The 72,089-nt window shown below is 40.4% G+C and overlaps 1 protein-coding gene across 1 annotated transcript; it reads left to right on the plus strand.

Moving 5' to 3' along the window:
• The first annotated feature begins 631 nt into the window (after positions 1 to 631).
• On the plus strand, positions 632 to 27,728 carry olfm3a (olfactomedin 3a). The gene is made up of 6 exons (XM_004569521.2): positions 632 to 882; positions 19,295 to 19,438; positions 19,834 to 19,989; positions 20,810 to 21,029; positions 24,751 to 24,857; positions 25,122 to 27,728. The coding sequence occupies exons 1-6, from the start codon at positions 763 to 765 to the stop codon at positions 25,797 to 25,799; spliced, it is 1,425 nt and encodes a 474-aa protein (XP_004569578.1). The 5' UTR covers positions 632 to 762; the 3' UTR covers positions 25,800 to 27,728.
• Positions 27,729 to 72,089: the final 44,361 nt, after the last annotated feature.

The raw sequence follows: 72,089 nt of genomic DNA on the forward strand, positions 1-72,089 counted from the left end.
GAATGGGCCAAAATACCAGCTACTGTGTGTGCAAACCTGGTAAAGACCTATAGTAAACGTTTGACCTCTGTTATTGCCAACAAAGGTTATGTTACAAAGTATTGAGTTGTATTTTTGTTATTGACCAAATACTGATTTTCCACCCTGATTTACGAATAAATTCTTTACAAATCCTACCATGTGGATTCATGGATTTTTTTTTCACATTCTGTCTCTCACAGTTGAAGTGTACCTCTGGTGCAAATTACTGACCTCTGTCATCATTTTAGGTGGGGGAACTTGCACAATCGGTGGCTGACTAAATACTTTTTTGCCCCACTGTATATCCTACCGAACAATCATTCCCCCATCATTACTAAACTGATAAACCATTACCTCTTCAGCATTCGGATAATGATCTCACACCTGAAACCTCCTGTCCCACAATGGCCTCATTAGCCATTTAAGACATTATCTGCGTGAAGGTTGTGTAAATGAAAAATCTGGTCGCTTTTCACAAGGCATTCAGCACAGGCAGATAGATAGAAGTGCAGTCACATGGTTGGAGCGCCTCCCCTGCAGCTTGCTGGAACTGAAATATTTGAATATTTCCCCCTGTCTCAAAACTTTTTTTTCCTCGGCACTGCCCTCAGTCGGAGCGCTGTGTGTGATGTCGCTGAACGCGTGGTTGCAGTGCCGCGGTCGGAGCGCTCTCTCTGCGGTTCCACAGCAATAAAAAAAAGAAAGAAAAACGCGTGAGGTGAACAAAAGGACAGGAGCTCCATGATAAAGGACTGTATCTTGGAGAAAAGTGGCTGGCCGGAGCCCGTCAGCATGCGGGTCCTGTTGAGCGTCCTGTACCCGGTCCTTTCCCTCACCATCTTCGGATTGTATCCCTCTATGGTGAGTTTGATTTTTTGACACTTGTTCCGTTACAGAGCGAGGATGTCGTTTTCCGCGCACTAGCCTGCTAAGGGGTGAGGATGCACAACCTGTAGTTTCTCCACAGTAACCCTCGCACTGATAGATGCCACAGTTTGTTCTACGATGGTATGCCCAACTTCGCTCTAAAGTCGCAGTGCTTTAACGGGATTTAATGAGGTTCACGAATGTGCAGGAAGTACAGCACGTCGGTTTGGGTTTGGTGCGCATAGCTGCCCTTATTTCCATGAAAACTTTGAATAAATATAATGCCTGGAGCCATTCTCTAAAATGTAAACTGAAGCCGTCCCACATTTTTTCTAAATGCAGTGCTAGTTAGTAGAAAATGCGTATGGCTTATTACCAAATACACCGTGCGTTCTTTTCTTTCTTTTTTTAAATTCACCTGGGTCTGTTTTCCCAATAAGCCAAAAAACGGCCACGTAGTTAATTTGTTCAATTTCTTTATGAAAATAAAAGGAAATCATTCTTTTGTGAATAATACATTTTGGTTCGTCACCCATCTTGGCCACTTGTGGATGTCATTTCGTTTGAAAGCTGAACAGGTTGTAATGCAGTTGTGAGAGAAGGTGCACAGCATTTCACCGTAAGCTATGGGCTGTTTCCTGTCTAATAGATGTGAAGCTTCAGCCCTAAGCCACCATCCGTGCCCTATATGGTGAATACTTCAGCAGCAAAATCCTCCACAAAGGAGCGTCTCGCTCTTTTGTCAGTGACGCTGTTTCTGTCAGGATTTGTTGGTTTGTCTTTGCGTTTAACCTTCAGAAAATTGGAGGAAAGTAGAATTTCAAGTGTAGTTTTTTTGCTCAAAAATTCAAGTCTGAAGCTCAGTTTATCGAGCTCAAGGTTTTCTGTGGAGCTGTCCACTCTGTGGTGCTGAAACTGTGGTTCTTCCCAACTGGAAAACCAGAAAATCGACTTCATCCAACATTTGTATGCAGTTTCCAAAAGCGCAATAAGAACACTCTATGCTTTATTCATAGGGGTGAGTTCCTTGATCCTTTACTAGTCTTGGAACAATTAGGTGATTAATCAATTAGCGCACAGACAGAAAATGAATAGGTGGCAGTTTTTTTAATGAGTTCATTCTTTATGTCATCAAGATGACAGTGTCTCCTGCATATACGTCCTCAAAATACTGCCTCCTTTTTCTCCTTCACATGATTTCATGATTCCTCTGTTCTTCATCTCTAACTTTTATCTGTATACTTTATAAGTTAATCAGTTGATTAGCTCATCCCTGCTATATACTGCATATGTTTTCATTATTTCATCACTAGTGAACTCTGTAAATCTGCTCGTTGGTATTCTCTCTATATTTTAGACGTTTTTTCTGCAAAGGCAATTGTGGTTTCCTCTGACTATCATTCAGTTCGCTCTCTATCTTTTATCTCTTTGTGATTAAATCGATGAATACACCGTTGCCATTGAGGAGATATTGTGCTTGATCAAGAGCTGCATGCAAATTGCTTGCATGGCCCCAAAGGCCTTTCAGCTTCAGTGTTTAAAAATGATCTGGAAAGGGAAACCTTTTATGGTATTACACTAAGCTGGAAATTATTAAGCTGTCACTCACATGCTTTCAGACCTTATACATAATGCTTTCTTCAGTGTAGTAAGTGGTGGCAGCTGTTACTTCTTGGCATTTAAGTTTATTTGTTCATTCTGCCTTCATTACCCCTCAAATGTTCAGTTGGGCAACTTGAAAATAACCTTTTACAAACCAGACCTTGGACAAAGAGGCTAGAACTAAGGCTAATGGTATGAATTTTCCTTTGTTGCGGAGTGGCACAATCTGGTTTGGCAGATATTACCTCTGCAGTGTAGACAATGGATCCCTAAAGAGCTTTTGTGAGAAAATGAAATATTTGCATAGTGTAGTTTTCCCTTATGGTCTGTGCCAGCCGGGTAATTACACAGTGGCTGCTAACGGCACAGTGTTACTCTCATTATGATCAAAATGATGACTGGGATTTGTGTTTTATGATTACACGTGATAGTCTGCACCCAGAGGACGTATCGATTGAAGAAGAATGAGAGACGTAATTGACCTGAAGAGTCTGACATCAGTCCTGATACCAAAAATTAAACTGCCCACTTCAAATTCAACACCCATATCTTTCCTCATAGTCCAAGCTAATAGCAGAAATTTTGTCTATAAATAATCACACAGTGCTTTTATGTAAGGTGTTACGTGTTAACATGTTTTAGCGAGTGCTTAACACGATAGGCTTTTTTTTTCATGGCGAGGCTTAAAGTAATCAATGACTGACATGTCTTTTGCGACAAAAGGGGCAATGCTGTTTCCTGTGGAAAGTTTTTTCTTGGTGAGACAAAAACAGCAAATCCCTGTCAGTTTCCTTAGAATAATTAATTCTTCTTTGGATATAAATGACAAATGATGTGCACGACTGCACAAAACATAACTGGTGTGAATAATGTGAATTTTTCTGGGGATTTTGTTACAACACCAGTGGGATGGAGCTTTGTGTAGGCACTTGCCCTCTCTGGTAGCCATTGTGAGTAGGTGGCAGGCAGGAGTACACAACCTGCAGGAACGCACACACACACACACACACACACACACACACACACACACACACACACACACACACACACACACACAGAGTCCAAATAGTCCCTTTTATTAATATAAATGCCAGGTTTGTCAGTTTACAGAGATGCTGTTTTCAGCCTCAGTTTTGGCTGAAATGTTTCAGGTCACTTAATCAGGTTTTGATCACATATGAATAATATGAAATGAAAAATGATCATGGGTGCATGGGAGAGCATACTGTGACTGATCCAACACTGATCATTAATCATCTTAAACACAGAAAGGCATTTATGTAGCTATTGTTTTGCGGGGCTGAAGGAGGCTATCTGTCAGGAACTGATGTTGTCTCTTGCTTGTTTGAAATCAGTTTTTCAGCTTGGATTAGCATTTATATGGATGATACACTCCGGGAAATTTGTTGAGCACAGATGCCATATCAAAAGATGAGAGGTGCCATAGGCACACACCTACTCATATCCACACAGTGGTTAAACAATGGAGGTTTTACACTTCACATGACTATTTCCACCAGGAGCTAAATTAAAAATGACATCTTCTAACTATGTGTCAACATAAACCAACCAAACTGTTAGCCACAAGTCGGCACGCAAAGTCATTAGTCTGATGCTGCTTGTTTCATGATGGAAGCAGGAAGGAGGTTGTCAGGGCTCTTGGACTGGAAATAAAGAAAGCAAGTCACCGATGATGGATGGGGACAGTTTGTGCAAACAGCAGGATAAATATGAGGCACTTTTTGGACTAAGAGATGTTAGACCTTTTGAGTCACTGAGAGGTTGTAATGACTTTTCTGTCAGTTTTTAAAAAAAAATAAATAGTTTTGTACCTGTCTGTTGAGAAGTATGTGGCGGGCTGACGGAAGAATTCAGTTGACCTTGTGTTTGTAGCGGTTGAATTCATCCTTTTGTTTAGCAGCACGGTGTCTAAATACAGACAACTATAGACACCCACAAACAAGCCCTGAAGAAGTTTTTACTTTTGCACCTTTGCTTCTCCCTTTTCTGGCGACTGGCCATCATATTCACTCAAAAACAGATACTTACCAAGAGATTGCAGTTATGTGGGCAATTATCAATCGCTTAAAGTTTCCATCTTTTTTTATATAGGTGCTGATTATAACTCTTGAAGTGACATTTCCTCGTTTTATTTTACTTGTAGTTTTTTTCCCCTCTCATCTGAGTGACTGCAGCTTAGTTAATAATAAGTCTAAGCATAATTACAGGAGTTGAAACATGATGTTGAAACTACCAGGGGCATAGTTACAGCCCTCTCCCTGTTCCCTTTTTGATTACTATAATTACAGCCCAAGCGGTCTGTATATCAGTTGCATATTACTGGATAAGAGCTGAAAGGCTTAACATGAGAGGACTGGAAGACCTTTTTAGCCTGGAAAAATGGATCTTATACTTTCAGAGGTATTTAGAGCCAGATAAAGACAATAATTCCTGATGTCTTACTTAGATGCTGACAAACTGGAGCAGAGTTGAGTTTTTAGACTGATGTCAATAATTTAAATAGTCATTAGAGTCAAAGTAAACATGCATCAGAATGCATGAATTTCTTTCTAAGCGGTGTTTACCAGATGTGTTTCTAAAATGGGCCAATAATAGGATTGTTCTTAGTAGAGATAGGCATGTCTCCAAAAAGAACATTTTTGAAAGAGCAGGTTTGAAAGGTTGCCTCTGAACAAACCACAAGATATTTCAAAAGACATTTGGAACAACATCCTTGGGCAGAAAAGAGCAAAGTGGAGATGTTTTAATGTGCACCACCTCATACCAGCTGTCAAGCACCGTGGTGGAGGGGTAATGATTTGATGAGAATCTGGGCATATTGCAGTCGGTGACTAAGCCTTGAACTCCTCTGTATACCAGAATACCAATGCTACAGCCAACTGTGAGGCCATCTGTGACAGTTAAGGCGTGATCTAGAGTGGGTCTTGGAGGAAGACAGTGATCCCAAGCACAGCAGCAAAAATCCAACAGCATGGCTGAAAAAGAGAAGAATCAAAGTGTTGCAATGACCCAGTCAAAGTCCAAACCTCAACCAAACTGAAATGCTATGGTGGGACCTCGAGAGAGCTATGTGCAAACAAAAGCCCTTAAACCTCAATGAACTCAAGCATCCATCCATTCGCTTCCGCTTATCCTTTTCAGGATCGCAGAGGATGCTGGAGCCTATCCCAGCTGTCATAGGGCGAGAGGCGGGGTACACCCTGGACAGGTCGCCAGTCTGTCGCAGGGCCAACACACAGAGACAGACAACCATTCGCTCTCACATTCACTTCCACTTTCACACCTATGGGCAATTTAGGTTGATCAATTAACCTAACCCCACTAATTGCATGTCTTTGGACTGTGGGAGGAAGCCAGACTCAAGCACTCAAGCAATGCTGTAAAAAAAAAAAACAGTCACAACAATCACTTTTAGTTTTTGCTGTTACGTTTAACAGGGTTCTACTAGCTTTTGAGTCAGGGCTTTATTTGGCTTAATATGTTTTCATATGACTGTTGCCTGCTACAACACAGCTGAAACTTTCATGGACCTCAAATGTGCATCATTATAAAGCCACTCATGTGCTTTACTGTCAGTGTTTATTTAATACACTTGTTCACAAGCGTTTTGCCCAGTACATAGGCACTGGAGCAGGAGGAATAAATGTGCCGTGAAATTGGTCTTTATATTTTTGGAACTTGAACTTGAACGGGTGCTAATGTTGGAATCCAACTGGGGACCTTTTGCTTTTTAGGTAGAGATGTAAACTACCTTACAGCCTTTTGTTCAAAGTGCAAAAGAGCTGCAAGATCAGTAACATTACAACAATGAATCTGTACATTCTTTAGTACTGAACAGAAAAGATAACAATCGTTTAAAAGGTATTTCCCCATTCATCAGGTATACGAGTTTGCTCTTGGTGCAGATGCTGTAACATCTAGAATCCAGAATGATGACTCCTTATGCACGAATGGGTCACACAGCAGGTTTCTGTAGTTGCTGTGGTGGTTTGAGTGCAGTTCCAGCTCCAGCATCAAAGATGGAGAAGTGAGGGTCACCGTTGAAGCCTCTAGGTGCCACCTTGTCTTCTGTGTATCAGAGGATTCCTTTCATGGGTTCCTCAGCAGCAGCCTCAGCAGCATTCTTAATGTTGCTGTACTTAGCGGGCTTTTCCAGATAGTGTGGTTGATGACAGACCCTTTGGGAAAAGATACATGGGAATTCATATCAGTCAGTTAACATTCAGCTTGTAGATAACCTTGCCAACAGCTTTGGTGGCTTCAGTGGAGGTGGGAATGATTTTATCGGAGACCGTCTCTCTGTATTTTACCAGATGAAGTTAAATTCCAAGCCTGATTCAGCATGTTTGTTATAGTCTGCAACCAATGTTGTGCATGTAACTGATAACAGATGTTGTAGAGCGCATTACAGCAGACAGGCACACAATCAGTGTTACATGCTTGCTCTTATAATATAATTCCAGAAACTCTTCAATATCAGTGACTGATCTTAGTACAGTTCAGTGTACTCATTTTTAACATGCAACAAAATACAGAGTTTAACAGGTTACGCTATAATAGGACAAAGATTGTTTAGGGTTAAGGTTAAGCAAAGAGTCATTTGAATTAATTGTGTACAAAATAGATCAGTACAAGTCCAAAGTCTGAAGTTTAACCATCAGGTATTGCTTTTTTTCTTCAAAATCATTTCTTTCTTCTTCCACTCGTCAGCACACACACCCAGCTTTCATAAGAGAGAATCTCACCAATTCCTTCATTGGCAGTGGCCTCAGACAACCTTAAAGAGTTTAAAAAGTATTTACCAAGCTACATACTGCTATACACTGGCAGTACTGTCCATATCTATATATGCTGCTTTATTGGAGCCAACTAGTATAAGCATATTCCCAAAAAGTTGTTAAGAGACATTTTAAGGAACTCATTAACTGAAGTAGAAATGTTGGAGTTCAGTTTAAGGAAAGTAGTTAGAGCAAATAAATTGCAACACAACTTCAAAGAACCGCCTGAAATGCACTGAACATACTAATATGATGGTTTTTGTGGGTAAAAGGCAGTTTTTAGACTTCGTGCTCTCTTGCTTTTACATCAGGATTTGGACCAGAGGCGGACATTTCTCTTCCCAAGGGGTCACATGAGAAACTGGGAGTGTTATGATGGGCTGCATCAATAAGCTGAACTCAGTTCTGCTCAATATTAATTTTATCTCTTTATAAACAGTTACTGGTGAGAGTAGATGTTACAATAAGCAAATAAAAATATGAACTAAGCAAAATGTTCAAAATTTTGAAGACTTTTAACTTTATCCAGTGTGCTATTGCTATAGTTCTTGTAGTTTAATTACTTCATCTGCTGTTTTTCAGTTCCCTTTCCTTTGTTACTGAGTAAAATACAGTCTTTTTTGGGACTGAAAAGTTCATTGTCTGAACAATATCTGCCTTCCATTCTGCATCTGAGAGCTCTGGAAATCCATAATTTCTTTCTCACAAAACTGAGGTCCTATGCTCTTTTTAGTACTTTGCCCATCCTGAGCTACCTGACAGATATGTGGTGGCCTATGTCACCATGTTCAATCTCGTAGTGCAACAAAGTATTTGTGATTCTCTTGCCCTGATTAAGTTAATTTGTTAACATCAGCGACATGCATGACACATCCTGGTGTATAATAGAATTAAACAATACCAATTTCAGGGTTCACTTCAGTCCTTTTATCTTCTATTGTATCTGCTTCAAAAGTCCTACATTTTCCAGTCAGATTCAGACACCCAGCAGTTGTAAAACCTACTAGTTTGTCCCATTTCAGCCCAAGCCTGTCCATGCATGCAGTTGAACAAATTACTCCCTGTCCTATTCTCTTTCACTGATCACACTGCTGCTAGCTCTTCCTAAAATCAAATGTTTTATTCTCCTATGTACGAAGATGAGTAACTGGGTTGTGTAATGGACACTACATCACAGCTTTCATCCAGAGACGAGAAGAAAAAGACAACATTTTCAGCTAAAGCTCCTTGGACCACCTTGTTACGCTTTGCCTGGAGAGGCAAATACATTAGAAATTCTTCTTTTTTTTCTATTAGCACATCAGAGTCCACCAAATACTCTTTGATAAATTGACCGCTACATCCCTGCAGTGCAAAGCTTGGTAAAAAAAAAAAAAAAAAGTGCTTGCTGCTTTTACAGTTTTGCTAGCAAAGATTCAGATCTCTATTTTTGCTCTACATTATTGGTCAACTTATTCTGCTTCTCTGTCTTTAGTCTTGTAATGGAGATCCAGATTGTAAAATCCTTAAACACACAATCACACAGCGTTACCTCTTGCTTCTTTGAGTGAGTACTTAGGCCAGTGTTTCTCAACCACTATCACATAGGTGTGCCATAAGAAATGATCAGGTGTGCCGATGAAGATTGTCTGGTTCCAGCGGTTAGTACTCTAAGCGACCAGTGTGGGTAGCGGGAGAACAATTACATTCTCTACCACTAGAGGGCAGTACAACTACCTGCTCTAATTCAAGGGGATGCCAACTGCCACTAAAACAGAAGAAGAAGAAGAAGAAGACGATATTACATAATTGTCATCCTGTGAGTGAGAAAATACATTATAGCAATAGATAAATATTTGAGAAGAAAAATTAGTCAATATGACCTGGATGACCTGGAAGAAAATTCCGACCCAGATGAAGGCCCGAGCTTGAGTAGTGGTCAGCAGAAAGCAAAAAAGGTACACTGGGGACAAACCGAGCCAATTCCGCTATGCCTGGTGCACGTGGTTTATCAGTATGCTTTTTGTGACATTTTTGTTTGGTGGTGTGTTTTACAAAAAAAGCAGAAAAAAATAGTAAAGCATGTTATTGTTTTGATAAATATGCAAAATTACAGTTATTTGCTTGCATTCCTGATCAGAACCATTTGGGTTAGTGGTTGAATATTAAGCTTGATTAATTTCTGACTTTTTACAGGAATCCAGTGTGGCTGCTCAAATGTTGGTATGAAAACGTAGTTCAGTGAATTCACTTTTTTGTACGTTTTAAATATATTTCAAAATGATTTGAAATCATATAAATTTCTAAAGCACAGTATGGCGAGCTCTCACCTTCAAAATAAAAGCAACATAACCATATTGTGATTGGGATTGGGATTATTTACATTTTAATCCTAATTTTCCTGACTACACACCGACTGGTTATGGAGAATCAGAAGACCAGATGTGGTCTAGGGGCTGCACAGCACCCAGGTCTAAATTTGTACTAGAAGAATCTGCGTTGTAGCTTCAGCATCCTACCCATCCTACTGACACCACCACCACCGTAGAGCATAATTAGGAGGCGAGAATTCAAAGGGTACTAAAGAGCAAGAATTCGTAAAATGTGACCATCTACAGATTCTGTGACATTAATATGGCAGCAGTGTCCTTTTTCAAAGATTCAACCTTCTTATGTAATACTAATGAGCATGCTCTCATTTTTACCCTTAGAAGCTGCCAAGACATGTAATTGCTAATGACACAGATTTGATTTGAACATCAATTAAATGGAGATTATTTTTGTGGCAGACTGCTTTACAAGATTTACTACACATTAACTTTAAAATAATCCTCGTTGGGTCCTGAGACTGGATGTGAGTGGCATTTCAAAAAGGCTCCATAGCTTTAGCTCTTATGAATCAGCTGAATGTGGACACTCCTGACAAAGACCGAAAGAACAAAGATTCTAGTCTTGGCACCCAGCATCCGCATGCTTTTCTCAGCGTATCCCAAAATAAATTTACATGGGAGATCTCCTTAGTATTCTGCTTGTGTATGCATGTGCCATTCACAGTGGCCTGAAGCTGTCCACTGGCCTTACTTCATTGATAATGTTTGATGACCGTTTCATTATCATCCTCCGTGGTGCCTATGACTGACATGTCATCATATTCAGTAAGAAGACTCATCGAAGTACCCCCCCGGAGAAGAAGCACAGGCGTGTGAACAAGATAATGCTGTGGTTCATTCAGAGACTGTCTAGGGCAAAATGTGCAGAGCGCCTGCAAAATTATCTATTCAATCGTCTCTTCACTGGGGTCAGAAAAGGCAAGAAGGTAGCACGCCTCTAGAAAAAATAATCTCGCTGCCTTTCACTATAGTCACATCTGAGAGAAAAGATGGCTTTTGCTTTTTGCTGCGTCTTCTTTTCCTCCCTTTTTTACTCCACAGTATGCGGCATCTCTTTGTCACTATCTTTCCGAAACCCTTTTTTGGTTTTAGGATTATTGCTGCTCTTTCTCCTGTGTTTTGGGGCGTCACCATTTGTCAGCGCTGTTTTGGATGTCTGCATTAGACTGCTTACAGACTGCACATGCAAGTTCATCTTCCCGTGCCATTAGAGTTAAAATGTTAAGTCATTTAAGCCGTATGATCATCAGTTACAGCACCGACATGCGCATTCCACTCCACTTGCCTCCAATACCCTGGTGGCTTTTTGTTTGGACAGGCTGATAGATGACTGGAGAGATAGCATCTGTTTAGGTCTCTGTCTTGTCGCAGGCAGAACGGCAGCCTTATTGTGATATGAGATTTAGCTTTGCCGGTATCACTGGCAGCTAGATTTGTTTCTATACATATTTACGGGTCTTTTAATGTCACACAATGCCAGCTTTAATCTGAGTTTAAAGACAGGAAATGCAAAGAATATGGGAAACTTTTCAAACATGTATGTTTGCCGTAACTTCGTGGAATTCAAATGTTCGACAACATAATGGACAAAGACGAGCTGTAGTGACAACTAGTAAAGTTAAGGTGTGTGACAGTGAAGGGATTTCCAGTCTGTCACCTTCTTCTGTCAAGACTTCACACTGTGGAGATGGAAGTGCCACTTCAGACATTACCATCTGAGAATGAACCTCATATAGTCATAACTCCATATTTTACAGTACTGTGACAAACAAGTGATGACAGCTTATCAGAATTAGACTATTTGTGGCTTTTCTGCAGCTCTGACTGATACTGTTGAGGGAGTCAGTTACCTTGCTATTAATCTGTATTTATAACGCATTGATTTCTGCTGCTGTCAATGACAAGCTTTTAATTTTTTCAGCCCCAGCATCTCACCTGGTTTATTCCTCTGAGGGGTTGCTCACAGACTCATACTGCTAGAGCGTAGCAAATAGAATAAGCCATCATGAAAATGGCTAAAGAAATTATATCAAGAGACCAAAGCGATACACAGCAGGGGGAAGGGGGGTTCATTTAGTGCAGACAGTCAGCTATGGTATATAGACTTGCTGTGAATCTTGGCAGCGGCTAATACAGATCTACTCAGCACTGAACAAAATCATTCCGCTGCTAGAGCCCAGCTAGTTTTGCACACAAGGGTGCACTTGAAAAAGAGCTACAGTATCCTCTATCAAGTTATACCTGCTGTGACTTTATAGAAATGCTTGCAAAGAAAAAAAAAGTCCAGAATTCAACGTGCAAATTTATCCGGATAAACTGATCACAACTCACAAACAAGGGGAAAAAAATTTTAAATGCAAAAGAAAAGTGCAAGAGGGCAGAGACCAGATCAGGACAGAAATGCAATCATTAATGGAAGTGATTGAAATCTAATGACTCTAGCTAAGTCTCCCAAATCTTTTGAATTAAAAAGGTTAATGAAGAAACAGTTAAAGGCAAATGAGTAGTAGCCAAGGTGGAGGTTCAGTTAGGTGTGAAGCTGGCAGAATGTATGATTACACTATTCATGGTTATACCAACTAAACTCAAGATGAACTCTGTTAAGATGGAATCAGTTTTGCTCAAAATTATTTGATCTCTTTTTAAGTTTATTGGTCCAACCACAACAGTCCCAGTTTCCCATATGGCACTTGTTCATCCATGACTTGATATATTTACAGCACAAAGGGAGCAAGACAGAAACATTCACAGACAATGCAGAAAATACTTCAAGTAAGACAGGACTATCTACACTGAAGGCTAAATTGAGAAGAGGATATGGGGAATGCAATCAATAAAGTCCAACAGGGAGGTGTGTGGATCTGTCAGTTACCCATATACAGGGGTTAAGGTTAGAGGGTTAGGGAAAAGTGTGGACCGGCTCTCTATTTAAAGGGAATTTCTGATTCCAAGGGGTGTTCTTCCTTGGCAGGCCATGCAGAAACTGGTTTAAGCCAGTGCTAAGGTGAGTCTACCTCTGACAGTCTACCTCTGGATGCTGACCCCGCTAATCTTTTGGCAAAACTCTCCCAGAGTAGCCTTGCTGGTGAAGTCCAATGCATCAGTTCCTCTCCATGGCTGCAGCTCAGGAGGTAGAGCAGCTCTTTCACTATTTGACAGGTTGATAGTTCAATCCCTGGCTGCTCCAGTCTGCATCCTAGATCCTTGCACAATACTGAACTTCTACTGCTCTCTGTTATGTGTATCAGGGTATGAATGTTAGGAAGCAAGTACTTGGGCATTGAAAAAACTGCTTGCATAAATGGGGGGCAATGAAGTATGTTGTATTGAGTGCTTTTTGTAGGATAGAAACGCACAATACTATATGAGAACCAGTGTATTTGGCTAGCTTATTACTTTAGTGGCCAGGAAAAGAATAAGCCCCAGGGATCTGTTTCTTTTTAAAGGGAATCTATAAAGACCATTGAAGATATGTCATAATTATTTGGAATCATTTAACCTTAAAGGGTATCCAAAAGCAAAATGCAAGAGAATACTAAATATTAAAGGAAAACAGGGAGCATTAAACTAGTACTCAAGCAAAAAGTCACAAATGCTAAAAATGAATGGGGAACTCGTTATAAAGACAAAACAGAAGAGAAGCACGTAAAACCAGTCTAACGTAACCTTCGTAATCATAAAGTAATCAAGCAGGAAATAAACAAAAGATAACTGACACCAGAGGCTAACCTAAGAGTGATAACAGACAGTGTCGCACAGAAGACACAAACAGACAAACGAGGCCGAGGAAACACAAATAGGGAGCTCTCACAAGGCTCGAATGACAACAAGAAGCCAAACAAACATCAGAACTCAATAATTTCACAAGAACTAAGACTCAGAATCACTAAAGTCAAAAATCATCATTAGAATGACAAACTAAAGCAAGAATCAAAATTCTAAAACTATTTGAAACACTAAATCCACAACTGAGAACCAAACAGAAACCCAAAACTCGAATACAGTGTATTAACCAAGAATCCAACAGCAAAGCCCTTGGACCATGAAAGGACAATACAATTACGCATTTCAACATACAAACTTGATTCTGGTGGTGCAAGGCAACAAACAGGCAATTACTTTTTTTCTCTTTGTGATTTCTCGTGAATTCCCCATGAGGTGTAGAACAAACTGTATGCACTAATGTGAGATGTGACTGGAGGTTTGTGTTGAATCATCTCCTTGTTTACTCACTCACTGTTCTGTATATAATGGACACACATTGGTTCACTCAGCAGCGACAAGTAAATTGAGATGTATTAACCATGATTAGTTTATATCATTACTGTTTGCAATTTGGTGGTCGCGTTGAGCTTTTGTAAAGCACAGTGTATTGTACTGAGGTATTTTAGGCAGATGACACTGACCTGCTTTTTCTGTGTATACATTAACCAATTACTATAAATATAAAGAATCATATTAGAAGGTTGTTGACCAGCATATGTTCAGCCTTTACTGAAAGCCTTGTTTTTCTCAAACTCACAAATGTCAGTCCCACAGTAAGAAAAGGGCAGGGGATCATTAACGTAATAACTAAGATTCATAATCTACATTACATTTTAAGAAATCCCACCATTCTTCCATGAGATTGTGAGATGTTTTGTGCTGAAATTATCAAACCATTGTAATTTCACAGCCCCTTGCATGAGCAGCAAGCTTTGTTTCAGCAGAAGATGCAGCTGTTCAGGACCGCTGGGCAAAAATAAATATTGGTAGCAATATAAGTGATAAACAAGCAGTTACAGTAAACTAGTCAATAAACCATAAAAACAACAGACAAAACAATCAACATGAAGCTGGTGAAATGACATCAGTATTGCATGTCATATTATGTGAGGGGTGCCTCCATTCTTTTCCTGTCATCGGCTTATTGCTTGTTGGCCTGATGACGGATCCAGTACTGTAAATGTCACTCTGGAATTCACTAAGACATAAAAGGTTTAGGGGCAAATTCACTGTTCATTCAGGCAGCCTGACACAAGTCCAACAATAAAGAGGACCAGAAGTGAGACTGATTTTGTGGGCGGCAATAAAAGCAACGAAAACAATTCATTCATTACTTAGGTGTTGTGTAATCTTTGAGTCAGTAAATCAAGACCAGCAAACATTGTTTACATCTATGTTGAATGAACACATTTGTAATAAAAGTTAAAATATTACGAGTTTTGATGATTGCTGATCTGACTTGGAGACAGGTACATAGTTGTTAAATGGGTCCAGTAAAGGTTTGTTCTTTCATTTCACTGTGTTACTATGTCATGATGTGTTTTCTGCATTGAAACACTCTTCTACATGTTGTGTTTTAGTGCAGAAACTTCCAAATCTCCCAGGAAGCAGGAAGCTGTAGTAAACAGTCTAAATCTGTCAGTAGACACAAGTGATTCATATAATAAAATGTCAAAAGGGGCTTTCTTTCAAATGACATGAACCGAGATTTGCTATTTATTAAGGACTTTCTTTGGATTTGTGAGGTCACTCAGAGAGTAGGAGGCTATAGAGACAGTTTCATATTGAAACATATTATTTAAAAGCTCAGATATTATTGAAAATCCTCAATCTTAGTCACATAGAAAAATAAATGTTTATAACAGGTTTGTTAAAAATTGAGTGCTTTCACAAAATCGTCTGTGCCTATGTTAGCATGTGTCATAGGTTTTTACTCCGGTTTGTTATAAATCATGGGGAAATAACAAACTCTGGGCTTGCTTGCTGGTTTCGACTGTAAACATATTGAAAGCTGGCACAAAATAGTGTCTGTTGGCAACCTAACTCCAGAAATATTGATGACTGCTGTAAATCATCCTTTCAAAAATCCATGAGTCAAACCTTGGCAAAGACACATAGGGAGATCAAGTATGAGAACAACTGCAGGAAACAGTTGTTCTCATACTGTGTCTTGTGTGCGTGTTAAATACTGCATGTGACCACTCATGCAATTCTGCGCTCATGTCTATGATTCCTGCAAGGAGAGCGATACCTCGCTGGATGAGCGGGCAGAGCTTTCGGCTGCTGGATGCTGTTTTGTAAGGATGATAAATGACTGAGCTTTGGTGTGCAGAGCTGTGAAACCCCATGTAGCCTTGGAGCAAGATCTTCTTGTATTTAGTGTTTTGGAGGAAGAATATATCGGAAAATTAGTGTTTGCCTCATCGGCTACACGGCAGCACAAGTAAAACACAATGTCACTGTGCTGAACAAGCTAAAAACATCGTCCCTTATTAATGATACGGCACCCCTGGTGTCGTTGCCCACCTCTCAATTTTAAATACACGTAGACGTTGAGGCCTATCAGGAGGGGCTATGCGCTTACCTGCTGCTCTCTGGCAGGTAGCTCCATGCGCTCCTGGGTTTTAAATGCACCTTAGAACACACATGCATCAACATTACAATGAGCGGGTGGAGGGAGGTTTGGAGTCTTCACACACCCCCATTCTCTGCGGCCTGCTGGAGCGGGGGGGCTGGGAGGAGGAGTTGGCCATCCAACTGGGATCTGGAGTGTGGGGCCTCCCTGCTGCTGCGGAGTCGGGGCGGTCTGCCTCTCCCCACTGCAGGGAAAAGGGTAACACCACCTGGGTCTGGGTGCAGTTCCCCCTCCAGGGGCAAGGGTACCTAGACCCGGTTTGTAGAGTACGCTTGGGGAGTGTGATCGTGTGTACAGCGTCTCTTTATGTCTGTCTCCACGTTGGTTGAGTGTGGAGTAAGTGCATATGAGAGCATGAGGGTGGGAATGGATGTTTGTATCTGTGTGTGCCTGTATGTCTGTGTCTATATGTCAGGTTGGGTATCAGACGCCACCTCTCTGGGGACATCTCAGGCCCTCCAAGGTATGGAGGCCTATCTCCCCCCACCACCACTTCCCCTGCTGGTGGCAGACGCCCTCAGACATCAGTGCGTTGGTGGTTCTTGGTGTCCGGGGATGGGCGTCCAGGCTCACTCCTTGGTGGCTGCTTGTCGGGGCCTGGAGCCTGGGGCTTGCTCGGGCCACTTCGGGGATGGGGTGTCCTCGGCCTCTCGGCCTGGGGCTCGGTCACTCTGGTGCAGCTGGCTGCCGGCGGAGCTCACGGGCACGTCACTGCAACCCCCCCTGGCTTCTGCTCCGCGGCTGCTGAGTGACCCCTCATCTGAGACTCTCCTCAGCTCTTTCTGGGACAGTGGCGCGGCTGCCCCTCTGTTGGTCTTCCTTGGTCTCTTGAGTTCTGGGGGCCTCTGGATGTCTGGAGTTTCTCCTCCATACTTGCTTCATGCCCTGGAGGACGGGGCTGTGGCTCCTCACACCCTCTAGCAGATCGTTACATGAAGGAACCTTTTAAATACAAGCGCGTTCATGCTCACAGGTGTACACACGGGGACTCACACACACAAACTACACCCTTTTGGGCTCCTTCCTCAAAGCACACTGTGCACTGTCGATCTTACGTGCTGCACAATAATGTTTATTATTTAGTATTTACTGTTATATTCCCATAAATCATCATGATGTTGTTTATTGTATTGCTCTCGTTTTCTTCTGCTTGTTTTCTTTTTTCTTTCTCAACAGGTGATCCAGGTGATTGATATATGTATTTTTTTCTCAGCTTATTCTGTTGGTTTTTGTTTTTTGCCCTTTATCCCCGTCCCTCTTCTCCGCAGTTTTTCCCCCTCTTCCTTTCTCCCCTTTCTTTTCCTCATTCAAGTCTGTCCCGTATCTAGCAAGTGAAAATAAAAAATAAATAAAATAAACAAATCAAATAGAATCAAATAGACCATCCCAGGCTGGGATGGTCAATTTGGTAAAGTAAATAAAGTAAATCCGTTGGGCATCTTTCTTTGCCTTTAGACAATAATTCTGATGGCAAAAGAACCAAACGGGACAGGCAAAAAAACCCCAACATTTTAATGATACGGCAGTAGCTCGCCAGGTTTAGATATGTACATCATGTTGGACGTTACTGTAAAAGATTTGTTACACTTCTTTATAGCTGTGCTGTCTTGCATTAGTAGGCAGCTTTAATAAATCAATATTTAGCAATCAATAGTTAAGCATCAGTGAGATGGACTGCACTGCCCTAGTTTTTTAATGTTTTTGCTTTTGCAACTTTTTGCAATTTTCTTTCATTTTTCCTCAGTACATTTTGAATGCCTACCTGTTTATTCCTCATCTCAGCATTTTGTGCTTACTGTACAAAGTACTTCTTTGTCAGCAATGTTCTGTTTTCTTTCCCTTTTTCAGATGTTGTTTACCTACATAACCACCTCTTCAACTCTTCTGTCTATTCATATCCCTCCTCTTCCCATTTTTTTTTCTTCAGATGTCAAATTACAGTGAATGAGAAGGTTTACAAGCACATAAATATTTATATCATTACAAATGCATCTTCTGGCTCCTCTGTCTGTTTGCTTTACTGGAGAGTCAGCTAAATCTCTATAGCTAGAGAGTGCATGGCCCCGAGTCCTATGAATAATTGAAAAAAGGTACTTGAAGCTACGTAAGTTACACACAGTTCAAAGCTGTCAGAGTTTCATAGATGACTTTTAGATCTGTTGTGTTACTTTATTAAGAGTATTTGATTCTGGTCATATATTATGCATTATATTGAGATATTCCCATACTTTAAACATGATAACATAACAGTTCAGTAAAAACTTACTTAAAAGTTGGGGAATAGTGTCAAAAAATGTATCCACGCAGAGATTAAACAAGAAAAGACCGAAGGGATTGCTGACAAATCGATGTGTTAGAAGCTATTCTGACAGATGTGGTGAAAAGTATTGCACTCAACACAGGTTAATTGACATCCTTGAATTGCCTTATCCAATCATGGCAAGCATGACAGCAGGCTAGTAAGGGCTTAAGTTTCTCCACACATTGATGTTGACGTGTGCACAGGCGCAGGAGCAATACTCTGAATACTGTACTGTGTGTATAGGAACCTTGCAGAATAGAGGCCTTTCTTGACCTTTCCAAAAAAACAGAGTTGCTATGTGTGCTCTAAATGTAAGTTACTAATGTTTAGCAGTTTTATTTACTAGCTTACTGCTACCAATAGTGACCAAACCCAGTATCAAGATTAATTCCAAAGCTAAACAGCATTTCTTTTTGATTTTCAGGTGTTATTAAATTCAGAGTGGATTACTATACTACACACCAGCGTAGCCAACACAAGCTTTAGGTGTGCGACACCTGCTCAGACTGGCCATCCCCAAAAAATAAAAGTCACAAATCTGATTACTGATATTGGTCCATAAAATCACAGAAAGTGCAAAAGACTGATTTAGCAGCTTTAGTTGATGAAGCAATGGACACATGCCTCTTAAACTACCTCTTGTAAAATTATAAAGTAATATTTAATATTTTTAGGCTTTCTCTCATTCCCTTTCATTCTACAACTACCTGCACTTGATTACAAACTTACATTTCTATAAATGTTCGTAAAAATCAAGCTGAGCGTCACTTCGGGCAAGTCATGTAGTCATGTATCATATACTGCATGGGACATAGGTAGTTACAACAAGTGAAGGATGTCAGACCTTAGTCTATACATATTCCATATATATACTAGAGTATATGTAATATATTATCCATCCTTAGACTCTACATATATTTGTTGGGTCTTACAGACTATCGGTCCAAAGGAGGGCTGGCAGGTGTACAGCTCAGCCCAGGATGCTGATGGGCGCTGCATCTGCACAGTGGTGGCACCAGAACAAAGCCTGTGCTCTAGAGACGCCAAGAGCAGACAGCTCCGCCAGCTACTAGAGAAGGTAAACACACGATTTTACCACACACCTGCACACACACGTTGTTTTATAAAGGATAGGAATAAAGACGTAACAAGTCTCTATAAGCTTTATTTTCCTTTCATCTCCCGATACAAGGTATTTTATTGTGAAATTTAACTGAAGTGGGGTGCTGCTAGGCCTTTCCAGGATTTTTTTTTTCTCTTTTCAACAATAGCCCATTACAAATTTCAGGCACACACAGGCTCACCAGGGAAACCCATCAAAGTGCCTTTCAGTTAGCTGCGCTGGCTGGAAAGAAGGAAAGAACAGAAGACGTCATATATTTACTTTACAACCATATCATGGACTGTAGCTAGCGTCTCAGTTTGTGCATTGGAACCCCCGTTCCAGTTTTAACGTGGCTTCTTTTATTCTAGGTGCAGAACATGTCTCAGTCCATTGAGGTGCTGAACCTGCGCACTCAGAGGGATTTCCAGTATGTCATGAAGATGGAAAACCAGATGAAGGGTCTGAGAACCAAGTTCAGACAGATTGAGGATGACAGGAAATCCATCATAGCCAGAAATTTCCAGGTGTTTTATTTTTACCTGGTTAATGTTCAGTGGATCTTTGTGTTTTGTTTTCATTTATGTGAATTAGTTGTTTTTATGCCTTTCTGTACCATGAATCTGTTAAAGTGTAAACAGGCTCAGTATCTTTTCTCATGCAAGTCTTTACATAAGTTCAATCTAACAGTTCTTTTAACTTAATATATTTCAAAGAAGAGAAAACCAAGAAATACTAAGTCATGAAAGGGTTTACTAGTTGAGTTAATTGACACTGTGAATAAAAGCCACTGTTGTCCGAGGCTTAATTTAGTGCAGTTGGCTAATAACTACCCTACAGATTCCCTTGAATTTTCACCATAATAATAAAAATGTATAGCATATTTACCACAAACCCTTCAGAAATCATTCAGAAAGGGTTCAAATCTTAGATTTCTTTTCGCTGCTGTCACTGCCCCGTGTGGATTGTACTGGACAGCTGGTAGGGGAGTAGGATTATTTCTGGTGTGGCAAATTGTCTGACACCAAATGAACTGAAAGATTCGCAACAAGCAGCTGGAAAATCAGAAATTGAGCTGTTGGTTGACCACCAACAAATTCCAATGTCATTGTATCATTGCAAATAGGAAATTGGTCCATTTCCTTGTGTTTAATAGTACCAGATGTCAGTGCTAGCATTACTTTATTCTTTCATGTAAGGCTGACTGTTCTACTACAGTACAATAAAACTCTACCATGGACATTTCCTGACATACAGTAATTTCGTTTCTTCCTAACTTTTGCACCTATCCGCGATCTCCCACCTCTTCCCCTTTGTTTCTCATCTCTGCTGCTGTCATTTCTGTAGGAGCTTAAGGACAAGATGGACGAGCTGAAGCCGTTGATCCCTGTGTTGGAGCAGTATAAGATGGATGCTGCACTCATCTCTCAGTTCAAGGATGAGATCAGAAACCTGTCTGCGGTGTTGACAGGCATACAGGAGGAACTTGGGGCGTATGACTACGATGAGCTTTATCAGCGAGTCCTGCGACTAGACAGTCGGCTCCGCAGCTGTATGGGCAAGCTGAGTGAGTAGTGTGCACTGCATTTTGCTGATAGTACAAAAAGTTTGAATTCTTCTTGTTATCACAATAAACTAAAATAAGAAGCCACATGTGTACTGAGAAAACTGTGCTCATCTAAAAATAATACTACTGTGTGTGGTAAAAACAATGGCATTAGTATGTTGTAACAAGTTCACATAGGAGTATTGATGTTATAGGTGTTGCCATTAGGGCTGCCACAAACGATTATTTTGATAGTCGACTAGTCACCGATTATTTTTGCGATTAGTCGACTAATCAGATCATCATCCATTGGACGTACAGCGTACAGCTTATTGCACCAGCAGCATCTGGTCTTATATAACTATCATTAGCTTACAGCTTGAAGTGTTTGTGCTAACTAAAAATAAAGACAAGATGGTAGTTTATTAATTTTTAATGAAATTTGCAGATTGTTTCGGTGAAGTTTAATAAACTCCTTGCTTTCTAAAATATAACAGGACACCAGAGTATATTCTCCAGCGTCTCACACTTCTGATAATCAGCTGTCTGCTTGACAGTTTTAGCTGTGCAAAAACTATAACTTTAATCTCAGCCAAACCGATTTACTCAGGAACAAATAAAATACTAAAAGCCAAACAATAACATTTTTAAGTTATCTAAGTGACTTATATATATGTTTAACCTGACTAGCGAAAGACGGCGGTGGGTTTGAAAACGATTTGCCGGGAGTCCGGTGTTCTCACGGCTCTAGTTAGCCTTGCCCCCGCCTAGCTAACGAGCTAGTGGGTAACAGACGTCTCCGAAAACGTCAGAGCGCTTTTGAAAATATGTGGTGTCTTGATAAACTGAGCAGATATTTGAGGTTTACACAGCTAAATTCAAGCCTGAAAATATGTTAAACGTTTATTTTGTGACCCAGAAAGAATAATAAGAGTAAAGTTAAAACTAACTAGCTGCCGCCATTGTTGACAACTGCGCTGGGCTGCGCTATGAATTCTGGGACACAGCTTCTTCTTCTTCGGGGTTTAACGGCAGCTGGCATCCTTGTACATGCAGTGCTGCCATCTTCTGTTTCAGTCCGTTATTACACTCTTAAATCCTACTACCGGTACTCATTCCTGCGTCCTTTGTGATCTTACAAAGCTTCAAACGATGCGTCGACTATTAAATTAGTCGTCGACGATTTTAATAGTCGACATAATCGTGACTAGTCGACTAATCGTGGCAGCCCTAGTTGCCATCATGGTGTACTTGTGAGTAATCCTGCTAAAGAAATTAACCACCTAGGGAAATGCACAGTGCTGTGCTTAAGTCTAGAGCCATCGCTCATTTCTGTGTATGTTGCTAGGACAACAGGAAAATAGTGCAGCAACTTATTCAAACATGTGGAAAACAAAAGTAACTAGTTCTATTTGGTATGACCACCTTCATTTTTCATCACAGTCTGAACTGTCTTAGACAAGTTTTATTGTAACTTCTTTAAGTAGTCTTCTTGAACTAATACTGTTACTGTTTATGAGAAAGACCCGAGATGCAAGCACAGGCTGTGATGCGAGTGAACTTTATTCCAAAAGGTGAAAATGCAAGCAGAAGCAGAGAATGTCCAGGACAGAACTAAGAGCACAGCCCATTCTCACTCCTGACGCATAATATACCAACGATTTGTCACATTCCAAGGCGTTCCATGGAAATGCGAAAGGTGACCTTCTGTGTTCCTATGCTACGCGCTGGATTGTGGATGAAATCGAACAGAATGACACTCCCGCAGTAAAACACGTTCCAGCCGTGTAACCCTAACCATAACCTTATCCCTAATCTTAACCACCACATTAATCGTGTTAGATAGTGTTTTCCAAAGTGATTTAAGTAACAGAAACGTAAATGTGTAGATTCATTTCTCTCATGTTTCCTCATTTTTCCGAACTCGTAAAATAGGGACCTGTTGGGTGACCGTAAGCGCAATATACCGATGATTTGTCACCTAGCGTAAAATGTTACGCTTTGGGAGTGAGAACGTGTTGACAGACTGACAGAAATCAGAGACAAGATACTGACAGGGAACAGAGGGAACATACGGGCAGGGATGACTAGACTAGACTAAAGAGAAGAAGCTCAGAACCAAAACCGAAGAACTAGGAAAATTTTACCAGAATACATAACCAGAATAAACAAGAACATAAGATAATGTTAATTAATACAAAACACACAGTTACATTGTGTGTTTTCTTATGCAGACATGCTTTTACAGCAGTTTTAGAATCACTGTCATGTTGAAAAATGAAGCCTTTACCATTTAGATGTTTTCCAGATGGATCAAAATCCAGCATCACTTGCCTGCATCAATGATTGCATCAGTTCTGAAAAAATCCCCAAGACCACTGAAATGCAGCCCAAATGACAGAGCCCCCACGGTGTTTTACAGATAGCTGTACCTCTCTTCTGATCTCCTCCATATATATTGACAACATATTGAACCAAAAATGTGGATTCATCACTCCATCACCTGTTGCGTGAGATTTTCAGTCCAGTTTTTGTGTAACGTGGCATACTGCGTTTTCCTTCATTAAGAAAGGCAGTCACTCTTCCACTGAGACCATTGGTGATGAGGCTTCACCAAACAGTAGATGGATCAGCTGAACTGCCAGACGCAACTTGAGGGTTGTATCCTGAAACCCTAGAAAATCAGTGAGGTGCAGGAAATGGACTGAAAATGAGTGGGGGGAAAAAACAGCCAATGTCCAAAGAAAACCTCCCGAAGGCTTTAAGAGAATCTGGATTAAATTGTTCAAGATCACTTAAAAATGACACAAACATCTGGCTCTTTGGAAGCAAAATATATAAAAAATGAGCAGTGGCTTTACACTTGCACACAGTTTCACAAAGTACTTTAATATAATATAATTAATATAACCAAAGCTTCAAAATCTTTGAATGTCCAACTTCAGATACTTTTACTATTCTTTGCTTATTTCTTGTTACATCTCAGAGTGACAAATGTTGCTCTGAGATATAACAACTGTGAGAAATAAAAAACCTTGTGAATGTCAGTGTGTTTCATCTAGAATTCATGCTGGTGAAAGACATTTTTTAAGGACTGCTGTAATGTTTGGCCTTTAACATTAAATGTTCTAAAAACTCTAACTGAGGGAAGTGAGAGTAATGTGCCATGCCTAATTTCTTCCTAATGGGCCAAAAAGGAAGCACTTTGTGCCTTTAATATCTACAAGCACAGTTTCTCCCGGGAAGTTAAGCTATTAATTAGTGCAGTAGGCAACATTCAAATTACATGGTGACTTTCAGGGATCTGTTTTCTTATGCTTTGAGTGGGGGGGCAAAGTGAACAAGCAGAAGATGGATTTCTTAATATGATGGCAATTTTAATGACACTTGTTCCGTACTTGAAGATCAACCATCCATTACTAATTGTGCTTAAATCAAGCCTGTTATAACTTACCAAAATAACAGGTGGAGGAGGTCTGCATAGAGAAAGAGATGTGTACATTTTTAATCTTCAGATACTCTAAAGAACTGTGCACTAGACATAAGTTGAGTTTCCTTTAGCTACAAACATCAGTTGTGTAATTCTGTTTTAAGTTAAATTAAGCATCTTGCTTCCACTGCTACCTTAGTATGCACGGAGGGCACACTCTGTGGTGGAACAGGCATGAAATTGGCTTCAGAAATCTAGTTAGAGACAAAAAGCACCACAGCACATCTTATCGCTGCATTTCTTTATTAACAGCGTGTGGGAAATTAATGAAAATCACTGGACCTGTTACAATAAAGACATCTGGAACCCGGTTTGGGGCATGGATGACTGATCCTCTCGCATCAACCAGAAACAACAGGGTGAGTTATGAGAGCATGAGGGTGCGATGCATTTAATATCAGCGATGTGCTCTGTTGTTAAAGTGGGCAGAATATCACAGCAATTTAAGAAGAGGCTTGCATTTATAGATGGGGTTTTGATTTATTTATTTATTTTTGGGAGGGGTGATTTTAAAAAGATGTACGATGTGGGTTTTTTTAATAATATCAAGAATGATTCAGATTTGATTTTGTATTGCTGATGGCTGATTCTAACCATCTGTCCTCTCCATCATCTCTTGTTAGGTTTGGTATATGGACAGCTACAGCAATAGCAAGATTGTACGTGAATACAAGACAATGGAAGACTTTGTAGCAGGGGTGGTTTCTCGAACCTACAGCCTCCCCTTTAAATGGGAGGGAACAAATCACATGGTCTACAATGGATCGCTTTATTACAACAAGTACCAGAGCAACATCATTGTCAAGTATAACTTCGAGACGGGCAGCGTGCTGGCCCAGCGAGCTTTGGAATTTGCCGGCTTCTACAACATGTACCCATATACGTGGGGGGGATACTCTGACATCGACGTCATGGCTGATGAACTGGGAATGTGGGTTGTGTACGCAACCAATCAAAATGCTGGAAATGTTGTCATCTCTCAGATCGACCCTGACACTCTGCAGGTCCTAAAGACTTGGACCACCGAATATTCCAAAAGGAACGCAGGTGAATCTTTCATGATCTGCGGGACACTTTATATTACTAATTCTCACCTGTCGGGAGCAAAGGTTTACTACGCTTACTCTACCAAGACTTCAACCTATGAATACATAGACATTCCTTTCCACAACCAGTACTTTCACATCTCCATGCTCGACTACAATGCCAGAGAGAGGGCGCTGTACGCTTGGAATAATGGGCATCAGGTAATATTTAATGTGACCCTTTTTCATGTCATAAAAACTGATGATGATTCTTAAGTGTGATACTTTTCAACTACAACTACAGCACCATCGTTTGTGATACAAGGACCTCCTTATTGACCATGTTTTCTTCTATTTGAAATGGACTGTGGTTTCTTTACTTCGCATTACTTGAACTTTTCTAATTTTTGCCTCTGGATTCTTGGCTGACTTGAGCATGGACTTTAATGCTTTACTGAAAAACATGCTATACAGTTTATACACATTTCCGTTGCTGCTGATCAGACTAGTATGCCTTATTTGCTAAGTGTCAGGTCTGCCAGCACAAGACGCTTTTGCATGAATGTTAACATTTTGTCCACAGTGATTTGCTATGACATGACTGTGTTTTGTTGCAAAATTGTTACTTGCTTTACATACAGTGTTTGCTTTCTTTGTCTTATTAAAATTCTATTTAAAAGTATTTAAACCTTGAAAGTAACGTATTAATGATTGTAAAATGTAGTTGCCATTCTTTTAAAGATGGCCCTGTAAGATATTATTGTTATGTATGTCTCTGTGGAAGAACATTTGTATTTTTTATAAAACCAAAACCATGAGACGATATCGGCGCATTTTCATTAAAACGAATTATTGTACATTTCATTCAAATTATTTTGTCTGCTAAAAATGAATATCGCCCCTGATCTGATGAAGAAGCAGTCAGCACCCTAGTCTAGTCATTCGGCTTATTCCAATCAGGAAACGATGCATCCCACAGTGGAAGCCATTTGCCTTGTTTGGTTTGTGTCCATCATAGGCATGCAGTATTCATATTAGCATATGAGCACTCATCTAAAAGAGTTTGAGGTATGCTGCAGATGACTCTCCCTTTTGAAACCCAACCTGTATCATCTTAAACAGGACAATTTGATCAAATGACTTCTCCTAAAAGGTGATGGAAAAATAGAAGTATAGTACTGCACACAAGTCTTAACCTTCCTGCCTTCTTGGGACCTTTTTGTGCCACTGCTATGTGTTAAATGGCTGCCATTTCCACTGTGTTCAGTGGAATATAACCAAACTTGCCACAGGATAGTTTTTACCTGTCAATGTTAATATTCCAGTGTGAATTCCTTAAATCAGCCTAAAATGGCTGAGCAGCAGAAATCCCCACACCCATCACCCTGGGGACCATTTTCTGCCCATTGACTTCCATTATAAACGCTATTTTTCAACCCCAAATTATCATCATATGATTTTATTTTTTCTTCTTTTCTTGGATGTCAATGAAGACTCAGGGCCTTGAAGTTTTAATTTTTAAATTGCAAAAAAAATGCAAAAAAAATAATGGCAGGTCAAAATGTATGTTGGTGCCAATCTTTGGTCCATCTAAAGGCCTACTTATAATGACAATCACATATTACTTCAACTGGTTTTTTGTGGAAATATTTAGTTTCGTTTTTTGGTTTTTGGGGCTTATAACACAGGGCGCTCATGTAATAACACTGGGATTTGAAGGGTTAAAACAACGAAAATATAATTAAAACTTTACATGAATATTTCAGGGAGAAGTAGTTTTACAAGGTTGGCTAATTTAAAGTGGAATAAAATATGGATATATGGTCTTTTTATGGCGTGGCTGAGAATGGTCCCTAGGGTGATGGGTGTGAGTTTTTTAAAGGATGGCAGGAGGGTTAAGCCGTACCTCATTTCTTTATACTGTATTTTTTAAATATACATGGAAATACAGAGTATAAGGCAAAAACAGTTTGTACAATTCTTAAAACCTTGAAATTCAACGACCATCTTTATTCTTTATATTCTGAACTTTCTTAGTCTGCTTTCTTGTTATTTCTTTAAGTAGTCTTCAGAAACAGTTCTCCAAGCTTCTTGAAGGACATTCAAAGCTTTCCTTTGGATGTTGGTTCCCTTCTGTTCCTTTCTATGTCAAAATGATCCCACACTACTTCAATAAAGTTGAGATCCAGGCTATGGGGAGGCCAATCCATGACTCTATTGTGTGTTTTTCTAACCAGGTATGTTTTGTTATCAGCAGTGTGTTTGGGATCATTGTCATGACTAGAAGAGTAGAATTTTCAAGTATCTGCGCTTTATTTGAGTAGTTTTTCTCTGACAACTTTTTACTTTCACTCCCTAAATTTTTAAACAAATATCTGTACTTTCTACTCCTTATATTTTCAAAATGAGCTAGTTACTTTTGGTTTAACAAATTTGCAGGGAGTTATTGTTTCACATCACTGAGAGCCTTCAAACATGAAACCGATTTGAGCCTAAACAGAAACACATGAAAGGTAGTCCTGTTTGTATATTAATCACCAGGGTATGTCACATAAAGACAAATGACGTGTTGATAAACTGGAAATGTAAAGCTTACATGTAAGTCCTCATGGTTTTAACTCAGATATTGAGTCTGTAAATTTGAACCTAGTTTTTCATATTGTGAAACATGCTGCAAAGCAAACTGAGGTAGATCAACTGTGTGCAGGTTAGTGCAGGATAAACAGGGTAGTTTGCTGTACTGTGATGGATTTAAAGTAAAGAACAGTGTGTGACTGAACAGCTGCCTCTTCTTCTCTCATTCTCCCCCCTCCCTCTCCTGTTGCTACTTCAATCGTGAAACTGATCAATGATCAGCTGATCGGCTTTTCTCTCTTGTTTGTTTATCGCCTACTTTGCGCCAGAAAGAAGAAACCAGCGGATGTCGCGCTAAACAACAGCAGCATGTTTAAGCTTGATCAGCTGTTGTTAGAATTTATTTAATCTTACTTTCTAGTATCAGCTGATGTTTGTTGGAGCCACAGCTGTAAAAGCTGCTGGTCATGATGTCGGTTTGGTTATCTGGTGAGAGGGAAACATGAAGATGAAACCAGGAGATGTCCTTACTGAATCAGAGCTGTGATGGAGAAACAGGTTTACCTTTTGGGTGACATGAATGAGTTGAAGGGAAGTTATGAACTGTTTCTGAGAGACAAATAACACCAGGATCCTTTTTCTGTGTAGCTGACAGCTTGTAACTGTGCAGGGGCGGGTCTAGCAAAGTGTTGCCAGGGGGGCAGGTAGGGCATTAACAGGGAGAGGGGGCACAAAGTACTTTTCTTTCTTATTCTCATTTAAAATGTCTCGCTTTTAAAAAATAATTGAATCTTACAACAAACGATTGATAGATTGATACATATATACCATCAAAACAGTGTACATCACTGTCACAACAGCGTTTGTTTTCATTCAAAGGCTTTATGATTTTTCCTATAATGGTGGGCCAGTCTCTAGTAAAAATGCCTGGGCCAACTTTTTGTCCCACTCCAGCCATGTAAGCAGCTCATCTGCAGTCTGGTGTTACCTACATCTTCCTATTCAGAAGGCAGAATTTTTGAGTTCCGAGTACAATCGAAAGCACCACGACTGCAGTTTTCGTGTTGGATGTAAAAAGCGCACATGACGCTATGACGTAGGCTAGAATCATGGCGGCGGTCAATGGCGGTCTAGGCGTGGGATTTCTCTTGTGGAAATATGCAGATTATTTTTTCCTTTCTATTGGTAGGTGGCACAGTGCACTTGTGGCAAGTAAGCAAGCTAGAAGACTGGCAATCTTGCTGGGTATCCAGTTAAAGAAGCAACACATTAACAAGAGAATTCTGAGTAAAACCAAAGTTACTTTCCCTAGTAACTAGTTACTTTGAAAGTAACAAGTAACTTGAAGTAACTGAGTTACTTTTGATAGAACTAGTAATGTAACTAAGTTACTAATTTTAAAGTAACTTACCCAACACTAACTGTTTTACTTCTCTCCTAACCTCCCTCCATATATATTGAAGTCTAATAAGGGTTTGGCAAACACTAAATGGATCAGCTGACAGGCTGCATGCATCTCTTAGCTCCTGTATCAGGCCTTTGCTGGATTTCTTTTCAATTTCTTAAGGACTTGACTTTCAGATTGTCAGGGGGCCGAGTGGCCTGTACTGAACAGGACTCAGGTGCAGAAACCCAGAGCAGAGACAGCAGATGATGTAACAATTTATTAGGCTTAAGTGCAAAAAAAGAAAACGTAGCAAAGACAAAAAAACAATAAGACGTGGAGTTTGACGAGGCGTGGCCTTGGGAACGTGGCTAGGGCGAGGGAATGAGGCCTGAGATGCAGAGTGGAGCTGAGCAGGGAACAGTCACGCTTAAGAGAGAAGATAGAGTTAGGGAGGTAGTGGAGACAGCTCTGAAGTGGCCAGTTGTAAGAGTAGCAATTCTTACTTGCAGTAGGGGACATGGAGTGTTGAGAGGGGGGTGATGAGAATCCAGGGGAAGCGGAGTGGCGTGGAAAGGCTGGCCTGAGATCCGGGGCTTCAGATGGAGTGTGATGGCAGGAGGGCAAGCAGGTGAGGCACAGAGAGATTTTCAAAATGATTGCTTGGTATCCTGAGTCCAGAGGTGGAGCATGAGCCAAGGTGAATACAGCAACTGCAGCACAAGAGAGTCTTGTTAACAAGATAGAGCACAGCAAGAACTTGAAGTATAAGGCCTGTTACCAACATGTGTTGATGACGAACTGGCAGTGAATGAACATAAATGTGTGGTTTAAATCCCTCTGGCTTGATTGCCTGCAATAGGCTCCAGGTGTGCAGGAGCTGGAGTTGGCCCTGCCCAGGGGCGGATCCCAGGTCAGTTCAGGAGCCTTATGGAAATTCCAGCCACCCACCGCAGACCATGACACAGATACTGTTCAGTTGCTGTAGATAGTTTTTTAAGCCTGCCACTTCTTCTTTTCTTTTTTTTTGACCTTTTACAGTTTTTTATTGACAGATACTGTAAAGAAACAACAAGAAAGCAGAGGGAGAAAGAGAGAGGGGAAGATATGCGGCAAAGGGCCATGTGTTGGACTCAAACCCAGGTTGGCCACTCTCAGCCATATGGCATGTAGTTGAATTCAACCAGCGCCCCCTGCCACTTCTACTTTTGTCCTCGTTTCAGTTTCCTCAAATATTTTTAGAACACACTGTACACCATGTTGAGATACTATATGACAAGTTTTCAGCTAATAACTAACTACTACTTTATGCCTGTCAGACTTCATTATCTTTGCCATTTGTATTACTTAACTATAGAAATAGGAATAAATTAAGTAATTTTGCAACAGAACACTAGCAACAACCTGCCTGAAGAGGCAATTTAAAATTTGCTCTTTGCTAAGTTGTCTGTTACATGTGGAAACAAGACTGGTTTATTTCTTGTGTTTGTTGCCTTTTTGTGCGATTCATAAGTCAGTATTAAATGGCTTAACAATTAAAAATAACTAAATAAAACAAACATTCCTCTGAAAATGGTCCGGTACAAGAGCTGGACTGACAATGACGACAAGCAGCCAAACCTACAAAAGACCTTCAGAAAGCCTGGAGAAGTATTGCTGAATACTTCTCCAACAAATGAAAAGAAAGTCTGGCTCCTTGGAAGCAAAATATGAAGAAATGAGGAGTGGGTCGAGACTTTAGCACAATACTTTGGATTTTAGTAGCGAGGGAAGGAATTGTTTGCACTTGAAGATAACCTAAACTAGAGTATTTCAGGTTGTGTTATAGCTTAAGTGCTTCTAATAGAATATATAAAGTAGCTAAATATGCTTAGCTATTTTACAGAGACACTTGCAGCATACCATTAGCTCGTGTGGATCCCACTTCAGGAAAGGAATTGATGGAAGCTGCAAGGTATTGTGGGGCTTAACGTAACATAAAAAGACTCCTTCTTTTCATTCATTATAATGAGGGGTAAAGATGAATAGATATGATGATGCTGGTAATGACAGCATCTCTCAGTAAGAGGGAAGAGGATATTCATGCACTCAACATTAGACTTTCTAATGGCTTAAGAGTTATCCTTTGGCATTTCAAGCAGCATAAAAAGGCAATGAGCTGCTGGGATGTTCACTATAATTTCCTTCTCCTTACCACTGTGTCTCTATCTTCAGTAACAAAGAATATGTTTACTTTACAGTCCCCAATGGTGAGTTTTGAATATGTCACAGTGTGGTCTATCTCTTTTTAATGGGTAAACAAACAGTCATGTTTTCATGCACACATAATGAAACAAGCCTGAGGCAAAATACATTTGAAACCTTTGGAATGCAAGCATGCTGATCCACACAGGTATGCACACATGGGTATTCACAGACGCGGACTAAAGCTTTCTTGGCTGCTGCCTCAAAGCACACTGTGCGCTGTCTATCTTGCGTGCTGCACAATATCGTTTATTACTTAGTAAATACTGATATCTATGACTAGCTAGTTTATTGTGATGGTGCTTTGTTTTCTCTATTATTATGTTGCTCTTTGTTGTTTGCTGTCTCCTCTGTTTGTTTTTGTTTGTTTGTTTGTTTGTTTTTTTTCTCCATACAGGTGACCCAGGAGTTTTTTTTTTTTGTTTTTTTTTTTTGTCTCTCTTCCCCCCCCTTCTCACCGTCTCTTCTCCCCTTTGGTTTTCTTTCTTTCTCTCCCCCTCTCTCTCTCATTCATTCCCCCTGTCCTATTTATTAAAAAAAAAAAAAAAAAAAAAAAAAAATGACAAAGGATGAACTGAAGCTCTGCCATCACGTAATGTCGCATACTGCTGTTTCTGATGTCATTTAGAAAAAAAAAAAAAAAAAAAAAAAAAAAAATACATTTGCACTGGCACACATAAACAAACACAGACACATGCTTGGGGGTGGACTACAATCAGTTAATTTCATCAGCATCCATCAGAAATCACAGGCATCACTGTCATCTGCCTGACACGACCTACAAGAGCCACTGTGTAAGCAGTATGTTTGGACACTACAGGTAATCCATTGTCGCTGTATTGTACAGCTCTGCAATTCACTTCTTGGGTTTTAAAGTGCTGCAATTTAGCTCGAACGTGAGACACAAGAGTCACTCTATATATTACAGCTGGGTCATTAAGGTCTTGAACAATGAAACATGTTTTGTAATTTCACCCCTGTACACCACCAGAGTTAAATCAAACATCAAGATCTGCTTCAAGTGCAGACTTTCACATTTAATTCAAGTGATTTAACACTTTCCCAGACCAGAGTAATATTTTGAGCTTATCAGTGACTCATAAATCATCATTGATGGTATATATTCAAAGAGCAGAAAGTTAGATTTCTAACACTACATCACCACCTGAAAACACTGATTGCTGGACTATTTCATCATTGCCCGGGATAGTGTTAAAAAAGCATTGCTTGAAGTCTTTTAGAATTACATTACACATTGTTATCAATGGTCTCCCATATTCAAAGCCTCACAATGAACTGAAAAAATGAACATTGTTATAAGTAAGAAGATTGATTTCAATATTTGGATGAAAATCTGTTGCTCTCTATAACTGTCTAAAGTCTAGAATTCATGGACATCACTGAATGCTATGTTTCTCTCCCAGAGATGCTCTGCTATCCCTTCACTTGAGCCACTTTCGGTTGTTGCTGTTTGAGGTGCTCACTGCATTCAGTTTTATCTCTAGTAACTAGAAACTCTGCTCTGTTAGGCTGAGATCAAGTGACTGAGTTGGCCATTGAAGAATATCCCATTTCTTTGCCTTGAGAAATTGGATATTCAAAAGCAACCCATGGCTAGTATATTGGGTTGCTTTTGCAGTGCATTATCCCTTTTCACAGTGAAGCAGCATCTAATCATTTTTGCAGGATTAGTCTGAATCCAAGCAGGGAGGATAGACCTATACACTTCAGATTTCATTCTGCTACTTGAATCAGCAGTGAACTGAATCAGTTGGCAGGAATACACACCCATGCCATTACACACTCAGCACTGCGCTGTTTGGCTGATGATGTGATGCGCTTTGGATTATGAGCATTTCTTTTCCTTCCTCAAACTTTCTTCTTCATTTTGGTTTCATCTCTCCAAAGAAAAGGTTGGTTTTTTTGCTGGAGGCAGTGGGGGGGCTGACTCTTTAGGAATTTGACTGTTTGTAGAAAAACATTAGCAGTGTGGTTGATTAATCGTTTCATGCTTTCATGTTCGGAAACATTAATCATCAATAATCACATACAGAGCAAGCACTAGTTTCTGCCTTCTATCTTGCCTGTTCTGTGTGCACAACCTCTAGTTGCTGCATGTAAATATCCATATAAGTATTTTGCAGAAAGCTTGATGATTCTGCGATAATTGTAGAAACCCTGAGCAAATTTAAAAAGCATGAATATTCAGTTTAACAATCATTAAATGAAGCTTTCTTTGTCACTACTCCTTCTGGTGCATACACAAGGCATTACCACCAGTTTTCCTAAATGCTGTTTGGGGTGTTGCTATTCGAGGTGATAATGACCACATCACAGGCAGGGGATCTCGTTACGGTCAAGGACCGTCCAAGGATCAGCCAGGGATTAGGTGACTGGATTGGTGTAGTGAGGCAAATTTACAATATATGTCATGGATGGATATAACTGTATATGTACCTTGCAATATGTAACTCACAGTGTATGTATTTAACTACATTACAGAACTATGTGATTGGGTTTTTAATAGCTCTCACCACTGCCTTTCCTCATTTATTGACTGCCCGTCAGGGGTTTGAGGCGAGTGCCACTTAAAAAGAGTGAATGAATCATCATTGTCTACTCAAGTTTACCAATAACAGCAAAGAAAAAAAAGACCAAAAACTTCCCATCAGCGTTTTTTAATTGAATCAAAAATGGCTCATGCAGAGAACTCAATTAGTATTGATCTTCCCACTCTTCCTCGCTGTGTACACCATGTGACTGCTTGGACAGCTAGCTGCTTATTCAGAGAGGTACAAACATCAGATCCAAATCTGTATGTTTTACCACACACATCTTTTTCTGTGCTCAGCGGCTGTTACAGGGTACAGGGCACAGAAAGGTCCAGAGGCTGTCATATCAAAGTATATCACAACAAGTCTTCTTTAGCTTCAGACTAGCAGACTGACCGGCGGCGTGTTTTTGATTCTTTTATGGTAAGTAAGAAAGTAAGAAAGAAAGAAAGATTTGATTTTTAAAAACACATTTATTCACTCAATAGTGAACCATACAAACAGTCAGCTCAAACCAACACATTGCTAAATACAAGTTCAGAGTTATTTAAAGTAAACAGACTACCTTTACAATCCCAAAGATTTTGAAAAACATCCAGTCCATTCATATTGAAACAATATTTATACTCTAACATCACTCTTGCTCTCGACAGAAGAAGAGCTCAACACAATCAGTATTTCGTCCATTATGATCTTGTACTTTCTACTCAAGTAGTTGTAGAAAGTAGTCCCTTTTTCTTCTTCCCTTAGTCATATGAAAAACCAAAAATAAAACACTGTTGTGTAAAACATTCTCCAAAGGATTCCCAAATACCATTAAGTACCTAAAATATATCAATCAATCTGAAACGCTGTACAAAGCAATGAAAAATAGTTTCTCTCATTGAACAAAAAGGACATGCATCTGAAGACCCAGGCTTAATGATGGACACAAAAGCATTTACCGCAATGATACCATGTAAAATCCGCCACTGTAAATCACCAGCTTTCTTGGTCAATGGTGGCTTGTACAGCGACCCCCATACAGGGCCCACATCAAAACCAACCTTAAAATGTTCTCTCCAAGGCGTATCAGTTTTACCATTTAACTTTGTTTTGTTTATTGCCTTAACACAGCTTTTATACAACACCTTCCCAGTCACCGAATCCAGTGGTGTCCAGCGGTACTTCTCCTTCTCCAAATAAGGACCAGGGCTGTCAAAGTCCTTGAGCTGCTGTCTATAGCACAGGCCAAAGAAACTGTCCGTTTTATCAGGAATCAAGTCTTTTATCATCGTCTGAGAGTGCCTGCTTGAATCTTGTCAACATCAAGCCCACAATTCGGAGAGAGCGAACCTCAAGTTTTCTTGCCAAGGACACAGCATCTTCCATTTTGGCTCCAGCAAGTTCAAGCAAAAGCCTTACCGTTGTAACTCCCCTTCTCTTCAGTAGCTCTGACATCATTGCTGCATCATCCCAGGATGAACCCAAACGAGACCCTTTGAGAATAGGTTCCATTAAAGCCAATGCAAAGATGTAGACTTCCACCGTCGTTCTGTTTCCATCAGCCCCCAAGCCTTTAGCACACTAACATAGAAAGGTGACAAACACTTTACACCATACCTTGAGTGATCGCAAACAAAGTCTTACCAAACCCCAAATTGCCAACTTTAGAAAATAAGTGTTCTGTAACCTGCCTCCACAAAACATTTTGATCCCCATACAAAAAACTCTGTAAAAACTGTAACCTAAAAGCTGCTTTCCGACTTTCGAGATGAATCAAACCCTGCCCTCCTTCCTCCTTTGACAGGAACAAAACGCTTTGAGGTATCCAATGAAGCCTGTCCCGAAAAAAGTTCAAAATAATAGTTTGTAATTTGGCCAACAGGTTAGGTGGAGGTTCCAAAATTGATAGATGGTGCCGATAGATAGATTATTAATAATAAGTACGCGACCCCTGTAAGACATTCGTGGTAAAAGCCAATGCCATTTCTGTAACCTACCCTCTACCAGTTCAACAAACCCTTCCCCATTTTTTATGACCTCCATGTTATCCCCTAAATAAACACCCAAATATTTTAAACCAGTTTTTGTCCATTGTAGGTCATCAGGTAAATTGGGTCCTGCTCTTGTCCATTTACCTACTAACAAAGCTTTACTCTTACTCCAATTAACTTTAGAGGATGAAATTTTACCAAAACATTCAATGAGTCGTGTTAAAGCAAGTACATCTGACTCTCCCGTTATAGCCACAATAATATCATCCGCATATGCAGAAAGTTGAAAAGGTAAAGAAATGCCATTCAGTTTTATCCCATGCAGGTTATAATAAAGGTTCAATGCTTAAAGAGTACAACATACACAGACATTGCACAACCTTGTCGAACACCTCTCTTTACATTAAAGGGAGCACTTAAACTACCATTGACCTTCAAAACACTTTCAATGTCACAATAGAGGGTCTTAATCATGGCAATGAAACCAGAGGAGAAACCAAAAGCCTTCAAAACATTCCAAAGATATTGGAGCTCCACCCGATCAAAAGTCTTTTCTTGGTCGAGGGAAATCAGACCAAAGTTCAAGCCCGATAAATTAGAGACATCCAAATAATCCCGAATTAGTGCTACATTGTTTCCTATTGATCTGCCAGGAATACAATAGGATTGATCCGCATGCACAACTTGATCAATCACTTTCTATAACCTGCATGCCAGTGCTTTTGAGATGATCTTATAGTCAGCACACAAGAGGCTGACTGGTCTCCAGTTCTTTATTTCATAAAGATCCCCCTTCTTGGGAAGAAGAGTGAGCACAGCTCTGCGACAGCTTAAGGGGAGCTTTCACCTAGCCACACTGTCATTAAGAACCTCCAACAAATCACCAGCCAACACAGACCAGTATGATTTATAAAATTCCACAGGCAAGCCATCTATTCCTGGATCTTTACCATTTTCCATACTTGACAATGCATCCTGCAGTTTTTGCAGAGTTAAGGCAAGCTCCAAGATGATATTGTCTTGCTCTGAGACCTCTGGCAAGTTACTGAGAAACTCAGCACCTGCCACGAAGTCTTCTCTAAACTCGCTGACATACAGCTTTGAAAAGTAGTCAACAGCCCTTTTTCGTTTATGCAGTGGGTTCGGTCAGCTCCTTCCCATCCTCAGATCAAATACAATGAATAAGGCGATTCTGTCCATTCTTTTTCTCCAAGCTAAAGAAGAATTTCGAGGGAGCATCCATTTCAGCAAAATTTTGAAAACGTGAACGGACCAGGGCTCCCTGTGCTCTGAGCCCTAGCAGATCAGCCAAAACAGTGTTTTTAGTTTTAAGGGCCTGCAAATGGCCTCGGTCTCCTGTGGACTCACTCAACCGTTGAAGATCCACTATATCAGTCTAATTCTTCAATAGATTTCACCATCTCTCTTGTGACATTACATGTGTATTGAATACAGAAATGCTAAATCTTTATTTTACCAATGTCCCGCCATTGCTGTAAGGAAGCAAACTGACATTTCATAGTTCTCCATTGATTCCAAAAAAAGAAAAAACCTTTTCTAAAACACCCATCATTCAGCAAAAGGTGGCAAATTAGACAGAATGATCTTCTTCGCCAGGTTCATTAGAGGAAAGTACGTGGTATACGTACTTCTCAAAACAACTCCCTTCTCAACTACGCTATTCACTTTGTCAACAGAATCCACAAACATAACAACCGCATGAATCATCCTAGAAGCTGCCTTTATACTTTCATACCCAACAACTTCCCCTACAGCCAAACCAAACTCCTCTACCGGTATTTTAATACCATGCCGCTGGGAGAGCCCTCCGTCGCATGATTTCTTCCGGCCATCGCACCGAGCTAAGCGCTGCCGAAAAGAACACCAAACAAAAAACAAGGGGAAAAGGATTTTGCAACAGGACGAAAAAGTGAATTACCACTGTGAAAAAAGCAAAGTTCAAACGCTCACACTCATTCTCCGTCCCCCACCTGCACCAGACGCTCACACATGAGCACCTAACAGAGAGAGAGAAAGAAAGAAAGACAGACAGATGTTTTATGTTGCTCCTTTTCATCGATTCAAATGTAGCTTAGCAATCCTGCTGCATGCTGTTTTATTTAAGCTAAATTAATGGAAGTTGCCTGAGAAAAGTCATTTTGTTCACATAGTTAAATGAATATATAGGTGGTGTCTGTCAATAACCCCACTGGGCTAATAATTAATTTTAAATTCACCTCATCATGGAGTACGCCTACAAACCCGGGTGCTTTGACATTTCCTCTATGATTGTCCTGTAATGGTTCTGTGAAGGTGTCTATTCACATGTTTCAGTTTTGTGCTTCGCTTTGTATTCTGTGTCATCTGCCCACATTCGATTGCTCCGGGCTGTTTGATTTATGCCAATTCCCTTAGAAGCCAGGATATAAAAGTTGGTGTGAGCCACAGTTTAGCCTGACTATAGTTTCCATGAAGTCAAGGAATGATGGTGGGCCTCCTGCCAGGAATAGTTTATGTTCACATAACAGGATGCAACCTCTATGTAGGCTGGCACATCAACAGGAGAGGCTAAACCATCTTAGATAAATTCTAATTGCATCGCAAAATCCCACCTGTTATCTTCTCAAAGCCCAGAAGTAATATAGATTTTATGAGAGACATCCACAACTACTTCAGCCAAGTGAGTTTAGTCACAGTGCCGTGGAAATCGCATGCTAATTTTTGTCTCGTGGATTCTTTCTCTGTCTTGGCATGCCTTGAGATGGAGTGATGATACCATTCCCCAAAGGTGGCAGAAAGTAAATAGGTAAAACAGCTAAAAAATGCTTATTACACTGGTTTCAAAAACAAGCTGTTTAATCACTGATAGCCTGGAGGTGTTTGAAACAGGATTTTGAGTCACAATTGTTTAATATTTAAGAGGAAAAAGAAGTTGAAGACTGATTTATATTTCCCCGGCTGAACCTACAAATCCATTGTGAATTTCCATAAATGTAACATTCCCCCTCGCTCTCTAAAATTCATTCTTATCAACAGCAGGAACATTCATTCATGTACAAGACAAGAAGGCGTAGGGATGGATGACAAATTCAAGGAAATGTGAACCTGACTGTTACAGCGAGACTGATGGGAGTGGTACCTTCCAGGATGACATCACCCTAAATCTCACACAGATACACATAATGTTGTAATGTTGTGATTTTTATACAGTAAATAAAACTGAATTGAATTGAACAATCTATCTAAGAGTAGTTTCTCAAGCCAACAAAGGAAAAGAAAGAGTAAAGCTCATACTCGTGGATAATATAAAACATGGAAGGTTGGAAAAATGAAAACACTGTAGATAAATCTGTGGTCTTGGACAGGAGACACACAGGAAATCAACATGCTAACCACACGGCCGTTGGCTCTACTTTCACAGCTAACATCTGCGTCTTCATCTTTCTCTCTTTTTTAGAACTGTCCAAAGAAGAAAACTCCATTAAACACTGTCAACAACCCCTTAAACAGGATGCATTACATTGTAACTGTCTTCTAATATTGTGTGATTGCATTGGGTCAGTCAAACACAGGTGATTTGTATAATAATGCTTCTTACGACTGTCTTTTCTTTCCTTTAATTTGTCACTCAGCCTCAGCTGACCTCAGCTGTGACACAAGCTTTTATCAAGAATCCTTTGGTCTTGTAAATTGGCTTTCTGAAAGCATTCATCAGAATCCCCTAATGATCTAATGCATCGAGTCCTTTGGGAATGAAGCAGTGTGTCTCAAAGGATGCATCAAAGTTTATGTTGGCCTTGAAACTACAGCCACAAGGTTGAAGAAGATACGTCAGCTGACTCCTAGTTTATTACCGTTCGCTCTGAAGATTAAATAAACAAGCTTGTTTTGAAACCCACAATAGCCAAGTTTAACTGAGCGCCATTAATCTCGCTGGCACATTTGGATCTGGATGCCAAATGAGTTTTAAAAAGCTCATTCAGTGGAAGAAAAAAATACAATGTTTCTTCTTTATTCTTTAGACAGCAAACTCTTTGAAAGCAGTTAACACTAAAATAAAAGAGGCAACATTTGCTTGAAAGGCAGCATGCTGCTCTATTAGCACCCTTTGCAAAAACACGGCTGGTGAAATGAATAAAACAAGGTGGGAGATATTTCTACCTTTCATGATTTCTCTCGTCCCAACACTAGAAAGGGAAAGTGTGATTGAGCCCTACCTAACAAAAACAAAGTAATTGAAATCTCATATCAGCACCGAGATTCCATTTTTGTTGCATAGTCTAGGTCTTGTGCTGATTTCCATATAAATCATAGAGAAACTTGGTTATCTTGCTCTTGCGGTTGGCCTGTGCAGACATCTGCTGGTCTTAGTGCAGTATCTCTGTTTGCACACATTGTGGACTTTGGGGATTGAACTTGTCCATATTAAAGGATGCTGTGTGTGTACACTGTAAGGGCAAGGAACACATTTGTTGGAAAAATATGAAGAGTTCGAGTAACCCATACAAACATCTTGAAGGAAGCCTTGTCCCTGGGGAGCAGTTGGATCACTGTCATAGACTGATTTTTAATTAGGCTCTGGAACATTAAGCTGTCTGTGATTCTGTTGCAGCATCCTAAGTGGTGTAAACAAGTTTCTGAGTAGGTGCCAAATGAAGGGCTAGTAAAAAGACAGGGGAAAAGACACAGCTATGTGTTAAATTACTGATGAACAGGTTTAAGCTCAAAGTTGTAGGTAACATTTACAAAGGTAACATGGTTTGGCACTTCATTTTACCTGTCAGAGTATGTTTCTAGCTGTTATTCACAAAGGTAGGATGGTTCGCCACTGAATTTTAGCTGTGAAAATATGCTTCTAGCTCAGATTAACAAAGGTAGAATGATTTGCCACTAAATTTTAGCTGTTAGCATGCTTGTATGTCACATTCACAAAGGTAGTAGGGTTCGCCACTTAATTTCGTGTTGTGCGCATGCGCAGAAACAACGGATAGGATGGATTCCCAGAACACCGGCGTTACGTATTTAAAATACAAAATATGAGTAACTGTATTCTGTTATAGTTACCATTTTAAAAGGTGGTATTCAGAATACAGTTACTGCTGGTGGAAACCCAAACAAAACACGCATTAAGAGGCTCCAATGCCTGTGTTTCAACCTCTAACCTATTTGTGGCCCGCATAATGACGTGAAGGAATCGTTTTTCAAATTATTGTTCAAAAAATTATTTAATATAAAGGCAATAGGCAGAGTGTTACAGGCATAGACCTAAAGAATGTAGCCTCACAGGCAGTGTAGCCCAGTTGTAAGTAAGCTATTAAGACTCAACTGTACACTGTGTTCGTGTTTTCCTCCGAAACAAGAAGTTCAGTTGGAGCAGCCTTTCAACGCCTCTCTCTTTCTCTCGCTAGCAAAGTTGACCCACACAACAACAAAGTAAAGCTAGTTTTCGGCTATAAGCCCGACACAGAACCCGACGTATTAGCCAGAGGTCCCTTTACTACGGTTTGGAGCCGCGGACCTGTTTTATATACGTGCAGAATAGTTTTGTGCAGCCTTACCTAATGTCCACCTTGTTACTCATTTTATATTAAGATTTAAACATCTAGTTGGTATTGGTAGGGCGAGTAACCTTCAGTAATAGTAATAAATCACACAGCAATAGTACATTCATGTAGTTGTAAAAAGCATGATAATACATTAAGTAATCCAAAGTATTCAGAATACGTTACTCTCATTGAGTAATGTAATGGAATACGTTACAAAATACATTTTGGGGCATGTATTCTGTAATCTGTAGTGGAATACATTTTAAATGTAACCTTCCCAACACTGATAAAGAGTAAAGAGTGGACCATTCCGAATGCCATTTCAGTGGTGTGATTGTGCAGAGTGAGTACTTGCATTCATTAAAGTGCCTGTGAGCTGGTCATACTGGTAAATAAGAGTTCAAGTGCTCTGAAAGACTATCCATGTCAATAAACCCTTCAGCATGGAGAATAAGTGTGTTTACTTCCGTTTTTGTCAACATGTCCTTTTAGGACACTGAACCAGTGTAGCTGATTCAATTTTTCCCCAATATTAGTAAACTAGTAAAACTGTAAAGGTTTACACTCTCACTTCCAAGACCAAGACAGACAGCATAAACCTACTGTAACTGTGTGTGAACATCTACACATCCGTTTTCAGGGCCTACAGCCTAACCCAGCCGACACTGGGCAAAACACACAGCTAGTCCATCACAGGGATTTATCACATCTATGGCAAAAGTACGTTTAATCACCTGTTAACTTAACACAGCTATCTTCAGAAGGTAAGAGAAAATCGGATCACCCCAGGAAAATCCACGCAGGCACATAGAGAACATGTTAATGCATTATCCATACTTGTCCTGGACACAGGTACACCACGGGGATATGTGCTCAGCCCAGCCCTCTTCACTCTATTCACACATGGCTCTACTGCCTTCTACTCTTCTAATACCCTTTAGGTATTCAGACTTAGTGGGTCTCATATCACTACAGGGAAGAGATCCAGCACCGGACCCAATGGTGTTCAGAAAACAGCCTGATCCTGAACAGCAGTACGACCGAGAAGGTCGATATGGACCACAGGAGTCCGGGGAAAAGACGACATGGAGGAGATACAAAGCCCAGAAAAGGCTCTTTTTCCACAGGAAGCCTTAAAGGGCTGGGCTCTCCTCTGCAAACATCTACAGAACTGCAATTGAAAGCATCATCTGTCTCAACATGACAGCTTGGGATGGCAGCTGTATGAAACAGGACAGAAAGGACTCGGTGCAGTTAAAACAGGAGAGGGGATTTTGGGAAGTCCTCTCCCAAATCTGTATGCTGACTGTTTTTCCCCAGAGCTATTAACTCTATCACCTCACTCCATAGACAACAGTCTTTTAAGGCATGACATGTGTATGCGTGTGTGTTTGAGGCATGCACAGGACAGCTGCACTTTAGAAAAATATACTTAATACTACTTTTTAAATTGTCTCCCTATTGTGTATATTTTCCTGTCTTTGTTTTAAATACTTTCTGGTTTTCAGCTGAAAACTACCACTCAGTTTCATTATCTGACTGTATAATTACATGTTTTAATATGTAAACAGCTGAAACATGTCAGGGTTTTTTTTAGCGTTAGCATTAATCAATGGATTTTCTAGTTACTGAACTTTGAACAAAGCCGTTACTAATTTCTCATCAGAAGCCGAAAAGTTAAAATTTACTACTCAAATCCAAAGAGCCTCCTTAGCAGGTGCAAGTTGTCACTCTAAAACCACAGGCATGTGACTTGAACATAGCATTAAGATGATATTGAAATGATATTGGACAGTTTAATGATTCAGTCACACTGAGGAAATTAATCTTTCACAGGCTTTGTAATCATCAGTTTCTTGTGATTCTCAGAAAATGACTTTATGCTCTCCCATAATTCATTTCGCAAGGGTAACTCCAGATATTTCACCTTCATTGCATCAGCAGCTCAATCTTTGTTCCTCGATGTTTTCCTGGAATACCGATTGACAAATATTAATATAACTGTCCCAAGTAATAACTTTAATCCACAATTCCACTGTTTCATGTACTGCTGTCTTTCCAATCCACATTGCTTGTGGTGCTTTTATTATTAGCTTATCCAACCTCACCTGTTGTTGCCTGGATCAGGTGATAAATGGCTTTCATATGGTTAGTAGCACAGCAAGATATACAGCGAGTAATAAGATGTGCATCTCTCTGGAGCAAAAGGAGGGAAATTAATTAGCAAAAACAACCATGGACACAAATCACTCTACCAGCAGCCGTGGAATTATTTTTCTACATTTCAGTTCCATAAAAAATAAGCAGCTGTCATTGCAAACATTGATTTATTCCCACAGGTGTGCATTAGTTTCAGAGCCAGTACTTCTTCATGGCAAGCTGCCAGAGATTAACCACAGCACATCAATATCCTTCGTATAGAGACATCCTCATTGGATTTCTTCTTACTTTGCTGTCTCAGCTACGGCTCTGCTTTCGTTATGTTCATTTCTACTGGCTTTGTGGAAGGGTAAGCCTGCAGTCAATGTCACTGTCACTTACTGTAGCTTAACTTTGTCAGTCACAGAGTTGGAAATTAATCTGTAAACCTAAATCCAGACGGAATTACATGGAAACATGGATGATAACGTTTTGGAAGAGTTAGTTTTTTCTGTGTTACTCACTGGTGCAGATCCACTGAGTGTGTGCTTTCTGTGAGCAATAAAGTCACTTATAATTACTCGTTTTAGTAAAATGTCAAACTCAGCCATCCACCATTTTAATCAAATCGCTTAAATTTAATCTCTATTTTTTAAATATCTTAACATAGAAATTTAGTCATAGCTGAAAAGGGTTAAGACAACAAAACAGTGCATTTTAAAGACAGCACTTTGGTTATTTTGTAAAATAATGAAGGCCCAAACAGAAAATCCAAAAATGTCCTGCATGTCCTGTGTCACAGTCAGTCGAAGCAGACTATGTGGAGTGAGGAGGGGGACCCAAATGCAGACATGCAAAACTAAAACTTGATTCTTAACTGAAAGCGAGCCGTTTATTGTGGATGATTTAAAAAACAATTCAACGCTGCGCAAAAACCTAAACTGGGTAGACTAGAAAGAAAACATGAAAGATCCTAAACATGAAAACCTGGTATGGAACATGAAAACTTGACGAGAACATAACAGACAGCCAGACACTGAACAGAGGGAGACAGAGGAGGAGGGAGCAGAGCTCATGAGCACGTCACTATAGCCCACTGTGGCTTCTGCACCGTGGCTGCTGGGTGACCCCACGTCTGGGGCTTTCCTCAGTTCTTTCCAGGAGGGTGGCATGGTTGCCCCTCCGATGGTGCTCCTTGGGCTCTCGCACTCTGGGGGCCTCTGGATTTTCTGGGGCCAGGATCTCCTCCATGCCTGCCTCATGCCCTGGGGGACAGGCCTATGGCTCCCCACACCCTCTAGCAGATCATTACATGGAGAAACCTTTTGAATACAAGCACACTCATCCACACAGGTGTTCGCAGATACAGACTACACCTTTCTTGACTGCTACCTCAAAGCACGTTGTGTGCTGTCGGTCTTGCGTGCTGCATATTTACTGTTACTTACATTTATTTAGGTTATTGCAATGATGTTGTGTGTGTTGTGTTGCTCTCTTTTTGCTTGTTTTCTATTTTTTTCCCCTTTCAACAGGTGATCCAGGTAATTTTTTTTAAGTGTCCTCTCTCCCTCTTTCACTCTATTTTTCTTTCCCTCCCTCTCGTTCTTTCTTTCTCTCTTCCCTATCCCCCAGTCATGTCTGTCCCGTCTGTAATAACTTAAAATCAAATCAAATAAACTCTCATAGATGAGCTGCTCGTTACTAGTCAGGATATTTTGCAGTATGATTGACATCATATCATCTGCAAATGAAATGAAACCCAGCGGAGCCTCTGTGGTAGGAATCAGGTTTTGGACCACCTTCAAGGGCAGAAAGCAACAACAGGGAATTGGGCATGAAATTAATAACGCTTCTGAGAGAGGAAAAAACCCCAAGACGGTTGCCTGGGATGTGATTAAAAATAACAAATAGCTTAATAACTATGACAGTTATGCTAATTAAATGTTTTCTTGAACCTGTCTTAACACAGACACGTCTGGCTGCACGCAACATTTAAAGTCTGATGTCGTGTGACCCAGTGTTTGATTTTCATTGTGTTTTGTTTTCTATTCGTGTTCTGGTTTGAGTTTAGTTTACCTTATTAAGTGCTACAATGCCTAGATTGCTGCGTTAGTCATTTGCTTTGCAGATCCTTTTGCGTCTTGTCCCCTGTTCTAAGTCTCCCAGCTTCATGTCTACCCGTCATGCTTTATGTCTCTGTGGTGCTGGTTAAATTTATGTCACGTCTGTGTCTCGTAATGTTTCCTGCTTATTAAGTCTTGTTTCCATGTTCTATGTACTTAGCTTTCGCTTCCACTGTGGCGCCATTATGTTCATTCCAGTCAGCTGTTTTCCTCATGTTTTCCCCTGATCACCTCACCCTCAGTCTTCCTGTGTTCAGTGTGGTTTCGTCTGTGTTCCCTTCCCCATGTCTGGTTTAGACTTCATAGTGTCCCTTCATGGTTTATAGTATTTTCAGCGTTCATAGCTTTCACAGTCTCTCTAGTCTTGTAATAGTTTATACATGTTTTTTTTAATCTGGTCTCAACCAGTTTGTTTAATTTTTGTATGCTCTCTTATCAGCCACAAATAAAGGCTTGTTTTTCGTTAAAGTAATTTCGTCTCCTCATCAGTGTCCACACCTGAGTCCTCCACTCATTCTCCATCGAGACTGTGACATCTGATCATTGTAAGAAAGAACAAAAAAAAACAACTGCATTGTCTTGTTATGATAGATTACAGTTCAAAGTTATGTCTGACCTGTTATCTTTCAGCCTGTATGTCTCAGCCCAATCTAACAGCAAAATGCGCACAAGCTAGATCAACAATACACAGCATAGCATTTTCAATTTTACAAGCTGTAAATTATGAGCTGGCTACATTTCTTAGGAGTTTGTATAGAAACAGACCCATCTTTATGAGTTAACCCTTGTATGGTGTTCGGGTCTGTGAGACCCGTTTTCACTTTTTTTCAAAAGAAAAATGAAACAATTAATTATTTTTTCAACCTGAAATTCATTGCTTTGGCTTATTCTCTGTGAAGAACATAAATCCGAACTAATTTTCAATGACCTCATACTGTACCTCCCCCCACGCATTTACATTACATACAAGGTGTTCGGGTCCACTGGACCCAGGTCTAATAAAAGTGTTGAAAGTGAAGGTCCTGTGTTCCCACACTCTGTCTTCCTCCTTTCTGGTGCTGCTGATAGTGTTTTCTTCCCCTCCTGCTCTCGCAGAAAGTTGCAACATTGTTGAAAATTCAACTATCAACACCGTCTGCTCTTACATTCCCGCACATTTTACCCTCTTTCTTGAGGGATCCAAATTTTATTTTCTCATTCCCTGTCCCTCCTGCTAATTAAGGGCATAATACTATAAATAAGACTTTGCCAGTGTGGTTCTTTATCACAACTGATCAAGATGGCAAAAGATTATCTGCTGCGAGGGCCATCCAATTGATTTTGGAAGAGAGAGGAGCTTCGGATGTTGACAAAGAGGTTTCAGAATATTTCACATTTCTGAAAATTCAGAGTCTGACAGTGACTTTGAAGAAGAGGATGAGGTTGAGCACCATTTAGTAACAAAACGAAGACGAGTACCCCATCTGCAGCCAGCTCCAGGACCAGAACAAGCCCACCAGTCAGCAAGTGAAGAAATATGGATGTCAATAAGATAAGATAAGATAAGATAACCTTTATTAGTCCCACACGTGGGAAATTTGTTTTGTCACAGCAGGAAGTGGACAGTGCAAAAGTTATGAGGCAAAAATTAGAATACAATAAGAATAAATACAGTACACAGCTGTACAGAATAGAATAAAATACTATATACAGTAGAATAAAATAAAATAAATATACAATAAGATAAAAATAGAATACAAATACAAATACTATATACAACTGAGTAAAAATACAACGATGACAGAAAGGATTATTGCACTTAGTATTATTGCATATGTATGGATGTGTGTGCTTGATCAGTTAAAGTCTTTATTATGGAGTCTGACAGCAGAATTTTGAGAAAAGTAACTCAAAATTTTGAGTTATATTTCTCGAAATTTCGAGTTATGGATACTAGCTTTTTTGTTTTTATTTAGTGGCGGAAACGGGCTTCCATAGGGAACACACTCTTTAGCCTCATTTGGAAATTCTCTGCCAGTGTACTAGAAAGAAGAGTCCATCTATTAGTCATCCCCATTGTTGTGGACAATTTAAACCCTGTGCAGTTGCACTGAAAGTTTGGGTCACATGGGTGTGGGTAACTCTGCTAGAGTTGGCCTTTGTCACTGATTCTAGTTATATTTTTATAAGCAGAATTTCTAGGCCTACCCAAGCAGTAGAGGGTTTTTGTTATGGTGGGCTCAAACACTCATCTCTGCTTTTTGCAAATGATGTGGTACTGTTGGTACAGTTACTAACCTCCAGCTTGCACTGGAGTGGTTCACAGCTTATTTGAAGTGGCAGGAATGAAAATCAACACTGATGGATTGACTGGTGTGTCGTCCCCAGTGGTGCAGATGCTGTACTGGTCTGCTGTGGTGAACAGAATGAAAAAGATGAAAGAAAAGTTGTCAGTTTACTAGTCGATCAATATCCCCACCCTTAGCTATAACCACAAGAGATGACCTAAGAATGAGATTATAAATCCAAGCAGCAGACATCAGTTTTCCTCATAGGTAAGGTGAGGAGCTCGTCATTCAGATTTAAAGTCACCACTGCGCTACTCCTCTACAGTTAATGTGCACCAGGCATAAATACTTTTTTAAAACTCCTGCCCTCATTTTGTCAGTGTTTTTATAGTTACACAGTGCAATTGCCCACACTAATGTAATTTAGCCATCTGATTACAAAGCATGGCATTGCAGAAGAGCACTGGATGAGTTCAGCAACCTTGTGGCTGGTCTTTATCGCACTATAATAACAGAGGAGAGAGTAATTCCACTGATAATGAAAAGTGACTCAATATATTCACCATGCTACTTGCCATTCTGTGCACACTCTGCTCCGTGTGTCACTTTTTGGAGTAAATTAATCATTCCAGCTGTTATTTACATCCAGTGTGTCCACTTTTGTATCAGCCAAATTATTGTCATAAATCTCACTAATTCTGGAAACTCTCCAGCTTGGAGAAGTCATGGGTCTGCATGAGCCCAACCTCATCAAAACTTCCAAGTCTAGAGATGTTTTCTCTTCCTGTTTGCCTTGATAAAAGCCAACAGTATTGATATAAGGCTTTACATGAGTTTAATGAGCCCTTTGTTCCTGTGAAATATCCCTGATGATTAAGCACACAACTAAATAAGCTTACAGAAACACTATAAATGCAAATTTGGGTGGCAACAATGCAAATAGTGTTCATTTCCTCGTGTAGAAAGCCATATCCTAACTTGTTTCTTTCTTAATTAGAAGAGAAGCTTGATATTTTTCTTTTCTAATTGATAGAAGCAAACAAAAGTTGCGAGTTGAGAACACAGGAAAGGCTCCCTGACAAACATGTCTTACATTAGACACATGGCCTACTTGCTTACTGCATATACCAGGCTGGGGCAGGTAGTACAGGTCTCCAGCTTCTATTCTTCTGAGCAAACCTTAATATTTTGTACACGTTAAAGAAATATTTAGTACCAGATTTAAATGCATCCAACCTACTGCTGCAATCTGCATGTAATTAGTATAAAATTTACTCAGGCAGCAGCCAAATTCACAGTCGGCCACTGGGACTGCCCTCTAGATGCATTCTTAGTGAAGGAGAGCTCAAATGATGCCGATTAGTGCTGGGATTTGACTGAGATCAACAATGTCAGAAAAAATGATAATGGTGGTGATTCACAGTGATAGTGATGAAATGAAATTAACAAGTTTTCAAATTCTTTAAAAACGTGACCTTTTTCCTTCTGTGTTGTGTTTATAGAAGGATACTTTAAAAAGCATTAAAAAAGTCAATAAGCATCAAGTTTTAAATAGATTTCGTTTAAACTGTTTTGATGTCAAAGCTGATCCAAGCAGCTAAAATATATCTTTAAAATGTAAGAAGAATCTTTGGATTCTAGAAATCTTAATTTCACAGTCATCTAATGCCCAATAAAAAGACATTGATGTAGCTTTGAGCTAATGTTAACACCCCCCATATGAATAAGAAACAGGGAAAAAAAAGGTTTTAAAGTTGATATTATGATGCATTTTATAGTAATGGTAAAAAAAAAAATGCATCATCTGTCAGTTTCAAGGATTTACAATTCATGACATAATAACAACAACACTTAACATATTGCACTGTGTCATTATTTATTTAACAAAAATTAAGCCAAAAGGCAAAAGCTGTGTGTGAAAAATACATTACATGCCATTGTGCAGTAGCTTGTAGAACCACTTTTAACAGCAATAACTCAAAGTAATTATTTATCAGCTTCTCTCTTCATTGTGGAGGAATCCTGGCCCTTCTTCTTTACAGAATTGCTTTAGTTCACCGAGGTTTGCAGTCCACAGCTCACAAGGTCCCTCCACAGGATTTAAGCAGATTTGAGGTCTGGACTTTTCCTTTTCAGGCTTTCTGTTGTAGATTTGTTGCTGTGCTTGGGATCACTGTCCTGTTGCATGACCCCAGTGTCAGCCACACTTTAGCTGGCAGACAGACAGTCTCACATTAGAGTCTAGAATATTTTGATATACAGAGGAGTTCATTGTTGAATCAATAACTGCAAAATATCCAGATCCTGTAACTGCAAAACATATACAAGTCATCTGTCATTTACCACCATGCTTATCAGGTGTTTACAAAGATATCCTGTGTTGGGTATTCAACAAACATGGTGTTGTGCATTATGGCAACACATCTCTACTGTAGCCTGTCCAAAGGGCATTGTTCCAGAAGTCTTGTGGTCTGTTCAGATCCAACTTGTCACGGTCTGGAGGGCAGACCGTGGGGGATGTAGGAGAAAGGACCCAAAACGCAGACTTAATGGAATGAACCGTGGGTTTATTTACAGTGAGGTAATTGTACACCACACATTAAATCTCCAAAAGTGCTCCCTCGACTCCCGTGACGTGTCTTCTCCCAAGTGCTGGTATCCCGTGCTCTCTGCCCCTGTGCCTTCACACACCCCGTGTGTCTTGCAGTCCTGTGTTCCACTGTCCTCCTGGGGAAAAACACAGACACAGCCGTTATGGCACCAACTCCGGCAGGCATACACTTTAACAACACTAGAAACACTGACATGGAGTCTAACTCAACGATCCTGCGCCGGAGGAAGCTCCATCGCTCTGTTAAGTAGCTCCCCCGACGATCCTGATCAGAAGCAGGTGTGTGGTAAGCTAGGCGTGACCAGCAGCTGGCAGGGCCACACCCATCAGGCCTGCAGGTGGCTGTCCTTCATCCTCCAGCCTCACACACACACACACACACACACACACACCAGCATGGAACACAAGAGCACAGTGCAGCAAACATACATCCAATACACTAATAACAATAAAGGTCCACACTGTTCACGAACCCCGAGTCCCCGGCACCGGGTCCGTGACACAACTTTGCAAATCTAAGACGTGCTGCCATCTTTCTTTTAGAGAAAATAGGCTTTCTCTTGGTAACCCTTCAATTCAGTTTTATTTTATTATTATAGCACCAAATCACAACAATGTGCTTTGTATTGTAAGGTAAAGAACCTGCAATAACAGAGTAACAACAGAGGAGAAAACTCAGATAATCAGATGACCTCCTATGAACAAGCATTTCGTGACAGTTTGAAGGAAAAACTTACATTTAACAAGAAGAAACCTTCGGCAGAATCACGGCCAGTATTCAGTCACCTGATCCAGCCCTAACTATAAGCTTTATCTAAGAGGAAAGTTTTAACCCTAATTTTAAAAGTAGAGAGGGTGTCTTTGTCCTGAATCCCAACTGGGAGTTGGTTCCAAAGAAGATGGCCCAGTAAGCTGAAGACACTGCCTCTAATAGTACTGACTTACTTTTACCTGAGGAACCAGAAGTAGGTGAAGAGGTGACACGACACTAAATGAGCCATTTTCCAAATAAGCCATACTTTTCAATGTCTTTTTCTAATTGTACTGGCAAGAATTTTAACATTCTAACTGAGGTTTGTAAAGTTTGAGATTTAAATCTTTTTGGTTCTTTCCAGTTTGTCATTGCATGGTCTATCCTGAGGGTGAATTGTTCTCCGATCTTTGCTAATGTCAGTCATCACTGGCATTGTGTTAACACGCACCTGAATGCTCCAGAAGAAGAAACTGCAAACTTTTATTGTTGGTACCTTTGATCGACTTTAAAGACCTGCAAAGCCCAAGTTAGGAGGTTTGATGGGTATCAAGAGTCAGTCAAGAGACCATGGTTTGTCCCATGCTGTGTTTTACATTGAGATTTTGCTCGGTTCTGCTCCCTGATTCATTTTATTTCCACTTACTCTTGATTTTGCTTCTACCAGCTACTTTGGTTTAAGCACTAAAGAGTACCTGGTTAGAGTGTGAGAGAGAGAGAGAAAGATTTGATTTGAATTCACACTAGAAACCTTTTAGCATATCTCTCTCTATAGATATAGATATAGATAGAGAGAGAGGGAGAGAGAGATTAAAAACACTCACACACACAATACTTTTTTCCCTGAAAACTTTTCTGCATGCATCAACTCAAAATGGTATACAATATTGCTGGACTACCTAACATGCTGAAGCATTACATCTCCCTATAGGCTGTAATGCTGTCATTGTGAATTTAATCCAATGATCCAATAAATGTGAATTCAAAGTCCATAACTGTATTTATTTGTGGAAATCAACTTGAAACTTTGTATGCATGCGTGTAACTTTCCTGTATCAGTACTGGACTTGGACACCATGGCCCAATGGCATCCTGTGCTAATTCTTTAAAGTCCTTATATGCCGAGAGGCTCGTTAAATGCTTTGACTTTTCACCTGAGAAGCCTGTTGAAGGCATTTTTCTACACCAGCCCCACAATCTGTCAGGAGCATGTAGGGAAACACTCTATCTTCCCGTGTCCTCTGTCTCCCACAAAAAGCACTTGTCCACAGTTAGAACCACAGTAGAACAAAGTGCACATCGAGGCTATTTGAGTTATTCTTACACATCTTACCCACTACCCCTGATAAATACTAGAGTTTAACATTCAGTGCATGACTAAGTCACGGTGTTGTGAATCCTCTTTATTCAGAAACCTATCTCATTTATTCTGCCAGCACCACACATCAGCCAGAGCTTGATGATAACAATTTCAGTGACAAAGCCCCATTATTAAGATCCCCACAGGTATGCAAATAAGACAGAACAATAGCACATGTGAAACAAAGAATAAAGTTCAAAAGGCAACATGCTGCACTGGACATAACATTCTGCATGGTGCAAAAGTCCAAAAAGCAATCATAGCTTCTTCAGCTGAAACCACTATTGTATTAAGTCACTGTCATCACGATTTTGGCAAAAGAAAGTAAAGGAGATTCATTTTGTGGTTTGAGTTCAGGGGCTAATGTGCAATGAGCTCACTGAATCAGATCAAATCAACAGAGTGACCCAGTGTAAGTTTCTGAAATGCAAAAACTGTCGTAATGAAAAAGCATAAAAGATTTTTGCCACAGTCACATTTTTGCTGTTATTTAGAAAAATGCCAAAATCTGGGTGTACAAATAGTCGTGCAAAATTGCATCATATAATGAAGATAGCTGCTAGCCTTTCTATGATCAATGTTTAAAGTTGCAATGGTTTTGATTGGAGACTTGGGGAAGCTGTAGCACAAGCACTAATAAAACATCCACAGTTCCAGCTGTATGTTTTGTTCTTGTGGCATGTTTCTCATGTATATTCTGGGTTTTTAAGATCAAAATCACTTGGCTTTGGGTCCCTGTATTGTAGCATTTCTTTTTCTTCAGCCTGCTCCTCCCACATACAGTACAGAAATAGTGAAGGGTTCTAGAAATCACTTGCTCTCCTGCTCCGATTTGTTTAGAGCAAGGCTTCCTCCCAAACCGCAACCACTTCGATTACACTAACCTCTGATTTAGCAGCTTTGACCTCAGTAAATGTTATGACAGCTAGGGTTGCTGTATTCAGTACGAGCAGGCAAAGTTGGAAAGCTTTGCCCACAATGTGAAAATACTAAACTGAACCTCTGTGCAGAGACGATGGCAACAAAAAAACATCGTCCAAGTATTTGGACTTGATCTGTGTCGTATTAAAAGAGATAAATAGGCTCAAAACATACAGATTCTGACACTAGAGGGTTTTTTAATAATTAAATAATAAATGCGATGCGTCTTTACAGTTTGTGCTGCAGATATTAGAAAAAAGCTGCAAATGAATAAGCTGTGGAAACATAGAAACGCAAAGAAGACTGTCCGTGAAAACATGGAAGAGGGTGAGTTTGTCCATTTTTAATAGGTCTGTTCATTCGCTTACTAGTATACAACATGATGCGGTGGGCTGTATAATTTTCTTGTTGCAAACGCCTGTGTTTTCAGCGAGCTCATTTGCATTCATGTGTGCTACAGCAACAAGCTATGGTTTACCAAAGAGCTCAGACAAGAGAAGACACACTGAGGGAGCTCACAAGGCAGAAAATTGAGAGGAATATAGAGCAGCAAGCATCCAGTTCAACAAGGAAATAAGAATACAAGGACTCTTCTCTACCCAAATCAAACCACAGACGCTATCTGCAGGATGCACTTTAAGGTTCACACTCCCTTGTTACCTCCCAGAGTCCTCGAAGAGACAAAAGACTCTTCCTGTGGAGTTGTCTGCTTCCCCCCAACTTCCTTACTACACCCCCACCATCTGTCTTACTGTATGAGTGTGAGACATGTTTAAATCCAGTGGCACCAAGGTATCATACAATAAAATAATCTGATTAATACATAAGTAAAAGAAATTCCTATACATGCCCCTTCCTGATTTCTTATGTTTTAACATGTTTGTTACACTTACATGTTTCCAGTTTCAAATGTTAACACAGATGTTCAGAGTAAATACAGATTGTAGTTTTTTAAATGATGGTTTCATTTAGTTTGGGGAAACAGCTCCAACTTTACCTCATGTAGAAAAAGTCATTTCCTTCTAAACCTAATAAGTGGTTTTGTCATCTAGCAAGAACTGCGATCAAGCATTTGCAATAACTAATAAAAAAGCACTTGGGACAATTGTGTTGGTGACAGCTTTTGTTATAATATCAATAATATTCATATGAATATGGGATACTGTTACATGTTTGCATAGACTTTTGTGGAATATGGAGACACTCCTGGCATTATATGAGCAAAGTGAGACTCAATTTTTAGGGTTCATGGAGATGAGTGTGAAGATCCAAACAATCCCTGTCAGTGATGGAGAAGCTTTGATGAAAATATTTGGTAAAAAGTTCACCAGCATGAAGGAAATGAAGTTTCAAACTTTCCTTAGGAGGAGCCCAGCACGCCTGCTTAAAGAAAAGTGAGTGTGGCGATGTGGATGCTTGCAGCGACTGCTGTATAGAGGCCATCCTGCTACACATGAAACACATCAGAGTCATAATTGTTATTTTAGTCACGTTGTTTATTATCCTTATTGTTTTATCTGGGACTGTTTGCAGACATCTCAGAGAGAGGAGACACCAGCATCTGAACAGAGACTCAAACCAGCAACCTGCAGCTCCCTGCTTGGCTGCTCCAGTTTTCTCCTCACTCATGTTGCCCACCAGTGATTTCTAGCTGCCCACCCACACAGCAGGCTAGAATATGTGCTGAGCCTCAGCACCCAATACTTGGACATGTTTTCTTTATTAAATAATGAACCAGACCCCAAAAGTAAACAGCTGTTATTGCTAGGCAACGGGAGCAGCATTTGGTCATGCAGCACCTGACATTCCTGACCATGTGGGCGGAGCATGCATGAAATGGAATGTTCAGTAGAACTGTGCAACACAAGAACTTAGTTCCAGCATGTTTCATTGTATCCAGACACAGCTAGAGACACATCTACAGCAGCATCTCTGTGCAGGACAAACGACAGTTGACGAAGAAACATCGAAAACTTCACTTCACTCCTCTACAAAACGTTGGTTCCTTTGTTTAAAAGGCCAAAATGAATCAGGGGAGAACGAGAAGAGGATCGGCGAGTGCTTCACCTCACAATTCAGTACAGCTGATTAACCTGCAAGAAGAACTTCAAATGATACAGGCTGAAAATGTCAAATTAAAAGAAGAGGCAGAAAAATCAAGAGGAGAAGCTAAAAATTCACAGTTTGAAACTGAAGTAGTATTGCAGGAATTACTGCATGTGGGCCTCAAACTTAAAGGAGAGAAGATGGGAAAACAACAGGCAGAAAAGGAGAATGAAAAGATGAAGAAAGAACTGTTGGAAGCTCAAAAAGCATTGGAGGAAGAGAAAAGCACAGCACAAGAAGCCAAAAGTAAATATCAAACTGCAAAGAAGGAGGCAGGAAATGTGATGCAGGAATTACAGGAGGTGCAGGAAGCTTTTGAAGAGGAAAGAAGGAAAATGCAGTTGGCAACTCAAGAAGCTGCAAATGTAACGGCTGAAGCTGAAACACTAAGAAAGGAATTACTGCATGTGAAGCAACAACTTGAAGAGGAGAAAAAACGTAAACACGAGGCAGAAAATGAGATTGAAAATATGAAGAAAGAATTGTTGGAAGCTCAAAAAGTGTTGGAGGAAGAGAAAATGAAAATAGAGGAAGCAAAGAAAGAAATGGAAGATACAAAGAGTCACAATGAAAACATGAAGAAGGAACTGATGAAAGTGCAAGAAGAACTTGCAGAAGAGAAAATTGAGGTGAAGGTATTGAAGAAAGAAATGACGGTGACCAAGAAAGGCTGCAAAGACGCACTGAAAGAACTACGAAAGCACAAAAAGGAAGCTAAAGAGCTCCTCAAACACAAAGGGAAACTGGCCAAACAGCAGCTGAAAGAAACATTTAAAGATGCCGAGGAGCAGCTCAACAAGACCTTAAAAGAACTGAAGGCAAAAGAAAAGCAAGGCGAGGACAGGAGGGGATTCTGGAGCAGACTGCTGAGGAAGAACTGACCCAGCAGCATCTCAATAGTTTCTTCCTCCTCTCTCCACCTTTCTTTCTCCCCATCCTTCTTCTTGGGACGTTTGCTTGTTTTTTAAAAACTCTAATCTAAATACATGTACTGAAACACACAAATAAAATTGCCATAACTTGACCTCATGTTGCCTGCTTCTTTTCTTGTGTGTCTGTGGATGTAAAACAGTAACACACTTCCTGCTCTGTGTCTTTAATTGTAAATAAATGCAATGTTTTCATTTTAAGATGCAGAGCAAAAATCTTCTGCTCTAAATCTTTTTTTTAGCAAAAAGCTTTTTTTTTGCCTGTTGTGGAAGTTTTCCATTAAATAAAGCCTGCAGACGAGCGGTGAGCGGTAGCTAACATTCTTTAATCAAACACACAAAGAACAGACAACCAAGCTTGATGAAGTCCCTGCATGACCGCGGGACAGACGGTCAGCAGAGTCTCCCTGAGCCCAGCATGGCTCTCAGTTAAATACCTTCTCCAGGAACAAAAGGCAGCACACAGCTGTTTCACACCTTAAGGTTCACACTCCCTTGTTACCTCCCAGAGTCCTCGAAGAGACAAAAGACTCTTCCTGTGGAGTTGTCTGCTTCCCCCCAACTTCCTTACTACACCCCCACCATCTGTCTTACTGTATGAGTGTGAGACATGTTTAAATCCAGTGGCACCAAGGTATCATACAATAAAATAATCTGATTAATACATAAGTAAAAGAAATTCCTATACATGCCCCTTCCTGATTTCTTATGTTTTAACATGTTTGTTACACTTACATGTTTCCAGTTTCAAATGTTAACACAGATGTTCAGAGTAAATACAGATTGTAGTTTTTTAAATGATGGTTTCATTTAGTTTGGGGAAACAGCTCCAACTTTACCTCATGTAGAAAAAGTCATTTCCTTCTAAACCTAATAAGTGGTTTTGTCATCTAGCAAGAACTGCGATCAAGCATTTGCAATAACTAATAAAAAAGCACTTGGGACAATTGTGTTGGTGACAGCTTTTGTTATAATATCAATAATATTCATATGAATATGGGATACTGTTACATGTTTGCATAGACTTTTGTGGAATATGGAGACACTCCTGGCATTATATGAGCAAAGTGAGACTCAATTTTTAGGGTTGGTGGAGATGAGTGTGAAGATCCAAACAATCCCTGTCAGTGATGGAGAAGCTTTGATGAAAATATTTGGTAAAAAGTTCACCAGCATGAAGGAAATGAAGTTTCAAACTTTCCTTAGGAGGAGCCCAGCACGCCTGCTTAAAGAAAAGTGAGTGTGGCGATGTGGATGCTTGCAGCGACTGCTGTATAGAGGCCATCCTGCTACACATGAAACACATCAGAGTCATAATTGTTATTTTAGTCACGTTGTTTATTATCCTTATTGTTTTATCTGGGACTGTTTGCAGACATCTCAGAGAGAGGAGACACCAGCATCTGAACAGAGACTCAAACCAGCAACCTGCAGCTCCCTGCTTGGCTGCTCCAGTTTTCTCCTCACTCATGTTGCCCACCAGTGATTTCTAGCTGCCCACCCACACAGCAGGCTAGAATATGTGCTGAGCCTCAGCACCCAATACTTGGACATGTTTTTTTTATTAAATAATGAACCAGACCCCAAAAGTAAACAGCTGTTATTGCTAGGCAACGGGAGCAGCATTTGGTCATGCAGCACCTGACATTCCTGACCATGTGGGCGGAGCATGCATGAAATGGAATGTTCAGTAGAACTGTGCAACACAAGAACTTAGTTCCAGCATGTTTCATTGTATCCAGACACAGCTAGAGACACATCTACAGCAGCATCTCTGTGCAGGACAAACGACAGTTGACGAAGAAACATCGAAAACTTCACTTCACTCCTCTACAAAACGTTGGTTCCTTTGTTTAAAAGGCCAAAATGAATCAGGGGAGAACGAGAAGAGGATCGGCGAGTGCTTCACCTCACAATTCAGTACAGCTGATTAACCTGCAAGAAGAACTTCAAATGATACAGGCTGAAAATGTCAAATTAAAAGAAGAGGCAGAAAAATCAAGAGGAGAAGCTAAAAATTCACAGTTTGAAACTGAAGTAGTATTGCAGGAATTACTGCATGTGGGCCTCAAACTTAAAGGAGAGAAGATGGGAAAACAACAGGCAGAAAAGGAGAATGAAAAGATGAAGAAAGAACTGTTGGAAGCTCAAAAAGCATTGGAGGAAGAGAAAAGCACAGCACAAGAAGCCAAAAATAAATATCAAACTGCAAAGAAGGAGGCAGGAAATGTGCTGCAGGAATTACAGGAGGTGCAGGAAGCTTTTGAAGAGGAAAGAAGGAAAATGCAGTTGGCAACTCAAGAAGCTGCAAATGTAACGGCTGAAGCTGAAACACTAAGAAAGGAATTACTGCATGTGAAGCAACAACTTGAAGAGGAGAAAAAACGTAAACACGAGGCAGAAAATGAGATTGAAAATATGAAGAAAGAATTGTTGGAAGCTCAAAAAGTGTTGGAGGAAGAGAAAATGAAAATAGAGGAAGCAAAGAAAGAAATGGAAGATACAAAGAGTCACAATGAAAACATGAAGAAGGAACTGATGAAAGTGCAAGAAGAACTTGCAGAAGAGAAAATTGAGGTGAAGGTATTGAAGAAAGAAATGACGGTGACCAAGAAAGGCTGCAAAGACGCACTGAAAGAACTACGAAAGCACAAAAAGGAAGCTAAAGAGCTCCTCAAACACAAAGGGAAACTGGCCAAACAGCAGCTGAAAGAAACATTTAAAGATGCCGAGGAGCAGCTCAACAAGACCTTAAAAGAACTGAAGGCAAAAGAAAAGCAAGGCGAGGACAGGAGGGGATTCTGGAGCAGACTGCTGAGGAAGAACTGACCCAGCAGCATCTCAATAGTTTCTTCCTCCTCTCTCCACCTTTCTTTCTCCCCATCCTTCTTCTTGGGACGTTTGCTTGTTTTTTAAAAACTCTAATCTAAATACATGTACTGAAACACACAAATAAAATTGCCATAACTTGACCTCATGTTGCCTGCTTCTTTTCTTGTGTGTCTGTGGATGTAAAACAGTAACACACTTCCTGCTCTGTGTCTTTAATTGTAAATAAATGCAATGTTTTCATTTTAAGATGCAGAGCAAAAATCTTCTGCTCTAAATCTTTTTTTTAGCAAAAAGCTTTTTTTTTGCCTGTTGTGGAAGTTTTCCATTAAATAAAGCCTGCAGACGAGCGGTGAGCGGTAGCTAACATTCTTTAATCAAACACACAAAGAACAGACAACCAAGCTTGATGAAGTCCCTGCATGACCGCGGGACAGACGGTCAGCAGAGTCTCCCTGAGCCCAGCATGGCTCTCAGTTAAATACCTTCTCCAGGAACAAAAGGCAGCACACAGCTGTTTCACACCTTAAGGTTCACACTCCCTTGTTACCTCCCAGAGTCCTCGAAGAGACAAAAGACTCTTCCTGTGGAGTTGTCTGCTTCCCCCCAACTTCCTTACTACACCCCCACCATCTGTCTTACTGTATGAGTGTGAGACATGTTTAAATCCAGTGGCACCAAGGTATCATACAATAAAATAATCTGATTAATACATAAGTAAAAGAAATTCCTATACATGCCCCTTCCTGATTTCTTATGTTTTAACATGTTTGTTACACTTACATGTTTCCAGTTTCAAATGTTAACACAGATGTTCAGAGTAAATACAGATTGTAGTTTTTTAAATGATGGTTTCATTTAGTTTGGGGAAACAGCTCCAACTTTACCTCATGTAGAAAAAGTCATTTCCTTCTAAACCTAATAAGTGGTTTTGTCATCTAGCAAGAACTGCGATCAAGCATTTGCAATAACTAATAAAAAAGCACTTGGGACAATTGTGTTGGTGACAGCTTTTGTTATAATATCAATAATATTCATATGAATATGGGATACTGTTACATGTTTGCATAGACTTTTGTGGAATATGGAGACACTCCTGGCATTATATGAGCAAAGTGAGACTCAATTTTTAGGGTTGGTGGAGATGAGTGTGAAGATCCAAACAATCCCTGTCAGTGATGGAGAAGCTTTGATGAAAATATTTGGTAAAAAGTTCACCAGCATGAAGGAAATGAAGTTTCAAACTTTCCTTAGGAGGAGCCCAGCACGCCTGCTTAAAGAAAAGTGAGTGTGGCGATGTGGATGCTTGCAGCGACTGCTGTATAGAGGCCATCCTGCTACACATGAAACACATCAGAGTCATAATTGTTATTTTAGTCACGTTGTTTATTATCCTTATTGTTTTATCTGGGACTGTTTGCAGACATCTCAGAGAGAGGAGACACCAGCATCTGAACAGAGACTCAAACCAGCAACCTGCAGCTCCCTGCTTGGCTGCTCCAGTTTTCTCCTCACTCATGTTGCCCACCAGTGATTTCTAGCTGCCCACCCACACAGCAGGCTAGAATATGTGCTGAGCCTCAGCACCCAATACTTGGACATGTTTTTTTTATTAAATAATGAACCAGACCCCAAAAGTAAACAGCTGTTATTGCTAGGCAACGGGAGCAGCATTTGGTCATGCAGCACCTGACATTCCTGACCATGTGGGCGGAGCATGCATGAAATGGAATGTTCAGTAGAACTGTGCAACACAAGAACTTAGTTCCAGCATGTTTCATTGTATCCAGACACAGCTAGAGACACATCTACAGCAGCATCTCTGTGCAGGACAAACGACAGTTGACGAAGAAACATCGAAAACTTCACTTCACTCCTCTACAAAACGTTGGTTCCTTTGTTTAAAAGGCCAAAATGAATCAGGGGAGAACGAGAAGAGGATCGGCGAGTGCTTCACCTCACAATTCAGTACAGCTGATTAACCTGCAAGAAGAACTTCAAATGATACAGGCTGAAAATGTCAAATTAAAAGAAGAGGCAGAAAAATCAAGAGGAGAAGCTAAAAATTCACAGTTTGAAACTGAAGTAGTATTGCAGGAATTACTGCATGTGGGCCTCAAACTTAAAGGAGAGAAGATGGGAAAACAACAGGCAGAAAAGGAGAATGAAAAGATGAAGAAAGAACTGTTGGAAGCTCAAAAAGCATTGGAGGAAGAGAAAAGCACAGCACAAGAAGCCAAAAATAAATATCAAACTGCAAAGAAGGAGGCAGGAAATGTGCTGCAGGAATTACAGGAGGTGCAGGAAGCTTTTGAAGAGGAAAGAAGGAAAATGCAGTTGGCAACTCAAGAAGCTGCAAATGTAACGGCTGAAGCTGAAACACTAAGAAAGGAATTACTGCATGTGAAGCAACAACTTGAAGAGGAGAAAAAACGTAAACACGAGGCAGAAAATGAGATTGAAAATATGAAGAAAGAATTGTTGGAAGCTCAAAAAGTGTTGGAGGAAGAGAAAATGAAAATAGAGGAAGCAAAGAAAGAAATGGAAGATACAAAGAGTCACAATGAAAACATGAAGAAGGAACTGATGAAAGTGCAAGAAGAACTTGCAGAAGAGAAAATTGAGGTGAAGGTATTGAAGAAAGAAATGACGGTGACCAAGAAAGGCTGCAAAGACGCACTGAAAGAACTACGAAAGCACAAAAAGGAAGCTAAAGAGCTCCTCAAACACAAAGGGAAACTGGCCAAACAGCAGCTGAAAGAAACATTTAAAGATGCCGAGGAGCAGCTCAACAAGACCTTAAAAGAACTGAAGGCAAAAGAAAAGCAAGGCGAGGACAGGAGGGGATTCTGGAGCAGACTGCTGAGGAAGAACTGACCCAGCAGCATCTCAATAGTTTCTTCCTCCTCTCTCCACCTTTCTTTCTCCCCATCCTTCTTCTTGGGACGTTTGCTTGTTTTTTAAAAACTCTAATCTAAATACATGTACTGAAACACACAAATAAAATTGCCATAACTTGACCTCATGTTGCCTGCTTCTTTTCTTGTGTGTCTGTGGATGTAAAACAGTAACACACTTCCTGCTCTGTGTCTTTAATTGTAAATAAATGCAATGTTTTCATTTTAAGATGCAGAGCAAAAATCTTCTGCTCTAAATCTTTTTTTTAGCAAAAAGCTTTTTTTTTTGCCTGTTGTGGAAGTTTTCCATTAAATAAAGCCTGCAGACGAGCGGTGAGCGGTAGCTAACATTCTTTAATCAAACACACAAAGAACAGACAACCAAGCTTGATGAAGTCCCTGCATGACCGCGGGACAGACGGTCAGCAGAGTCTCCCTGAGCCCAGCATGGCTCTCAGTTAAATACCTTCTCCAGGAACAAAAGGCAGCACACAGCTGTTTCACACCTTAAGGTTCACACTCCCTTGTTACCTCCCAGAGTCCTCGAAGAGACAAAAGACTCTTCCTGTGGAGTTGTCTGCTTCCCCCCAACTTCCTTACTACACCCCCACCATCTGTCTTACTGTATGAGTGTGAGACATGTTTAAATCCAGTGGCACCAAGGTATCATACAATAAAATAATCTGATTAATACATAAGTAAAAGAAATTCCTATACATGCCCCTTCCTGATTTCTTATGTTTTAACATGTTTGTTACACTTACATGTTTCCAGTTTCAAATGTTAACACAGATGTTCAGAGTAAATACAGATTGTAGTTTTTTAAATGATGGTTTCATTTAGTTTGGGGAAACAGCTCCAACTTTACCTCATGTAGAAAAAGTCATTTCCTTCTAAACCTAATAAGTGGTTTTGTCATCTAGCAAGAACTGCGATCAAGCATTTGCAATAACTAATAAAAAAGCACTTGGGACAATTGTGTTGGTGACAGCTTTTGTTATAATATCAATAATATTCATATGAATATGGGATACTGTTACATGTTTGCATAGACTTTTGTGGAATATGGAGACACTCCTGGCATTATATGAGCAAAGTGAGACTCATTTTTTAGGGTTGGTGGAGATGAGTGTGAAGATCCAAACAATCCCTGTCAGTGATGGAGAAGCTTTGATGAAAATATTTGGTAAAAAGTTCACCAGCATGAAGGAAATGAAGTTTCAAACTTTCCTTAGGAGGAGCCCAGCACGCCTGCTTAAAGAAAAGTGAGTGTGGCGATGTGGATGCTTGCAGCGACTGCTGTATAGAGGCCATCCTGCTACACATGAAACACATCAGAGTCATAATTGTTATTTTAGTCACGTTGTTTATTATCCTTATTGTTTTATCTGGGACTGTTTGCAGACATCTCAGAGAGAGGAGACACCAGCATCTGAACAGAGACTCAAACCAGCAACCTGCAGCTCCCTGCTTGGCTGCTCCAGTTTTCTCCTCACTCATGTTGCCCACCAGTGATTTCTAGCTGCCCACCCACACAGCAGGCTAGAATATGTGCTGAGCCTCAGCACCCAATACTTGGACATGTTTTCTTTATTAAATAATGAACCAGACCCCAAAAGTAAACAGCTGTTATTGCTAGGCAACGGGAGCAGCATTTGGTCATGCAGCACCTGACATTCCTGACCATGTGGGCGGAGCATGCATGAAATGGAATGTTCAGTAGAACTGTGCAACACAAGAACTTAGTTCCAGCATGTTTCATTGTATCCAGACACAGCTAGAGACACATCTACAGCAGCATCTCTGTGCAGGACAAACGACAGTTGACGAAGAAACATCGAAAACTTCACTTCACTCCTCTACAAAACGTTGGTTCCTTTGTTTAAAAGGCCAAAATGAATCAGGGGAGAACGAGAAGAGGATCGGCGAGTGCTTCACCTCACAATTCAGTACAGCTGATTAACCTGCAAGAAGAACTTCAAATGATACAGGCTGAAAATGTCAAATTAAAAGAAGAGGCAGAAAAATCAAGAGGAGAAGCTAAAAATTCACAGTTTGAAACTGAAGTAGTATTGCAGGAATTACTGCATGTGGGCCTCAAACTTAAAGGAGAGAAGATGGGAAAACAACAGGCAGAAAACGAGAATGAAAAGATGAAGAAAGAACTGTTGGAAGCTCAAAAAGCATTGGAGGAAGAGAAAAGCACAGCACAAGAAGCCAAAAGTAAATATCAAACTGCAAAGAAGGAGGCAGGAAATGTGATGCAGGAATTACAGGAGGTGCAGGAAGCTTTTGAAGAGGAAAGAAGGAAAATGCAGTTGGCAACTCAAGAAGCTGCAAATGTAACGGCTGAAGCTGAAACACTAAGAAAGGAATTACTGCATGTGAAGCAACAACTTGAAGAGGAGAAAAAACGTAAACACGAGGCAGAAAATGAGATTGAAAATATGAAGAAAGAATTGTTGGAAGCTCAAAAAGTGTTGGAGGAAGAGAAAATGAAAATAGAGGAAGCAAAGAAAGAAATGGAAGATACAAAGAGTCACAATGAAAACATGAAGAAGGAACTGATGAAAGTGCAAGAAGAACTTGCAGAAGAGAAAATTGAGGTGAAGGTATTGAAGAAAGAAATGACGGTGACCAAGAAAGGCTGCAAAGACGCACTGAAAGAACTACGAAAGCACAAAAAGGAAGCTAAAGAGCTCCTCAAACACAAAGGGAAACTGGCCAAACAGCAGCTGAAAGAAACATTTAAAGATGCCGAGGAGCAGCTCAACAAGACCTTAAAAGAACTGAAGGCAAAAGAAAAGCAAGGCGAGGACAGGAGGGGATTCTGGAGCAGACTGCTGAGGAAGAACTGACCCAGCAGCATCTCAATAGTTTCTTCCTCCTCTCTCCACCTTTCTTTCTCCCCATCCTTCTTCTTGGGACGTTTGCTTGTTTTTTAAAAACTCTAATCTAAATACATGTACTGAAACACACAAATAAAATTGCCATAACTTGACCTCATGTTGCCTGCTTCTTTTCTTGTGTGTCTGTGGATGTAAAACAGTAACACACTTCCTGCTCTGTGTCTTTAATTGTAAATAAATGCAATGTTTTCATTTTAAGATGCAGAGCAAAAATCTTCTGCTCTAAATCTTTTTTTTAGCAAAAAGCTTTTTTTTTGCCTGTTGTGGAAGTTTTCCATTAAATAAAGCCTGCAGACGAGCGGTGAGCGGTAGCTAACATTCTTTAATCAAACACACAAAGAACAGACAACCAAGCTTGATGAAGTCCCTGCATGACCGCGGGACAGACGGTCAGCAGAGTCTCCCTGAGCCCAGCATGGCTCTCAGTTAAATACCTTCTCCAGGAACAAAAGGCAGCACACAGCTGTTTCACACCTTAAGGTTCACACTCCCTTGTTACCTCCCAGAGTCCTCGAAGAGACAAAAGACTCTTCCTGTGGAGTTGTCTGCTTCCCCCCAACTTCCTTACTACACCCCCACCATCTGTCTTACTGTATGAGTGTGAGACATGTTTAAATCCAGTGGCACCAAGGTATCATACAATAAAATAATCTGATTAATACATAAGTAAAAGAAATTCCTATACATGCCCCTTCCTGATTTCTTATGTTTTAACATGTTTGTTACACTTACATGTTTCCAGTTTCAAATGTTAACACAGATGTTCAGAGTAAATACAGATTGTAGTTTTTTAAATGATGGTTTCATTTAGTTTGGGGAAACAGCTCCAACTTTACCTCATGTAGAAAAAGTCATTTCCTTCTAAACCTAATAAGTGGTTTTGTCATCTAGCAAGAACTGCGATCAAGCATTTGCAATAACTAATAAAAAAGCACTTGGGACAATTGTGTTGGTGACAGCTTTTGTTATAATATCAATAATATTCATATGAATATGGGATACTGTTACATGTTTGCATAGACTTTTGTGGAATATGGAGACACTCCTGGCATTATATGAGCAAAGTGAGACTCATTTTTTAGGGTTGGTGGAGATGAGTGTGAAGATCCAAACAATCCCTGTCAGTGATGGAGAAGCTTTGATGAAAATATTTGGTAAAAAGTTCACCAGCATGAAGGAAATGAAGTTTCAAACTTTCCTTAGGAGGAGCCCAGCACGCCTGCTTAAAGAAAAGTGAGTGTGGCGATGTGGATGCTTGCAGCGACTGCTGTATAGAGGCCATCCTGCTACACATGAAACACATCAGAGTCATAATTGTTATTTTAGTCACGTTGTTTATTATCCTTATTGTTTTATCTGGGACTGTTTGCAGACATCTCAGAGAGAGGAGACACCAGCATCTGAACAGAGACTCAAACCAGCAACCTGCAGCTCCCTGCTTGGCTGCTCCAGTTTTCTCCTCACTCATGTTGCCCACCAGTGATTTCTAGCTGCCCACCCACACAGCAGGCTAGAATATGTGCTGAGCCTCAGCACCCAATACTTGGACATGTTTTCTTTATTAAATAATGAACCAGACCCCAAAAGTAAACAGCTGTTATTGCTAGGCAACGGGAGCAGCATTTGGTCATGCAGCACCTGACATTCCTGACCATGTGGGCGGAGCATGCATGAAATGGAATGTTCAGTAGAACTGTGCAACACAAGAACTTAGTTCCAGCATGTTTCATTGTATCCAGACACAGCTAGAGACACATCTACAGCAGCATCTCTGTGCAGGACAAACGACAGTTGACGAAGAAACATCGAAAACTTCACTTCACTCCTCTACAAAACGTTGGTTCCTTTGTTTAAAAGGCCAAAATGAATCAGGGGAGAACGAGAAGAGGATCGGCGAGTGCTTCACCTCACAATTCAGTACAGCTGATTAACCTGCAAGAAGAACTTCAAATGATACAGGCTGAAAATGTCAAATTAAAAGAAGAGGCAGAAAAATCAAGAGGAGAAGCTAAAAATTCACAGTTTGAAACTGAAGTAGTATTGCAGGAATTACTGCATGTGGGCCTCAAACTTAAAGGAGAGAAGATGGGAAAACAACAGGCAGAAAACGAGAATGAAAAGATGAAGAAAGAACTGTTGGAAGCTCAAAAAGCATTGGAGGAAGAGAAAAGCACAGCACAAGAAGCCAAAAGTAAATATCAAACTGCAAAGAAGGAGGCAGGAAATGTGATGCAGGAATTACAGGAGGTGCAGGAAGCTTTTGAAGAGGAAAGAAGGAAAATGCAGTTGGCAACTCAAGAAGCTGCAAATGTAACGGCTGAAGCTGAAACACTAAGAAAGGAATTACTGCATGTGAAGCAACAACTTGAAGAGGAGAAAAAATGTAAACACGAGGCAGAAAATGAGATTGAAAATATGAAGAAAGAATTGTTGGAAGCTCAAAAAGTGTTGGAGGAAGAGAAAATGAAAATAGAGGAAGCAAAGAAAGAAATGGAAGATACAAAGAGTCACAATGAAAACATGAAGAAGGAACTGATGAAAGTGCAAGAAGAACTTGCAGAAGAGAAAATTGAGGTGAAGGTATTGAAGAAAGAAATGACGGTGACCAAGAAAGGCTGCAAAGACGCACTGAAAGAACTACGAAAGCACAAAAAGGAAGCTAAAGAGCTCCTCAAACACAAAGGGAAACTGGCCAAACAGCAGCTGAAAGAAACATTTAAAGATGCCGAGGAGCAGCTCAACAAGACCTTAAAAGAACTGAAGGCAAAAGAAAAGCAAGGCGAGGACAGGAGGGGATTCTGGAGCAGACTGCTGAGGAAGAACTGACCCAGCAGCATCTCAATAGTTTCTTCCTCCTCTCTCCACCTTTCTTTCTCCCCATCCTTCTTCTTGGGACGTTTGCTTGTTTTTTAAAAACTCTAATCTAAATACATGTACTGAAACACACAAATAAAATTGCCATAACTTGACCTCATGTTGCCTGCTTCTTTTCTTGTGTGTCTGTGGATGTAAAACAGTAACACACTTCCTGCTCTGTGTCTTTAATTGTAAATAAATGCAATGTTTTCATTTTAAGATGCAGAGCAAAAATCTTCTGCTCTAAATCTTTTTTTTAGCAAAAAGCTTTTTTTTTTGCCTGTTGTGGAAGTTTTCCATTAAATAAAGCCTGCAGACGAGCGGTGAGCGGTAGCTAACATTCTTTAATCAAACACACAAAGAACAGACAACCAAGCTTGATGAAGTCCCTGCATGACCGCGGGACAGACGGTCAGCAGAGTCTCCCTGAGCCCAGCATGGCTCTCAGTTAAATACCTTCTCCAGGAACAAAAGGCAGCACACAGCTGTTTCACACCTTAAGGTTCACACTCCCTTGTTACCTCCCAGAGTCCTCGAAGAGACAAAAGACTCTTCCTGTGGAGTTGTCTGCTTCCCCCCAACTTCCTTACTACACCCCCACCATCTGTCTTACTGTATGAGTGTGAGACATGTTTAAATCCAGTGGCACCAAGGTATCATACAATAAAATAATCTGATTAATACATAAGTAAAAGAAATTCCTATACATGCCTATTGGCGACTATCAAGCCTTTGAGTCGCCGAGCAGCTGAATAGGGGAATATTGTTGACGCGCCCGCTGTTTAAAACGTAAGTCAAAGTTCCAAGTTAAAACTCCTTTATTTGTTATCAAATCCTTAAAATCCGTAGAAAAACAGTGATCAAAACATTCCAAGCTTGAGCGGTCAGCAAAAGTCGACTTCCCCCATCACCCACTCATTCACAAAATTTCCCTCGGGCCGTGAACAGGTGATATAGCAATCACTATTACAGACACCACGTGACCCAAAGCTACGCCTATCCATAACATTCCGGCCCCTAATTATTACATTTTTACAGTAATAATTACACATCCAACACCATACTCACAACACACACTTCATCATATCACAGACACCCAGTGAGACAACATAACATACTCAAAAAGTCCACCAAAGTTATTTTCTCATGTCTTCTCTTCTTTTCTTCTGTCTGCACATGGTCAGTCAGTCATAGGCCAGAGGTTACCAGCACTTAGCCTAAATATAGTCAGTCTTATGTACATCTCATAACATTAAAGTCAATTCAAAGTTAGTTATGTCACACTGTGTCAAAAATGTCATAGTCATGGGTCAGAAGTCTCCTGAAGAAGGCATATCTTTGTGATGGGTCTGCACACATGGCTGGTTGGGGTCTTAATCCAGACCTGACGCACAAGCCCCTTTTCATCTGGTGCAGCTCTGGTGACTCTCCCAATGATCCAGGAACCACGAGGTGCAGAATCATCCACTATAAGGACCACATCTCCGGGAACGAAGTTGCGTTTAATCCTTCCCCATTTCTGGCGCTCTAATTCTGTGACTGGGACTCTCTTTGCATATCCTCTAGATATAAGATCTGTCATGAAGGCAGTGTAGTCTTTGTGAAAGTCTTTATCTCTGATGAACCTTTCCTTCAAACCTAAGGCTCGTTGCTCAATTGCACGGTTGTCAGGCATTCTTATGTCTCGGTCTTTCAGTGGCAGGGCAATGCTGTAGTGCCCATCCCCCAAAGTCACCGTCTTGCTGGCCAATTCCAGGAACTTCAAGTCTTCCTTTGACAGCCCCATCTGTTCATCATCGCTGCTCTCGGGAAAGTCCATCTTGAACTGCTGTTTCCATAGTTTGTCCAGTGTGACAGCAGAAACTCTGTTGACAGTGACTGTTGCCAAACATCCTGGCCTTCCACAGCATTCTCGATTAAGTGGCCCATTCACAGTCCAGCCGAGCACAGTCCTAATGGCAAAAGGACCATCGCCAACACTCCGGATGACCTCCAAAGGTTCTAGAGCTCTGGGCATATTCATGCCAATCAAAAGCTCAACATTGGCCTTAATTTCTGGCAAATGAACGTGCTTCAAATGTGGCCAGTCATCCAGGTCCTGTTGATTTGGGATGTTACCAATATCTACAGGCATTTTATGCTGAGTGAAGAGGTTAGGCATATCACAGTACATGTCACTGTCCAATCCAGCAACTTCAAGTTCAGGTACAATGAAACTGTCCACGACTTTCTCCTGTCCCATGGTGCGCAGGAGAATCTTTGTCCTCCTCCCAGCAATATTCAGCTTGTCCATAAGACCCACTGTACAAAAGGATGCTGAACTCCCTTGGTCCAGAAAGGCATACGTTTCCACTATTCTTTGACCTCTCTTTGATTTTACTTTAACTGGCACAATGGCAAGCTTACAGTCCTGTTCACCGGCCCCAGTAAGACCACTAGTCTGGATCGTAACAGGAATGTTATCTGCCTCATTATTAGGTTTGACTTCATTCTTCTCTTTGTGGTGAATATGGAGTATACTTGCATGTCGGAGGCCACAGATTTTACATGAAAGGCGTTTTCTGCATTCTTTGCTTATGTGCCCAGTACACAAACAGCCAAAACAAATGCGGTTCTTTTTAAGAAAAGAAATCTTCTCATCATGAGGTTTCTTATCAAGCAGAGCGCATGACTCCAGTGTGTGTCCGCCTTTGCAGAAAAAACAAGCCTTCACAGTGCTGTGACGATCTTGAGCCTCTATCTGATTCTGTCTCTCAACATCAGAGACTGTTGTGGCGAAGCTACTTCCGTTAGCTTTTAGATGTGGAGAACATTTCCCTCCATTGCTGCCCTTGGCTGCTAGATGTGTTGCTGGAACGTCACATAGATTTCCAAAGATGGGATCTGTTACAATTTTAACTTGACGCTCAAGGAAGGAAACAATGTCAATGAATGCGGCTCTGCGATGTTGCCTCTCCTGAATGTCATATGCTACTGTTCGCCATTTGTCTTTTAACTTATATGGCAGTCTTCTAATCACAGCAAGCATATTGGCAGGTGTATTTAATTCAGAGAGATCATCAATCTCTTCCATTGCATTGCAGCATCCACGTAAGAACAAACAATATGCCTGAAGAGCTTTTCCATCTTCTGATCTAATCAGTGGCCATGAGTGAACTTTGTTTAAATAAGCAGATGCAATCACATGTCCATTCCCAAAGTGCTCGTACAGCAGAGTCTTTGCCTTTACATATCCAGCACTTCCAGACATATGTTGACAGCTTTTAACAAGTTCATTGGGCTGCCCCTTGGTGTACTGTGCAAGATAATGCAGGCAGTCACCAGCATCGCCAGTCTTTGCTTCTATGACCTGTTCAAACGAGCGCATAAAGGCCTGAAAATGTAAAGGGTCGCCATCAAAGGTTTGAATCTCCCTTTTGGGCAGTGAAGAAAGACTTTGCTGATGGACCAACATACAAGTTAATTCATTTTGTTTTTCCATAATGGACAACAGATTTTCATTGGCTACTGGAAGAGCAGCTTGTGGCTTAGGCAAAGGTGGAATTGATCCAAAAGCGTCAGAAGGCCCCATGAGAGCTGGTGCAGGCCTTTC

This window comes from Maylandia zebra, linkage group LG9 (assembly GCF_041146795.1).
Source record: "Maylandia zebra isolate NMK-2024a linkage group LG9, Mzebra_GT3a, whole genome shotgun sequence".
NCBI lineage: Eukaryota > Metazoa > Chordata > Actinopteri > Cichliformes > Cichlidae > Maylandia > Maylandia zebra.

What these genes read in the sequence shown, in the direction of transcription:
- olfm3a (XM_004569521.2), top strand. Translation starts at nt 763, where the DNA reads ATGATAAAGGACTGTATCTTGGAGAAAAGTGGCTGGCCGGAGCCCGTC. An exon ending in TCCGCCAGCTACTAGAGAAG is followed by an intron (nt 19,439 to 19,833) that starts GTAAACACACGA and finishes CTTTTATTCTAG; the next exon opens with GTGCAGAACATGTCTCAGTC. An exon ending in CATCAACCAGAAACAACAGG is followed by an intron (nt 24,858 to 25,121) that starts GTGAGTTATGAG and finishes ATCTCTTGTTAG; the next exon opens with GTTTGGTATATGGACAGCTA.